This window comes from Medicago truncatula, chromosome 4 (genome assembly GCF_003473485.1).
Source record: "Medicago truncatula cultivar Jemalong A17 chromosome 4, MtrunA17r5.0-ANR, whole genome shotgun sequence".
Taxonomy (NCBI): domain Eukaryota; kingdom Viridiplantae; phylum Streptophyta; class Magnoliopsida; order Fabales; family Fabaceae; genus Medicago; species Medicago truncatula.
Genome location: NC_053045.1, coordinates 7,596,602 through 7,668,690, shown reverse-complemented (window position 1 = coordinate 7,668,690; position 72,089 = coordinate 7,596,602). Strand labels below are relative to the sequence as shown.

General features: G+C 32.1%; 5 protein-coding genes and 1 long non-coding RNA gene across 6 annotated transcripts in view; 5 read left to right on the top strand and 1 right to left on the bottom strand.

The window, feature by feature from the left end:
* Positions 1 to 14,720: 14,720 nt before the first annotated feature.
* Positions 14,721 to 16,465, top strand: LOC25491580 (metallothionein-like protein 1). The gene is made up of 2 exons (XM_013599548.3): positions 14,721 to 14,879; positions 15,972 to 16,465. The coding sequence occupies exons 1-2, from the start codon at positions 14,830 to 14,832 to the stop codon at positions 16,147 to 16,149; spliced, it is 228 nt and encodes a 75-aa protein (XP_013455002.1). The 5' UTR covers positions 14,721 to 14,829; the 3' UTR covers positions 16,150 to 16,465.
* A 4,349-nt stretch (positions 16,466 to 20,814) lies between these two features.
* Positions 20,815 to 22,553, top strand: LOC25491579 (metallothionein-like protein 1). The gene is made up of 2 exons (XM_013599547.3): positions 20,815 to 20,972; positions 22,068 to 22,553. The coding sequence occupies exons 1-2, from the start codon at positions 20,923 to 20,925 to the stop codon at positions 22,243 to 22,245; spliced, it is 228 nt and encodes a 75-aa protein (XP_013455001.1). The 5' UTR covers positions 20,815 to 20,922; the 3' UTR covers positions 22,246 to 22,553.
* A 3,915-nt stretch (positions 22,554 to 26,468) lies between these two features.
* Positions 26,469 to 29,537, top strand: LOC25491578 (mitochondrial import inner membrane translocase subunit Tim9). Its single transcript, XM_024781407.2, has 2 exons — positions 26,469 to 26,747; positions 29,061 to 29,537. Exons 1-2 carry the CDS (start codon positions 26,653 to 26,655, stop codon positions 29,251 to 29,253), a joined length of 288 nt encoding a protein of 95 aa, XP_024637175.1. The 5' UTR covers positions 26,469 to 26,652; the 3' UTR covers positions 29,254 to 29,537.
* Positions 29,538 to 45,708: 16,171 nt separating this feature from the next.
* Positions 45,709 to 49,589, top strand: LOC11422499 (disease resistance protein RGA2). Its single transcript, XM_003604897.4, has 2 exons — positions 45,709 to 49,224; positions 49,387 to 49,589. Exon 1 carries the CDS (start codon positions 46,128 to 46,130, stop codon positions 49,203 to 49,205), a length of 3,078 nt encoding a protein of 1,025 aa, XP_003604945.1. The 5' UTR covers positions 45,709 to 46,127; the 3' UTR covers positions 49,206 to 49,224; positions 49,387 to 49,589.
* An 18,779-nt stretch (positions 49,590 to 68,368) lies between these two features.
* Positions 68,369 to 71,519, top strand: LOC112421352 (uncharacterized). The gene is made up of 3 exons (XR_005645978.1): positions 68,369 to 68,678; positions 69,703 to 70,164; positions 71,058 to 71,519. It is a non-coding gene; the product is annotated as an uncharacterized lncRNA (long non-coding RNA).
* Positions 71,520 to 71,617: 98 nt separating this feature from the next.
* The window catches only part of LOC112420751 (uncharacterized), a 777-nt gene continuing 305 nt past the window's right edge, over positions 71,618 to 72,089 (bottom strand). Inside the window, exon 1 of the mRNA XM_024780391.1 lies at positions 71,618 to 72,089. This exon is cut by the window's right edge and continues 305 nt beyond it. Within this exon, the coding sequence (XP_024636159.1) occupies positions 71,618 to 72,089 (472 nt within the window).

Genomic DNA, 72,089 nt, shown 5'->3' with positions numbered 1-72,089 from the left:
TTAATATTTTGTATAAAAAAAATTTTGACCAAAATTATACAAAAACAATAAGACATCATAAATGAGGAAATCCGTTTAAAATTATATTTTTTTGACTCAAAATCCGTGTAGGGATGTTCTGAACACCCCAAAAGGTCAAAATGTGCAAAACAGCAAGTGTTGCTCAGCCCTCGCTCGCCATGGTGCAGCATCTGCTCGTCCAGCGAGCACCCTGTTTCTCGGAAGCCCAGAAAATAGGTTTCCCAAAAACACCCCAAGACCCCATTTTTGATCCCATTTGTCCCAAAATCGTTTTACCAACTTCATCCATTGTTAACATAGTTTAAAAGAACATTCAAAACACAGATTCAATCTTTGAATTCATGAATTCTTCATCAATATTCCAAAATTCTCAATAACCTACAATTTCATCCAAAACCCACTTTTAACACAATTACTTGCATAGATTTCAATATACAAATGTACCCAATCATGATTCTCACTCATTTAAGCTAAAATCTCAAGAACAACTTATGCTACATGCATGAGCAATATGAATTTAAGCACTTAAGCAACTTAATTTCACAAAGTTCAACATACCCAGAATTTAACATAATCAATTAGCACGAAAATCAATTTAGCATAACACTAATTTCATGAAAATCACATAATCAAACATATCCTATAACTACCCTATCATTCATAATCACTTAATGGTAAATATAAACTTTTCCTCTTACCTTGACCTCCAAAGCAGCATTAATCTTGAGTCTAATCTCCCTCTTGAGCTTTCCCCAAGCTAGATATCTCTTTATCTTGAATTCTCCTCTTCTACCTCTTTCTCTCTATTTATCTCTTGTTGCCTCTTTCTCTCTATGAAGAAATGAACTCTTGACCTAATTTTGTCTAAGACTATTCTCTTATATACAGGGCATAGTCACACTCACTAATGGACTTAGTAACTTTCTATCACTCACAAAATTTACAGTAGCATCAAAGCATACAAAATATACAGGCTGGCATGTGATACCCTTGGAGAAAAAGTGCTATTCTTGAAACTCTGCCGCGAAAGAAGGTAAAGTGAGTTAAGAAAATTTGGACAATAGTTCTATATAGGTAATTGTGATGAAGGAAAAAGTTTTCAGCAGTTTTGTTCATTTCTTCAATGAAAATATTAAATGCTTATTATTTTTGAATATTTCCCTTAATCGTTAAACTAAATATAAATAATATACAATTTTGCAAGAATGTAGACTGTAATGTGAGTTTCTATTCATCCCCATATATTAACATTCATGCACACTAAAGAACAAAAATGCTTCGCTTGATTCTTCAAGAAATCTCGATTGAACATTTGCTAGGTGTGTTGGAACTGCAACTTATTATTTGTCTCGATCGTAGTGGATAAGGAGGAGACATTTTCATTAAATAGTTATAACAATGACTCGATATCGACCAATGACAAAAACAGAATGAAGATTTGCTTGCGATTCCTGAAGTTGTTTCTATATTGGAGACGTCGATAGGGAAATCTTATAGAAAACTATTTCGTGTACATCCAATTGAGGAAAAAGATAGAGGATATGATAGTTGTAGTTGAATGATTATGTGATATAAAGACTCTAAAAAGATAGAGATATGATAGATGTTCTCTCGTGCATTATAAAAAAAAAAAACTATTCAGTAATCTTTTTGTAAAAAATTTCATAGAAGAAGACTCATTAAGAATGTTATTTAAGAAATAAGTTAAAAATGTCTTCCATATTTGTTGTTGGATGGGTTAAGTTGTGCAGAAAATTTAACTAATTATAACACACATTCTTGTTATATAAATTTTTTAGGAAAATGTTTGATGGACGTCGAAACACCCAGTGAAAAAGAAAGAAATTGGTTTATTGTTATAAATGTAAGGAGAAGATAGAAAATAATTAACATGTTGAATAAGTGTTAATCTTTTTTGGGTGTCCATATATCTTTGTTGAATCTTTTAGCCTACCCTCAAACTAAGTGGATGTATAAATCTTTTTGAAATCACATTCATCAAGTTGATAGGTACTAAAACCAATCTATAGCTTTCAATAAATTCTAAATGAATAATTGTACCAACATTTTATTACACCAATTAAACACTTCATAATGTTTCTATCTCCCAGTCTCATTATCAATCTATTAAATCTATAACTCCAAAGGCTTGGTCTAGTGGTAAAATGACAGGTCTTGAATCCGAGAGAACCTAGGTTCAAGACCCGCTAGTGCCTTTGGAAGGAGGTAAATGTCAATACCTTTGTAAGTGCTCTTTGAGCCCGAAGGTCTTCCCTGCGTTGGACTGGGGCACCATCCCCTCACCCTAAAATTTTGTAACAAAAAAAAAAATCTATTAAATTTATCACATATATCTATCTCCATTTCAGCAATGAGGTGCAAATCTTTGTTCTGTTCATTGTCCTTGGTTGAGATAGAATTATCATTACAAGTGTACTCATTGCAAATGTCTTCCCATCGTATTTTATCGATAACACTACAATGCATTTGACATTCAATCAGCCCATATAAGATCGAGTCTTCTTGTAGAATAGGTGAAGGTTGGATTGAATTATTACCCACATTCTCGTCGCCAATTTTCTTATCAGCACATGAAGAATGATCAAGCGAGGTATTTTTCAATTTTTCTGAATTTTCCTCTTTAACTTAGAAGTAAGAACATTGTTAAAATATTCAATAAAAATAATGGTTACAAGATTAACATTAATATAAGTTGATTGCATCACCTTATTTATTCGTTTTATCCGTTTTCTCTTTGATGATTTGGAGATACTAGCATCCCCTACTTCAAGAGTGTTGTTTTCACTCATATCCCCAATTCCTAAAATTTATTTGAAGCATTATACGTAAAGGATTATAAATAAAATTCATTGACAAGACATATAATCCTCCATATGATATAATATAAATAAATAGTATGTTTAACTTTTTTTTTAAAAGCAAAATTTATTGATAAGAAAGTATATTGGGTACTCCAGCCCAAAAACAAGAGATCACCGAGACAATTTAGTGAATGGATTTTCTGACGTGGGAATCTCTCCAGTTTTCTCCAATGTGAACATCTATATCATTAAACACTATATCTTTTGATTTCTACAATTAATTTACTATGTTTTTATTTTTTCAATGACTATGATCATTTCATTTCTACATTTAATTAACTGGCTTTCAAACATCCTTTTAGATCATTTCTTGTCTAAAAGGATCTGCTTATATAGAGAATGAAAAATGAAAATTGTGGAGATCGTTGTTTGTAAAACCTTTAAAGAAATCAGTCTAAGAAAAAATGAAGTATGTTAATAATCATATTGAGAGAACCTTTAGTGCAGAATCAGTATTATTCCAAATTTGCTTAAATCAGTTACCCTTTTTTCCGCAATAAAAGCATTTTTTTTTTAGTGATTATCACATGAATTGCCAACTACCTACATAATTGAAATCGTTGGATGTTGGTGTAAAATGTTAACATTACCCATGCATATAAATTAAACTTAATTATTATCCTTGAGTTTTAACTAAGTGGTAAAAGTTGGTTTTGCAACCTTAAGGGATGATGTTCAAGTCCCATACGATTTAGTTATGAATTGACTAATAGTAGTACTATTAGTCAATTCATAACTAAGAATTACTATAATAGTACTTCTGTTATTAACATCATCGAGTACTAAGAAGGACTTCAGATTGATTAGAAAAATTTCAAAACAAGATCAAAAGCATCACATGCGAACTATGAAAATTGAAGGATATAATTTACCGAGGAATGTGAGATTAAAATTTGATCCATATCAATCTTTGAAACAAAATTCTTCAATAAAAAAGAATTTCATAATAGACTTCAAAAGCTTTTTGGATTGCAGATCTAAATCGGGACATCAAAAGCACTTCAAAAAGTCTATTACATGAAGTTAGGGATTGGTTCTCATCAATTGATTCTCATATCAAAAGTTAGGATCAAACATATTTGGAGAATAGAATTAAAATCAATTGTAATTTAAAGATGAAAAGAACATTAGTAAAAACTTCATAATGGGAAATTAAGAAAACACCAAAAGGAATTGTGACAGAAACAACAACAACAAAAATTAACAACTAGTTCCTTGATTGATAACCAAGATTGAATATATATATATATATAGGGAAGTATCATTCAAATTAGAACACATCTCCCAACAACACAATCTCTCCAAAAAAAAAATTATGTCAAGAATTTCTGCATCTGAAAAAAGATCAGAAGTAGAAAAGATCAAATTGTTTTGAAAAATATCCAAATATATTCACTAACATTAGATTGCAAACACAAATACGCTCAAGCCTCCATTATATCTTTGGGACATATTTTATAGTGTATTTGAAAAGTTCATATTCACATGTTTGTGATCATAATAAACTTAGAAAAATAAATGTTTAGATTCACTTTAGTGTGATCGGTTGGAACATAGAGAGGTCACTCTGAAATCTAATTAATTCTTTGCAAAGATCAAAATCACAATAACAATTGTGTAATTTGTTGTAAAGCTTCAGTAATCCCCTTTCGAATATAAAGGTGGATTGTGTGGTCGATTAAAGTCTGAAGAGGATGTGCAAAACTTATATGGTCAAGTAGACTATATAAGAAAACTGAGGGAAACGAGAACAATCTTGAAGCTGGTAATAATTGAATTCATTTTTAGCCTATTCATCTTCTGCAACATATTATTTGTCTCGATCATAGTGGATATAACAATGATTCGATATAAACCAATGACAAAAAAAGAACGAAGATTTGCTTGCGATTTGGAGACTTCGATAGCGAAATCTAATAGAAAACTATTTTGTGTACACCCAATTGGAGAAAAAGATAGAGATATGATAGTTGTAAATATATATATATATCATTGTTGACAAACCATTGAGTTTATAAAATAATCATGTGGTTCTCTTTTCAATCAATTGTAAAAAACTATAGAGTAATCTTTTTTCAAAAAGTTTCATAGAAGAAGACTGATATAAAAATGTTATTCATGAAATAAGTCAAAAATATCTTCCATGTTTGTTGTTGGATAGGTTAAGTGATGCAAAATATTTAACTAATTAGAATTTTCAGGAAAATGTTTGATGAACATTGAAACACCCAGTTGAGAGAGAATTAAATTGGTTCATTATTATAAATGTAAAGGGAAGAAAGATGGATAGAGATAACAAGTTGAATAAATGTAAATGAAATCACATTCAAGTTGATAAGTACTAAAACCAATCTATAGCTTTCAATAAATTCTAAATGAATAAATGTACCAAACTTTTACACCAATTCAACATTTCATACTGTTTACATAGCTTGGATTGAATTCTTACGAGCATTCTCATCGCCAGTTTTCTTGTGAGCACAAGAAGAAGGATCAAGCAAGGCATTTTTCATTTTTTGAGAATTTTCTTCTTCAACCTAGATATAAAAAACAGTGTCAAAATTTAGTCAAAATAATGGTTACAATATTATCATAATATCATTAATGTAAGTTGAGTGCATAACTAGAGGTGCATAAGAAGATCAGAAGCTGAGAAGCAATGCAACAAAACAAAACAAAAATTAGAACACATCTCCCAATAACACAATCTCTCAAAAAAAATCTTTTATGTCAAGAATTTATGTATCTCAAAAAGATCAAAAGTAGAAAAGATCAGATTGTTTAAAAAAGATCCAAATATATTCTCAAACATTAGATTGCAAGCACAAATACACTCAAGCCTCCATTATATCTCTGGAACATCTTCTATAGTGTATTTGAAAAGTTCATATTTACATGTGTGTGATCATATGAAACTTAGAAAAATAAATGTTTAGATTCACTTTAGTGCGATCAGTTTGAACCTAGAGAGGTCACCATAAGATCTTATATCAAAATCACAATAACAATTGTGTAATTTGTTGTAAAGCTTCGGTAATCCTATTTAGGGTATAAAGGTGGATTGTGTGGTCGATTAAAGTCTGAAGGGGATGCCCAATACTTATATATATGGTCAAGTAGACCAAAAAGAAGAGAAAGTTTGCAAAATTCGAGAGGGTATCTCAAACACCATGTTGAAAAATATCAGTCAGTGGGGTTTGCACTAGCTCAGTTGGGCCAACCAGGATAACACTATGGGGCTCTACCGCAGAAGTTGTATCATACTCTTTAAGATTACGATTTGCCGGCATTTGGTTATTGCACAAATCTCTTCTTCTTGTATGACATAATATTTCATTCTCATGAACTAGTTGAACAATACAAATGAGATTTCGGGTTCTTCACATTCAAAAAATAAGAGAATCCAAAAGTTACAAAATAAAAGAGTAGTTTTAGTCTAACCAGTACAACAACAAAAAAGATTAATATCACTAACTCCCGATAACGGCGAAAAAAAACATGATATGCCTGCAAGTGTACGGTTCTATCGAATAGTAAAAAAAGTATCAATCTACATGGAGTTAAAATGATTACCATTCTAATTTTTTATTTTGATTAGTTGAAAAGGAATGATTTTGTTGAAAGCAATGGTTGTTTGATTACAATTTCAGATATTAAAAAGCATCATGAGATTGAGGTTTTCATCATAATGTGAAATCCTTGGCATTACCTATCTAATTCTCTATTCTATAATGTATTCATTCCTAAGGACAAGGTGTTAATTCCTCTCGGAACATGAATGTATCTCAAACAATAATCAAACTTATTCTCATGATTGATTATCATTGAGACCCTTTGAGTGCAACCTTATTATCCCACTTATTATCCCAAAAATCAGAAAATTACTCTCATGTTTTGACTATCTTGAATGACAATTTTTTATTTATTTTTGTCAAAATTTATGCATGACAATTTAAAAAGGTTAAAAGGACATTAATCTAAATGCTAATAGGAATATAGATATATCATGAGCATTCAAAGAAATTCTCAACATACAATCATTCATTTGATATTGTGATTACTTGAAAGATCTAATAAATTAATCAAAATACAAAATTTGTGCAAGTTAGTTACCTATTTATTTAATTTCTTTCCAAGACTTGCTATCCGTTCCAAGAAGTCAAGGTAGTCATCCATAATATTTTGAAATTGAGAAAAATCTTCTGTAATCTCAGTTAGGTCATCATCCCCTATCAAATAATTATCAACATATTCCAAGCCTTCATCATTGATTGTAGTAAAATGCTGCACTTCGGACATACATAGGGGATATTCAGTTTGCCCTTCTGAAATATTTGGTGAAGATTGAATACAGGCTTTTGGTAGAATTGACAATGTTTCTGTTGAAACATTTCCCACTTCAAGATTGTTGTGCTTGTCCTGAATTGCTTGTGAACAAGAAGAAGACCCATGAAAAGTATTTGTCTTCATTAGTTTTGAAGATTTTATTTCAGCCTAGAAATAATAAACAGTGATAAAATATTTATTCAAGATTGAATAAAAAAAATTATATATGTAGCAATTTTTTTAAAGGAAAATCATTGTAGCAACATTATCATTAAATATGATGCATCACCTTGTTCATTGTTTTTCTCTTCTTTGATAAGGAGACATTATGAGGAAGTACACCTGCATCCCTCACTTCAAGACTGTTATCTTCATCCTTGGCCTCAATGTCCTAAAAAATATACGGAGTATGAGTGAGTATAAATGAAATTAAAGCTATGATAATTAATTAAAAAAATTATTTACCATGACCACAAACTTCCTCTTATAAGATACAACATAAACATTTATATATCTTCAAAAATAAAACATAAAACATTTTTATATAAAGTTTTAATGCTTCACCTTTCCTTTTTTTTCCTTTGAATCTAACATGGTGTAGCCTTCCGGAAGTAAGTGATTTACAACTTCCTTAACTGATCGTAATTGCTTACCACTAGTGGTATCATGAGCATAATACTACAAGAAATATAACAAAAAATGAAGATAAATGAGTCTTATTATCATTAACAAATATATATTAATTATCACACACATAAGAAATTAATTTTACCCAATCAAATTTTCCCGAAGTTCTTTTTCTACATTGTACCTCCCATTGATCAAGATTTGATGATAAACTTTCTGTATTTGGGAAAGTCGTTGCATCTATTGGAAAGTAAAATGATATAATCTCCTTGTTGATTAATATGGTTTTCAACCGCCTTCTTCTATGTGGTTCCTATCAAACAAAACCATCAATACAATATGTTAGAACAATCATAAAAATGTTATAACAAATAAATGAATAGTAAGTTTCTTAATTACTCAATGCATTCATTTTTTTTTTCTCTTTTTGCAAGGACTCCCATTTGATTTTAAAAAAAAGTGTTAAACACCATTAATTAATAGACGACAATAAGTTTCTCACTAGCTGCTGAAAGGACTTAACAAAATATTGCATTACCAATGTACTTTACAATCACCTGATGTTGTGGTTGGTCCTCATACGGATCAGGTAAGAGATGTCCTTGTTCTTCCTCGTCTTTTGGACGAACTTCTTCTTGATTATGAAGGTCTTGTGTGACGACATTTTCAACTCTCACCTCTGAGATGAATGAGGACTGCACCGAACATGCTTGTAAACCCTAGCACCCAATACATGCATAATTTATATTCAAAATTTCAACTAACAATTGATTTTAGTGACAAAACAAAATGAAATTGTTTTCTTTTATGCGTTTCAAATAATTTACAATGAAAATATAAAACAATAATAATAACATTCTTTAGCCTACAACTTTTGTCTATATGCTTCAACTTTTCCTTACAACAAAAAACTGATGTGCTATGAAATTAATTTTAAGTAAATTAAAGATATGAGAATATGTACCTCTACAGGAGTATCTTCTCCATCTTCCTTGACCATATCCTTGCACCTCGCTCTAAAACTTTCTAACATCCCCTGTGACATTTAAAAAGATAGATTATCGTATTAGGAGAAGAAACTCTTGTGTTTTTCTAATAGAATAGTTAATTAATAATGAATGAAAAATATTGATTAATACTTACATTGATGTTGTCTTTAAGCAACAGACTCAATGCTTCGCCATAGACATCTTCTTGATTGTTATGAAGGATATTTTAACAGAGGATCAAAATCATAAATATGAAAATACAACATATTATTAACCAATATAATTAATATCATAATCATGTACCTTGAATAGTTGAAGAATCCATATAAAATTGAAAGATTCTTGACAGAATTATGTTTTGATAGATGCCGACCTTACTGATGGAGTGTTCCTTGATTTTTAGTGTGTCTAACGTAACCTAATGTGATACTTAGATTATATGGTTATCAGGGGAGGCAGATGACCTCTCAAATGGGCTGACTATTTTATTTTTTTCATACACTGTAATCATCCAAAGCTCTCCCTCTCCTTACTCCCAAACAGACCCCCTTAGCAATACTGGTAAAATGACTATTAAAACCATTTAATTAATATATGTTTTTCTTTTTTTGAATAAAATTATTTTCCTTTCATAAAAATATTAATATTAATATTAGGAATAAACAATTTTTTGACCAAAATTATATAAAGGTACATTAAGACTTTATGAAGGCTGACCATTGACTAAAAACAAGGTTCACATAATAAATTTTATTCTCATTCGAAAATAAAGAAGATATACTTATATGGTTTGGGCTAGGAGTTTTTTTTCCTGTTCTTTTTCTCTTCTGTGCTGTTGTAGTGTGTTTGTTCCTTTCCTGAGGCTCTCCTTATGCCTTTGTGTTTTAAAAAAGTTTTGTTATCAAAAAAAAAAAAGAGTAAATTACACTCCCCTCCCCTCAAAGATGCTTGAATTACACTTCCCTCCTCTCTTAAGTTAAAATATACACTCCCCTCCCCTCTTATTCAAAACATATCAGAAAAAATTTCACTCCCCTCCCCTAAGAGAAGCTTGAATTACATTTCCCTCCCCTCTTATGTTAAAATCTACACTTTACTCCCTCAATATTCTTTTTTATTATTTCTAATAATCTAGCAAAAAAAAAAAAATTTAACACACTTAAAAAAAATAGTATTACGAGTCTATTTTAATATAATAAAAAATTGAATACATATTTTTCGCTATTTTTTATTCACAATTTCATTAACATGTAGTTTTAAACTCTATTATAAAATATGAAACAACCCAAAACAAAATTAAAATATGTGAAAAATTATTAAAATCATTAAAGCATGATTATTTAAAAGTTAATTTTATACTCTAATTTATAAAATCAATAGCAATATATTTAAATTTAATTATCATTGACATTTAAACTATAAAGAAATGAATTAATTTTTCTTAAATGGTGATTCAAAATTAATATATATTATAAGAATATTTATTTATGTTCAAATAGATTAAAGTGTAGTGCATATTTAATTATTAAGGAAGGAGTTTGTAATTCAAGCATCTTATAAGGGAGGAGAGTATAAATTTTAACATAAAAAAAATATTGAGGGAGTAAAGTGTATATTTTAACTTAAGAGGGGAGGGGAGTGTAATTCAAGCATCTTTGAGGGGAGGGGAGTGTAATTTACTCAAAAAAAAAAAGGAAAATTAATGTATGTCTTTCAAGAAGAAAAATTAGAAAAATCAGTATATGTCTTTCCAAAATAAAAAAAGGAAAATCAGTATATATCTTCCAAAAAAAAATAAAATAAAGGAAAATCAGTACATATCTTTCCAAAAAAAAAAAAAAAGGAATATCAATATATGACTTTTCAAAAAAAAAAAAAGGAAAATCAATATATGTCTTTTCAAAAAAAAAAAAAAAAGGAAAAACAATTATATGTCTTTACCAAAAAAAAAAAAAGAAAGGGAAAATCAGTATATGCAACTTTTTCAAAGGTTAAATATGTTTTTGGTCTCTACATTTTGCCCTTCTTTGAGAAATAATCCTTACATTGTCGATAAATGTTTTTAAAATTCCCACATTTTTACTCTATTATCATAAATAGTCCCCGCCGTCAATTTCTACCCAATCACCAAACGGAATGGTGATGTGGCAATTGTTTTTTTTTTTTATATATAATTTTTTAATTGATTGTGTAACACCCTAATTCCCAACGTAATTTTATATAATAATAATCATGGTTTTAACGAAAAAGGATGTCACACACAATCATTCATCTTTCACATGATAAGATAATGGAGAATCAAATACAAAAGCGGAAGATACTTCATAGAAATTTCATAATTTTAAATATCTGCTCTTTAACATCATTTGGAAAAAATAGCATAAAACATCATAGTGCTTAAACTTCATAATTTGAAGACATTCAACGTTTAATCCCAACCCAAGTGTTATAGATCAGAGCACATATTTATTCTACTATACTTAATATCACCAGTAAATAGCTTCGGGAGTATATCTTTGTCACCACCTTCTAAGCGTCCCGTAAAGCTAAAGCTCTTCGTCGTGAGTATATGTACGACAACAAAATACATAAACAACAACAAAGGGGTGAGAATTCACATCATAACATATATTGGGATACATGAGTAATAAAGTAGACAATCATATCATCATCGGGCATTCGTCATATCATCATCAATCATTCATCATAATATTCATACAATTTATTTCATAAACATCATTAGCACATTCCTCTTATGCACACCTTTAAGACATACCATATTCACATCATTAGCACATATCACAATTCACCTAACCTGACATATATGCAGCATACTTCATTCCTAGACTTAAATGGATGTCGGTACCGGATCCTAGCGTCATAATAATGTAGTTCAAAGATATGTTACTAAAACATACATTTCTTCATTCGTCATTATGCAGTATGATATGATGCATGAAGACTCACCAAACTTCATTTAGAAAGACACATAAACAACACATCATCTTTACATCATATTCATTCATTCGCCATTTTTCACCTTTCGTTATTTTTCGTCATCCGTCATCTTTCGTCATTCTTCATTTTTCGTCATTCGTCGTATAACAATCATAATGTCGTTTTACATCATCATTACAACCTCGACATTATTAATATATACCATATGTTCGTCTAATCATATCTAACCCATTTTCTTGTTAAAAACTCATACCGTGTTTAGAACTTACACTCATCATTGGTTTCCTCCACATTCTCCGCTTCCTTTACTCCTAATAACCTACGTTATCCTTCATCCTTGGTCTTTACAATTTTTACTACTCCTTCGTCTTTCCTCATAATAACTTATGTCTATACGACTAGACTTATTAAGTTGTAAGACCCAATCGTCGGTTATTAATTTCATCATTTTGTCGTCTATTACCTTAGTCCACTAACATCGTGCACTTATTTTACTTGGTTTGTCCCTTTAATATCTAGTTTAAATCATTAGACTCAATCTTTAATTCTAAGTTTCTTCTATTATCTTTGTCCCTTGTTTATGAACTATTCCTAAAACAACCCCCTTTTCTTCACTTATCCCTTATGTTTCTTCTCATTATTCTTACTTTCTTCTATTATTTTCATATCTTGACTCAGCGCTCTTACTACCCATCACATTGTTCATTTATTTCATACACAACTCACTATCTTCGTTTATATTTCATCTTAATGATCTCAACATCGTAATCAGTTCTCTAAATTCGTCCTCGTTATTTGTACTGTTATGATCTTGTCTCATTATTCATAAGTAACTCAATATTCATCCTTACCGCGACTGACATCTTTCATCACATCCCTTTATTTAACCTAATCCTCCCAAATCCTCGTTCACCTACGCCTCATCTTGTCTTTATCTTTACCATTTTACCTCGACTCCTTTCCGCTTCAACCTAACAACTTTCCTAAGTTCACACTCTTCAAATAGTCTCGTCGCTACATTTATCCCTTGCTACAATTTACTATCATTTTCATTTTTGTTTGTTCATGAATAACCCTCTTACAAGTCTCTCTACTTTCCCCATAAGTCTTTCATAAGCATCTTTTATTACGTCATTCATCATCGTCATATGACATTTATACTACCATCATACCTCATCATCTTATAACGTTAACATTTTATTCGTCGGTTAACATAATATTTAAATATTATAGTTCACATCTTTGTTAAATCAACATCACATTTAGAATCCACACCCTTAATAGTTTTATCCCCAATTTCCTAAGTTCTTTTTGCCCTAAAGACATGTCATACCCTTCAGCATTTTGTCAGTTGAGCAAAGACTTATGAACTAATTATTATTTAGCATGAATTAAAATTTAGGAGATGTGGACACCTTCATAGAAATGAATTCTTGGAGTAGGCTATTTTGAAAAACTTTTAACTGTTAGTATAAAAACATCTTGCAAATACTTTAGATTAATTTCATAAGAAATTCGATATTACCCAACATTATTATCAAAATATTAGTATTATTTATTTATTTAGTCAAACAAGTAATCATCTATCAGCGGAGAAATAGAGAAGTGAAGTAGTATTTAACAAAACGAACACGACGGAATCAAACTAGCTAGATTTGACTTTAGAGCAAGAAATGCAAAAAAATTAGGTGAAGACACAACTAATACGTAGTTTTGTTGCTTACCAACTCGTCATTTAATGTCATGGTGCCCTAACACTTTAAAATAAACTTAGGTGAAGTCTAAAAATTAAATTTATGGTACACGATAAGGATCTTAAAATAGAATTAAAAAATAAATATTACATTGAAGAGATAATTGTTTAAACTTTTAATCTAATGAATGCACATAATTTTTAAGATTAAATTTTTAAATTTAGTTTATTATCTTGTGTTCTAAGGGTATAAGTTAACAAGACCGTAAAATAAATTTAGGTGAAGTCTAAAAACTAAATTTATCTTGAAAAGGATAAATTTATTAACACTTCAAAATTTTAGGAATTAAATTTTTCTATCTATAAAAATATTTTAAGAACACATGATTATTATCATGACCCTTTTTTATATTTTTTTTGTCAATAGTTAGGTCCATAGAAAATCAGCTCTGAATGTTGAATAAGTTCAATATTCAGATCCAAACTTTGGCTTATATATATATATATATATATATATATATATATATATATATATATATATTAGAATACATTCTCTTTACCAATTGTGTGAATCTTACGGAGACACCTTTATTTATATTTAATTATTATAAATAAAACTTAATTTTTAAATATGTTTTGTTTATCAAAAAAATTATAAGATACAATTTTACGTGTCTCTTTTAATCTAATTCTGGACATTTAAAACAAGTTTGTCATTTATTAGAATTTCGAAGAGTTCAATAATTTTTATTTTTTTGACAAAAAAATTCAAATGATTTGTCTCTACAATTTCACTAAAAAAAATCTTAATTAAAAAGATATATTCTTTTTAGAAAAATGATATTTGTACAATATTTTTTTACAACTTTCTCTCTCATATTCACATTATACTCTTATTCTCTCTCTTCCTTTTTCACTTTTCATTGTTTTTGACCAATAAAAAAGGAGGAAAAAAAGAAATTATCACATAAATTATTTAAGATGGTTGTTCAAATATCACTACTCTACTTTTTTTATAAGAGTAGAGCATTAACCGACCAAATTAGAGGTAGTAAAGAATTCTCCACAAACTTTATGGCAATTGCAATTTGCACCCCTCAATAAGACGTGCGATGAAAACGATGTCTACGTGGAAATAGTCCAATGGTGGGATTGTGGACCCAAGCAACACAAGATTACAACACGTGGATGGTCAAGATTTCACTTTTTATTCTCTTCCATCTTATAAATAGGGGTCAAGCTGCATGATTAAAAGACATCAATTCTAGTGAAGAAGATAACAGCTACATTAAAAACCAATATAAATTTGTTCTTTGCTTTTGTTTCTGAAAATATGTCTAGCTGTGGTTGTGGAAGCAGTTGCAACTGTGGTGATAGCTGCAAGTAAGGATCGACCACCTTAACTTTTTGTTGCTTTCCAAACAAAATTATGAGTATTTTAATTTATGATGATTCTTGGATATTTTGATTGTTTTTTCATTACTCTTTTGGTTGGTTATATGAATATGATGCTTTTTTATCTCTATCTTCATAGGTTTTCTAGAGTTGAGCTCTAGTCTCTTTCATTATTTTTTTTAATACTTTGATCATTAAATTATTATACTTTTTTTTTTGAAAGAATTAAATTATTATACTTGGTCACTAGCAGATGATTTTGATGAAATTTGATTTTTGTTTAGAAGGGGATATTTATATTTCTTTTATGACTATTTTAGAAAAAAAAATACTTGAAAAACTAGATCATGAATCATAATATATTCGTGCTTGTATTTCAACTTTATTTATGTGAATTTCTAAAGCTTGTCGATGAAAACAAGTAAGAGCTTAAATAGTTTTCTTTTTAAAGGATTAAATAGTCTATTAAAATAAATTGTCTTTCTAATAAGATATACACAACGACTTGGTGCTTACTCGTTAAGTCAATGATAAAGAGTTAAATATTAGACTTCAGTGTGTGAAGAAAATTAGCGTACAACAACAGTGAATAATTTTTCTTAATCAACTTTAATAGGTTAGTTTGTCTTCTTAAAATAAGTGTACAATAATATAGTTATTAAATTTGATCCCGTAAACTAAATTATTGTGCTCAAGTCTTTCATAGGTTTTAGTTAGGAACAAATATTTAGATCCAAATTGAAATAATCCATTGAAAAATGAATAAGTTATTAGATAGTAGAGTTAGTATTTGTCAAAAAAATATATAGTAGAGTTTTTTTTTTTTTTTTTTTTGAATAAAAATATATTGTAGAGTTGGTGTATATTCTTTAAGCACATTTAAATTTACTTTTTGATAGGAATAATTAAATTAGTTTTTGGTAGCAATAAAATTAGATATGCTTCCCGTTTAGCCCGCCTAAATTTATAAATAAAGTTTATTCTTTCTTTGATATTTATCACTTAAACAATTATTTGCAGTATTGTTTGTTTTAAAAGTCTAATGTTTCATGTGTCTAATTGATTTTTATTATTTCGCAGATGCAACAAGAGGTCTAGTGGATTGAACTATGCCGAAGGCGAAACCACAGAAACCGTGATTTTGGGCGTTGGTCCGGCCAAGATCCAATTCGAAGGTGCTGAAATGGGTGTAGCAGCTGAGGATGGTGGCTGCAAGTGTGGGGATAGCTGCACATGTGACCCTTGCAACTGCAAATGAAGTGCATCATATGCCTCTTGAAGCAGAGATATATTGGAACCAATATGTGTAATTGTGTGTATATTAGTACACATTTAATATATAAGAAGCATGTGTTTCCTTTTTTAGAATAATATGAGGTGGTCATGGATCTAACCTTCATCAAATTCAAATGTTCTTAGATTTTGTTGAAGGTGTTATGAGAGCTATGATCGCTTTGTGTTTGGTTGTCTTGTATAATGTATAACTAAAGGCTAATATGATCATAAATCTCTGCGTATTATAAATGAAATGTATTATTGTGTGTTGTTTGAATAGAATTTTTTTTATTCATCAACATCGAGTTGGCATATATCGACATAAGTTGGTCCATTTGGTAACGAGTTGGTTCATTTCAACTATGTTATTGGCATAAAGGCCTCGTTGACCGACAATCTATAAGCACTTAAGTCAGCACTTTTTGAGCCATTAAGTCTTTATTGGCCTTGATGAACCCTTGAATTCAACCTACTTAAACTAAACTTATATAACACACTTAAATAGTCATAAGGGATATCTTTCATGTCTACACTATGTTTAGAACATCGCCATTAAGTTAACAAGATATAAAATAAAGTTTTATTTCCGAATGAGAATGGTTGATCAAATCTATTGTAGTTTTCATCGCTTAACCTTAAAAGGCTTGCGATAATTTTGCATGAAAAAATGTACACTTGATTCTTTCATTATTGGTACAATTCATTATATCAAGAACTCCATTATGTTGAGGCGTCTTTGGAGTTGTCTTTCGAAAATTGATTCCATGTTATTTGCAATACTCTTCAAAACGGACCTCAGTATTCACCACCATTATATAATATAACGCAGTTCAATTTCATTCATTTTTCTCTTTTATCACTTGCATGAAAATACAAGGTACCTGGCCTTTAGATTTCATAACAAAAGTTTGCACTTTTCTAGAGTGGTCGTCAATAAATGTAACAAAATATGATGCACCGTCGATAGATTTACTATCCATCATGCAAATATCACTGTGAACTAAATCTAAAAGATTTGGTCTCTTATGAGGACTAGATTCATGAAAGGAAACTCTATGTCACTTATTAGGTAAAAAAATAAGTGCATGTTTCTAGAGATGTACCATTTACGGGAAGAAATTGTTACTTCGTCTCTTTCCCTTGTACTATGTAAATTCCTTTCTATTTTGAGACTTTCTTCTTTACTTGCTTCGACTCTTTAGGTTTTTCATGCTTATAAAATGTATGTTTGACTTATCCCTCGTGTCCTTGTAATTATAGCTCTTGACTGAGTGTGAGTATCAATCAAACAACACTTATTTTTTCTAGCTTCTTCATCAAGCATTCTCTTTTTAACCGTTGACACTATCGACTTCCCATTTGAAGTTGAATTCGTTAGTGTCTCAACAAGAACTTCCCAGTTATCAGGCAAGAAGTTGGGCAAATATCAACTCATCATCTTCTTCAAGTTAACATCAGACTTATCATTCGGTGTAACGGTTGCCGCCTCAATATGATCATACAAGTCTTTGATGTATAACAATTCTTCAATGAGAGTCTTCAAGAGTGTATAATTGTAGAGTTAATCTTAGTCATATTCATCTGTTGAATTTTCTCCATATAAAATGCACAAAATGAACCCAAAGGAGCTCATACTACAGTCGGATCATGAAGGGATCCCATGAAATAATCCATATTTGGCCAAGAACAACTAAATAAGGAGAAGTACTTGGTTAGGCACAACCCTAGATCAAAAGTATTCAGATAATCTTGAGAGTTACATAGATAATATTTCTTTGTACATCAGATTGTGACACTATAGGATTTTGCAATAGGGGCAATTAAAACCTAAAGGAAATATCGAGGTTTTCATCCATTTAGGTTTTGGGGGTTAATTTATTCATCATTCAATTGACACCTTAACAACAATCAAAGGAGAGTCAAAGGTTGGTTGCTCAAGATCAAAGGAGGTCTAAGAGGATTGGGTGACTCATACTAAGATTGAGGAGACTCTTAGATAGACTGGCTCATCGTATTGGTTGATCAAGGATGTTTGACTTCTAAGGTTGGGGGGCAAGAATCAAATCTAAATCAGTAATTGTTAAAGGATTAAGGTTCTTAGAAGATATATCAAGTCTCAACAAACAATATTGGTCTAACCTTTGTACCAAACATTTGGTGTTAAATATTCAACAAAAATCCCTTGACTTTAGTCTTTGGGAGTTGATTAGACCACTCGCAAGGACGGTGTTGGAGAACTACTATAAATCTCTGTATTTTCTCTCTTTATTCCTTAACTCTTTAAATTCCGTTTCTGAATTTCTTCAATTTTAAGGTTGAAAATCGTTTTACGAAAAACATAATTTTTTTATTGATTTGAAAGAAACTCGATTGAGGTTTAATCTTAGAAAATATGATTAAATTGCATCAAAAAGGATTCTTAGAATCCATAGTCTTAATCACTCAATTGAACCGATTATCATTTTTATTATTTACTTGTTAATAATTCAATTTAGTTTTAATCTAGGTTATAGAAAGTTAACCTAAATAAGTGATTCTCTAAATAATTTAATTTGAATTAATCAATTGGTTATTCTTACTTAATGTTTATAATTTGCAGTGATCTTCATACTAGTTAACTTCTCATTTGCGTATTTGATAAGCATAATTTATATTTACCACAATTCAGCTGCATAAATTTTGGAAACAATAAATTATTAAGTGTATACATCCCCTATCCCCTCAAGAAATTTGGAGCCATAGCGTAAACAATCAAGTGTGAGTTCATCCATTTGTATGGATATACTCCCGCTCAAACGAAATCAATATATGCTTTCACCGTTATAAAGAGATCCATAAATAGGACAGGACAGACCACGTGACCACCTCTACTATTGTCAGAAAGACTTAATATTTGAAGGGTTTGTTCCCTTTAAGCAACCCAAACTTTGATACCACTATTAAATCATGAGAAGAGTCTATGAGATCATTCACATTAATTAGTTCAAAAGCAATCACATAAGTGAGTTGAACATGAGATCTTTACCTAAAGTTCCTTCTTCCGCTTCACGTCGGCGTACCCTATTCTCCATTTTATCTTGTGCTTTTGGTTTAGCATTGCAACATAGTAGGTAAGTCATTTAGAGATTTAATATCCCGTTGTAACTTTCCTTCACACGATGTGGGTTTGGCTAAATCACAAACTCACACACCTTGTTTTTATTTCTTACTATGGGCTGATTTAAGAGTAACCTCCCCAACATGAAGAAAAATTGATTGATAGAGAAGAACTCACAAGTTTTCTCCTTGCATTGTGTGCTCAAAGTTTTTGGAGAGAATAATCACCACAAAACTAAAAGAGGGAGAATAATCTTCGATGCACATTCAAAGAAGAGTGCTATGAATATTTTAATTGTAGATGTTCATATAGCAATTGGGTTATTGGATCATATTATTAGCTCATGCATAATCTTGTGTTTGTTTTCTAACTCATTGATGTTTGTTTCTCAAGTCATTGTATTTCTCAAGAAGAAGAGAGAGGATTCGATCATTCTCTTATGATACACAATTAGGTTACGTCCGAGCTTTATTTATTGAAAAATACAATAACTTGGAAAATAAAATGACATGGAAAACAAACATCAATTACTTGAAAAACAAACATTATACATGAGTTAATAGTATGACCCAATAACTTAATTTGTTATATGGAGATCCACTTATAATATTCATAACATATAAGAATTAATAGGTCTCACTTCATGTCCTTTGAGAAGTAAAAATTGAATTTATTTTCAAGGGACATAATTAAGCTTAAACAACGATTGATTATTTTACAATTGTTTTACTACTTAACAAAACTCACTACTAAACAAATTTACAATTGTTTATCAACAACAATGAATCTTCCCTTTAAAATAACTTATCCGTGACATCCGATATAATTGAGAAATATATTTTTGTCAGAAAACTCGTACTTCACTATCACTATTAAAATATTTATTTATCCAAACAATAAATCTTCTATAAATAAAGAAACATAAAAGTGGTCTTGCAAATAGACACATTTATCAGATTTTGGTGGTACTAGATGAACCCTTTAAAATTTAAGTATTGTTTTTTGTTATGAGTTATTTACTTTTAGCCTCAAATTTTTAACTAATTTACTTGCAGTAAGAAATTTATTGCTTTCACGAATATAGGGCAATTGTAGTCATTGATTCAAGACCTGAGAAAAATACGAATTTTGTAGTCATTGATTGGAAGGTCCATATTTAGGGAAAAAAAAATTTAAATAGGTACTATTTTTTTTTTTTGAAGGAATATAGGTACTATTTTTATTGAAAAAACCAAATGAATAGGCACTTATAATTAAAGGATTAAAGGAGTAATAAACTCACCCCTTCTTCTCCAATTTTAAATAAAATCATTTTTAATTAAAATTAATTTTTTTTATGCAACAACAGAATCAATTTTATTGAATTCACTTTCACACTACATTTGACTTTATAGAAAAGCATGCAACATTTTTATCGCCAATGCACACCACAATAAGACGTGCGATGAAAACGATATAATCGTGTAATTAATCCAAGGGTAGGCTTGTGGACCCAAACAACACAAGATAACAACACGTGGATGGTCAAGATTTCACTAATTATTCTCTAGGACCTTATAAATTGATGTCACGTACATCATTATAAGACATCAAATTCTATTGAAGATAACATCTACCAATCAAATATTATTCTTTGCTTTGCAAGTTGAGTTTGTGAATATGTCTGGCTGTAAATGTGGAAGTAGTTGCAATTGTGGTGATAACTGCAAGTAAGGATCAAGCACCTTAACTCTTTGTTGCTTTTCATATAATATTTTTTTGTGTATCTTATGAATGAATCTTGGAGATTTTTGGTTATATTTTATTGTTTTTTCAGTACTTTTTGGTTGGGTTGTATGAGAACAAAATATTATTAATATTTTTTCGAGTAAAAAAATTTCAGTTTAGGGTTTGCTTTAGGCTTCATCTAGTGTTGGGTTGACCCTGATAGAATTCGATGCTTTCATTTTTTTTTTTTTTTTTTCTGTTTCTGTATGGGGTTTTTAAGCGTAGATATCAAGTCTCTTACACGATTTCTTATTTGATAACTATTTTTACTCTTATTGATAACTACAAGTTTCCGGACTAACAATATGAACGAAATAAACACTATTTTTTCTCGCATGCTGGTGAGAGAATCTTGGAGAGAAGATGCTCCCTTAATTTTTCATAATTTCTCTATGTGAACTTGCTTCTCTAGGTGAACTTATTCATACATCAATGAGCTTTTTGGGTAGTTTTGCTGATTTTGACTAAACGAGTGTTTTGGAAGAGATATTTATATTTATTGAATCAGTGATTGAAATTTTTGAAAAAAAAGGTCATGTCGTGACTTGTTTTCAATTGTTTATTTAAATTTGTCAATAGAAATGACTAAATTTGTTTAAAGATCTATCTTATAAAATTATCAAATCAGATCTCTTCATATCAATATTTTAATTAGATATTTAGTTAAGAAAATTAGATAAGGATTCACTTTAGCCGTCTAGAAATAAATAAATAAAATATATTTTGTTTGTCTTAAATGTATTTTTCTTTTTGTCCTAGTTGTTACAGCCAAATGGATGACGATGAAGCTATTTTTCTCTTTTTTTGAAGCAACTCTGAGGCTATTTCTTGTAGAGTCTAGGATTCGAATCAGGGTCACCACATCTCCCTCCATGTGCGTTTATTTGCGTATGTGTGGATCATTAGGTCAACAGAAAAATAAAATAAAAAATTATAACAAAATAAAATTTTTAAATATCTCGAATACCCCTTATATATATTTTAAAATCGACAAGTTTTTACAATTCATGTGTATGATGGATTTTATTGCCTTGCAGATGCAACAGCAGGTCTAGTGGGTTGGGCTATCTCGAAGGTGAAACCACAGAAACCGTGATTATGGGCGTTGCTCCGGCAAAGATCCATTTTGAGGGTGCTGAAATGGGTGTTGCAGCTGAGGAAGGTGGCTGCAAGTGTGGAGATAGCTGCACATGTGACCCTTGCAACTGTAAGTGAAGTGCAACTTATGAAAGGTTGCAGCAGAGATACTGGAACCAATGTGTGTATTTGTGTGTATGAGTACACATTTAATGTATAAGAAACATGTGTGTTTGCTTTTTAATTAGAATAATATAAAGTGGTCATAGATCTCATCTTCAGAAAATTGAAATGTTAGATTTAATTTGTTGAAGGTGTTATGAGAGCTATATGGTTGCTTTGTGTTTGGTTGTATTGTATAAACTATAGTCAATATAAGTCATAAATCTCTGCTTATTACTAACTCTACAAGTATTTATCCAAGAAATAGAATGTATCTTGTGAGACTCATGAGTATCCAACTATATATCTCTAGATAGCTTAACAAGTTTCCAAGATGAATCTTCTACAAAGTCTATTTATCATATGATAAATTCGTTTCATACAAAAGACAAAAAGGTAAGGTAAATAGGATCCCCTAGTCAAACACCCTTAGAAGCTAAAAATTCATCAAGAGCTTCCTCAAGCTTTCTATCCTCAAATACTCATAGTGTTTTAGGAGACACCAAACTGCTTCAATAAATCTTGGTCTTTTAAATAGAGATGAAGTATATTAGCGTTGTTGAAGAAATCTTTGTCTTTGAATGATAGTATAAATGTTAAGATATCTTGGGAGAATCGTGGTCAACACATCAGTCATTCAATTTCATTAATGATGTCAATTATGGAGCTTTACTCTCTTGCTTGAGTCAGAATAAACTATCCTTTCTTATCTAAGAGTCGTTGCGTACATGCATGATGATTCTTTGAGTCAATTGCTTACTATATTGATCTCACTTCAAAGGCTTGTACAATATACATAGTATTGACTACCACATAGTTGACCTGAATCTTGTTGCAGAGCCCTGTCTTTATCTATGATGAATAGATCATCAAGGTCGAGAGCTTTTAATATCTTTGTGTATAGTGTAGCACAAGTCCAGAGCTTTGACATGTAGTGCAGAACATTGACTTCATGTCTAGAGCTTTGACTTGGTCCATGGCTTTAACTTGGTATAGCTGAAGTACTTCACCTGTACATAGAATTTCTTGCACACTTAGACAATCGTTTGGAGAGTCCTAATTATTTTCAATCATGGTTCGTATAGTGCTTTGTTATCATCAAAATTTAAGGGATTTGTTCTTTTAACCAATTTTGGTCTAACAGTTTATGTTACATAACTTAAACTTGCCTTTAAACAACTTCAACTTTTGAGAAGAATATACATTGGACAACTATAACCATGAGTATTCCATGTATTTTCAACTATACATATGCAAGCATCCTGAAGAGTCCACATCTTCATAAATTTGAATTATGAAGCAAAAGTTTTAGGGCTGTTTTAGAAGGAAAATTCTATGGTGAAGTCATGCTAATGACTTTTCTGGTAAAGTTAACATTATAACATCAAAAGTATAGTGAGTAACACCCTAGTGTGTAACATCCTCACAAAGTATAACACTTAATACTATCACATAACATCATCAACTCTGTTTGCATGTTAAATATGTCAACGATAAAATAGTACCTGTAAGTCCAAGATTTTGCAAGCATTATTAGATGAATTACTATTGATCATTAATCAATAATCAACAATTTAAAAATGAATCAAACATTAAGATGAAAAATAACTTTTTCAAAAAAGTCAGTTTTCTGCACTGTATAAGCTCCCATTTTAGAATTCTAACATGATTGGGTAATGGTCAGATTTATGCCTAACAATATTCAAAGTTTGGCTTGTTACCTCTTTTTCCTTAGTTTAGTTGAAACCCTGACCCTTTTTTCCACAATTTATTTAATAAATTTGCATGTAAGTTTCTAACTTGGATTTCCATGTAAGTTTCTAATTTAAATTTAATAGATTTGGGTTTTATCAAAGGAATGGAGGTTTTTCATGGTATTTTTATGATTTTTGGTGAAGTGAAAGGCGTCGTGATGATATTGCTTTGAGAGAGGAAATGGTAGCGAATGTAGTTTTAAGTCGATCATTAAGTCGATATATATAAATAATACAAGAATATTATACTATTTGAAAATGTCTAACAGAATAAAATCAAGACCTAACAAGAGTATTGCATGTCTAAAAGAACACAATACAAAGAACTTTTAATCCATTTATTGCCTTCTTCGACACCTAAGAGTCTTCAATCCCTAAGAGAAACTATATACATTATTGGTTGATCCAATCGACTTTTAGAAGCAAATATTACAATCTTTAATCAAATACATATTATTAAGGTTCCAAAATTAAATCTAGTCATGAGTTTTTGTGCTGATAAAGTATAATTCATTTTGTTAGATTATAGGAAGCTAGAAATAAATGAAGGATTTATTGCATATCTTAGAATGCAAAGCTATATATGTATTGTTACAAAAACAAGTGCTTAATGCCAAACAAATAGTTATATTTATGGTTTATAATCCAATGTTCATAATGTGTTTATTACGTGCAATGAAAATTTGATGATGTAGTATATCCTGAGCTGTATTTACAATATTAATAAATTGGTAAAAGAACAAAGGATTTGATTCGATTAAAGAGTGTTTATGATTACCAAAGATAATTTATATTGAGAGATATAGATAAAAAGATAATGACATACGAGTGAGAGTGAGGTCTCAATTGTTGAACAACCTGAATCTTATAGATTTGTGACACATAAAACTTGACATACGTGGTAAAATAATTTTAGGATAAAAAATAAGACATGCGTGAATGTAATTTTTTTTATTTTAAAAATGAATCTAACTTCTTTGTTCACTGTCTATACCAATTACCAATTAAGACTAAAGTATAAAAAAACAAAGCAATATCATTTTTTTATGATTTCTTCGAAATGGAAATTTCTTTATTATAATTTTTCTTTTGAAATACTTTATTATTCATATATAGTTTTGCTTTGACTCATTTAATATTGTTAATTAATGCATATATTTTTTATTTGACTCAATTTTTTTTTGGTTACATTATTTGACTCAATTAACATATGTTGTTTTATTCCTCCTAAAAAAAATTATATGATTTTATTCATTAAATAAAACAATGAGAAAGGCAAGATTGATGGAGAATTTTCCGTCTATGGTTAAGCCTATGGAAAGTGGCAATGAAGAGGTTTAGAGGGCAAGGTTGATGGACAAAGTTGACTATGTAAGAAGTGAGGTTAGGTTGATTAAGTATTTGATAGTCATAATTTGGTTTTTTGAGTTGTTTAACATGCTACTCTACAATACTAGGTATGTGTATTGTTGTAATGAAAATGGGTTGAAGATGAATGAATGCAACCTTTCTGTCGAAATATTTCCATCAAATTAATCCTTAAATTATTTGCTTAAGTATCAAGTCGATCCCTACATTATATAAAAATACCATCAAATAAGTCCTTTAATTATTTAAACAGATGTCAATGTGATCCTTGGCGCATATATGTGTAGAACAAAGTAAAAAAGTAAAGAGACACAATATGATCCTTGATTATACCAGAAAATAAGTCGTAATTCAGTCATTGCACTACAAGTGCAAGAACATTACACAGGAAAAAGCAACACAACTCTGAGATAAACTCCATGAATTAGGGTTGAGTAGAACTGAATGACCCATAACTTGGATATGACATTCTAATGACTTCAGTAGCAGTTGGATGTGGTGGAGCAGTACGCTTCATTAGTATTTGCGTAGACTTCTCAGTTGAAATAATTGGTCCTCTTATGCCATACCTCCTTGTACCCACTCTCCCTGCAATAAAATCGATCAAATCAGTCCCTAGATTTCTAAAATTTCCAATCAAATCAGTCTCTAAATTATTACAGTTACTATCAAATCGATCCTTAAAAGAGGGGTAATAGAGGAAAAACAGAAAGAAAAAAAAAATGAAAGTGAAAAGTTAAAACTGCAATTTTTAACGTTTCCATTAAATTGGTCCTTGTACACGTAGGTTGACTAGATGACACGTGTACAGGACAACACAACATGCAGAACGACATGTCAGCCTCACTAATAGAGTGATTGGACGGAGGGACCATTTTGATTGACCTATGTTAAATTCAAGGATGAAATAAATATTTCGCAAAATTTAAAGATGAATTCGGCTGATTTTTGAAAATTCAAGGATGAATTTTATGTATTACTCCTTATTGACTGCTTAAAAAATTACCCGCAGTGTGCGGGTTGATTTGGAAAACCCGGATTGAATCCAACCCGACCTAATGAACATCAGGTTTAAGCGACAGTTCTGATTGATTGCGGTGTTTTAGGGTTTAAGGGCACACACGCTTCTTTTTCTTTTCTCATTTTTTCAGAAAAACAGTAACGTTGGTATAAACCTTAAACCCTTCAAAATCATAGGATCAAACAATACAAAAAAGCGGAAAACCCAAAAACCTCTGTAACTGTTTTTTTTTTGTTGAAAATGGATAAGAACATTTTTGGTGAAGTAGATAATCTTCCTGAAGAAGATAAGAAAAGAATGACTACTATGGTTGAACAGCTTCAAACTCGTGATAGGTATGCTTCAATCTTGTTACTTTGTTTGTTTGAAATAAAGATCGTATATAGATTGGGGATCTGATTAACTTTTTCAAAAAATGTCATGTGCTGAAAATGGATGAGGTTCTGTTGTTTCTGTTATCTGCAATGTGTGAAGAATGATTTAGAATGTGTTGATTCTAGTTGGCAAATATGCCCTGTTTGTTTGGATAAACATATTAAGCATTATGGGCTCGTTTGGATTGACTTATTTCTGAGCTTATGAAAATAGCTTATGCAAATAAATAAGCTTTTATGCTAATTCATAAGTTCTGACTAAAGAAAATTGTATTTTTATAAGCTGTTTTTTCAAAAACTACCTTGACAAGCTTATGAATAATACATAAAAGCTTATTTATTTGCATAAGCTCAAAAATAAGCCAATCCAAACGGGCCTTATAAGGACTTATCATAGATAGAAGTGCTTATTTAAGCCATTTCTCTAGTAATAAATAAAGTAAAGTTAAACTTTTTCATATAAGTTGTAAACTGTTTTTATTAGCTATTCTGGTCAGTTTATGGGATTAAGCTGGAAACAACATATTATGACATGTCATAAGTTGTTTCTAGAAAGTAGAAACTATCTCAAACAGTCTAACAACTCACAAGCAATTAAATGACAAAGACACATTGACACCGGTAAAAAATTGAAAAAATGAATTAATTTAACGCAATCATTTGTGTTGGTGTCATGCCAGTGTTAGACACCAACACATGTCGGACACCGGACATGCCTTGCATCAAAAGTGTCGGTGCTATAGAACTCGCAGTCACAGGTGCTTAAACTAGTAGATATGCTTGAATAGTTCAAACTAAACTGTTTTAATTCAATGTTTTAAATTGTGCCGCGATGCCAACTTTGATATTATAGACAATGTTGTCAAATATTGACCATGGCCAAGCCATGGTGGATTGTGGTGGCAGAATTTTGACAACTGCCGTGGCAAACTTGTGAAGGATAGCGGCGCCATGGTGTATTTTTGCCTTTCCATCATGGTCCTCAATTGATAACACTGATTACGGGGAATCGTAGTCAAATATGTATAATGGAACCCTAGTCACGGTCGTAGAGACATAAAAAAACATGAAGTTGCGGCTAAAATTGGGGTAATAGATCATTTTTTAGACCCTGTTTAGATCATGAATACACTTAAAGCATTCATTTTGATGAAGACAAGAAAACATATGAACCTCTAGATTTTAAGAATGTGTAGTTCTCTCTATTGTGTTTATAGTGAATGGCCATTCGATTATTGGTTAATTCATGCTGTGTAGTTCCCTGTATTCTGTTTTTAATTATTCCATGTCAAATGGACTGTTGTCATATAGCGGACTATATGTTGTGCAGCAAGTGTGAGTTAGAAGTCTCACATTGCTTAGAAAAGTGGAGGTTGAACACTTTTAAGTGAGAGGACCCGTAAACCCAATGTCTTAAGGTTTTGAGTGTGGTGATCAACTCACTTGTATGGCTCCTCTTGGCCCAATGTGGGCATCCAGGCTTCCCTCGTGACCCAACACTATAACGTAACAAAATTTGAACAAATCACTATTGTTTCATGATTCACTATTAGTGCAGAGTATGTCAAACACTCGTCATTTTGGCGTTATAGCTTTGTGGCTTAGATGAATGTGAACAAGACGCTATTTTTTGCGATCCACAATTGACAATGCTAAAAATGGATTTGTTTTCTAATTAATTTCAGAAATGATACTATTTTATCTTATGAGTATTGAATCTAGTGCGGAGTCTTAACTGCACATTTGGCTGAAAATCAGCATTAACATGTTAACTGGTGATTTTGGTTAGCCATAGTAATTGAGTTGACTGATTGGATACTGTTACTCTAGAATTGAGCTTGTTTACGTAATACATTATCACATGCATTGTTGTTAAATTGCGGCTATAATAGTGCTACCATGTTATAGTATTGAGGAGTTTGAACAAATCACTATTGTTCCGGGATATACACTATTTAGTACAGAATGTTGGGAAATAACGGCCATAGTTGTACTATAATTGCGTAGCAGAATTTGAACAAATCACTATTTTTTCGATCAGCTATTGACAGTATTGATCACATGTCATTTACCATAGTTTAACTGAAATTGTACATATGAGAAAGTAGTACATTTGTTTAAGTGTAGAGTTAAGAGATGCAATGCAAAGATATGAGTGCAGAAGTTTTCTTTTGGTTATTTCACTCTTTTTTGGTTACAATGCAGAAGTTTTATTTGATCTAGTAGCATAAGATATATTTTGTTGATTTATTCTTTGTTCCAACAAAATTGCAGTCTTAGGTTGTATAATTCATTAGTGGAGAGATGTTTTAACAATTGCGTCAGTTCATTCTATCGGAGTTCGTTGAACAAGCCAGAGGAAACATGTGTCCTCAGATGTGCTGGAAAATACTTGAGGTTTTCATCGCATGTGGGCGTTAAATTCTCAGATATCAACCAAGGAGCATCTACAACAGACAAACAATAATGGTTTGTGTAACTGAAATATTGATTTTGTTAGGTTTGTATTCTTTTTTACTGTCAATAACTGGGAATTAATTGTTTTTAACTAGTGAAATTCCTTTATAGATAGAATAAAATGAACTGGAATTTCTAAAGGTAAGGTTTTGACGTCAAGTTTTTATGCGAATGCTCTTGTTTATGTAGTTTCATGGTATTGATTACTGAAGAATTTTTCCATTCGCGTTTTTCATTTGTTTTTTGTATTCATTTCATACAAAATACTTAATATCAAGGTTCATGGCTTAAATATTTCCTAGAGGGTTCTTCAAATTTGGTCACTTCAATATTGGAAGGTGGAATTTTTCTGAGGGTCCAAATAGCAGATTCATAGAAAGTGTAATGTTGCTGAACAAGGTCTTGTACTGGTGCTTCTCTAAATTCTTATTGATGTTCATGTGTCTGAATCTTTTTTATCTGGTTGATATATCAAAAGAGAAATGATATTTGAACAACCATTTTTAAACAACTTTTTCTCTCATATTTTCATTGTACTTTTATTCTCTCTCTTTCTTTTTCTCTCTCTATTGTTATTGTCCAATAAAAAGAGAGGAAAAAAATATTGTCACTAAAGTTGTTTGATTTTGGTTGTCCAAAGTGGATACGAGAAGTGACGAGGAATGATATTTGGACAACCAGAATTGTGAACCAAGATTCATTAAACAAGTTGGCCTCAATGCATAATTATGTGCTTTGAGGACTCAGTTATCTACCAATCATACTAATGCCATATTGGTAAAACAGGAAGATAAGAAGCCTTATGGAGCTAGGTCTTTAATTTTTATCCACAAATCCAATAAAAGAAACATAAAGAATTGGGGTGCTCACACACATTGACTACATAATATCAGTTTATTTTATATTTATAAAAAATTGTTTTCTCTCTTTCTGTCTTTTTTTCTTTGACAAACTTTCTTTTTCCACTTTCTCTTTACTAAATTACACTACTCATGGCATTTCAGAAACTTCCATTCAAGTTTGTGGTCTGAAACTTGATGCCATTACATCAATGTTAATTTGACGTGATTATTATTAGTTAAGTTCAATTAGGCAACAAAAACAAAAGGCAACAAAAATAAAAAAAATTGTCCTCGTGAGCTTAGCTCAGGTGGATAACGTGATATTATTCACCAAATAGCAGACAAATAGCCATAAATGAAGGGAGAAAATAAAATCAATGGTTCTTGTTTTATAATTTTTTTTTAGAAGTTATAATTTTTTTTTATTTTTATAAGAGAGGATATAATTTGTTGCCAAAAGATTTTGGGAATAGATCAAATATTCTCGTAAGCAGACAAAATTCAAATTCTTAACATAAACTGTACCTACTTGATAAGCAACTTTAGCAAAGATTAAGGGATTTTTCAATTAATTTCCCCCCTTCTATCATGCTTGTGGAAAACTTGGATATTACTGCTTAAAATAAGATTTTTAAATTACGATTACAATCGCAATTGCAAATACAACACAATTATGAAAGTATTTAAAATCTAAGTATCTAATTGTGTGATTGACGTCAGTGCTAATGAGCTTTATGTAAGAAAGAATTATTTGAAAGAATTCGAGTTAATCTCCTCAATGTTATTCACAATCGCAACCTGGAAATGTGTATTATGTGCATCCTTTTGACGGTCCTTCTTCCGGTGCAGTTATGGCCAGTGTTATTCACAATCACAACCTGGGAATGTGTATTATGTGCATCCTTCTTACGGTCCTTCTTCCGGTGCAGTTATGGCCAGTGTTATTGACAATCGGAACATGGAAATGTGTATTACGTGCATCCTTATGACGGTCCTTCTTCCAGAGCAATTATGCACAAGCTTTAACAATCCAACTATCATGTGTGGGCTCAATCTATGCGTAGAGCTCTTGGCGCGAAGAACAAATTCAATTTCGTTGGCAATATGATTCCTCTTCCAAGCTGCATCTTCTAGCAAGGTGAATTAAGCATCTCAGGTATATCTAGTATTTCTTACACTTTGAACCATACCAATATTGGATCAGGGGTTGTTGATTTTGGTGCAAGTGACCATATATGTTTCTCTTTGAAGCTCTATGATACTTATAAACAAATCATTCCAATAAATATTAAGTTACCAATGGTCACATGGCATTAGCAAATTTTTCACCATGATTGATTGCATTGAATGTAGATGGATGAAAGGGTAATTATTGGCAAGTGTACCAAATCGTAATAAATAATAAAGTAGTAAGTTATCTTCTTCACATGGATTGTCGTTCAACTCGGTAATTATCAGATTTTATTTGAAAGTAAATAAAAGAAATATTATAAAAGGGTTGCAGGGTTGTAATTGCAATGCCCAATGCAAGATTAGGTCAGTTTGATTTAAATATGTAACGATGAAAGGATTGCAGGGTTGTAATTGCACTGCCCAATGTGAGATTAGGTTGGTTTGATTTAAATGTGTAACGACGATTAGGGAATCATTGAATCCCCTCTTTATCCTTAGTTGGATTAATTCAAAGTACCTATTAATTAAGACTTAAGGATTATGTAAGCAATGGTTTACTCATAGAAGAATATCCCTACATATGTTGAATTGCTCCATAACCTCCATGACTCAATTATGAAAGCCATAGACATATTCTTTGATGTCAACATGCCGTGTGCCTCTTAAATTGTCATCTAAAGGAATTACACTCCATGGAGATTTCTAACCCTCATACCCTAAGGGTCTCTAATAAATTAGACTCTTGAACAAAAGTCATATGTAACAATTCAGTTAAAGTGCAAGAATTAGTTTATGAACTCTAACCTAGTTTGCAAAAGATTAAAACGACGAAACATATGAAAAGAAAATATAACTCAAATCATAATGAAAAAACCAGGGATTACCTCTGTAGTTGTCCTTAACAAAGCCTCCGATTGTCCTATACTAGGTGGTGTTCCAGAAAGGTTGTTGTAAGACACATTGAAGATATCTATAAAGGTCAAGTGACTTAGTTGAGAAGCTACCTTACCATTCAAGTTACTCTATGATAAGTCAAGACTCTCTATTTGGGTAAGATTGGAAAAAGTGATTGGAATAGGACCTGACAAGTGATTATGTTATAGATTCAAGACTCGATGGTTTTGCATGTCTCCAAGTTCAGAAGGTATGACTCTAGTTACGATATTGCATGATAAATCCAATCCAGTCATCATCTCTAGGATTTTAGCGTCGTAAAAGTACTCATAGTTCTTTGTTCTAAACTGCAATTGTAGATGTTCTTGCACCATATCTCCATTCAGTGGAGGTACAATTGACAAACTAGCATTCAAGGAAAAAATAGCAGAATCTGGTATAAAGTCAGTTATCAACATATTGTATCATTCCAAATGACATATTTTGGAAGCAAGGTGGTATTGAAGCATTGAGCATGTTTTCTGATAGGTCTATTTTGTCGATCTTTTTTAACCGACACAATTGAATTGGAATATCTCCTTCCAAATTGTTCCTTCCTAATAAAAGAACACGTAACTCTGATAGCTTATCCATCCAGTTGGGAATTTTACTTGAAAGTTTGTTCTCCCTCAAATCTAAAAGTTGTAGTTGTGAGCCTTCAGAGAGTTCAAATGGTATAGATCCAGAGAGATCATTCTTTTGCAAATACAAGAGCCTTAGATTTTTCAAACTACTTAAATCTGGGATTGATCCAATTAACTTGTTTTGAGAAAGATCAATATATTCAAGAATAGACATGTTTGAAAACATCCCAATTGGGATCTCACCTTCTAAAAGATTTTCAACCATACGAAGGGCTAGCAGGTTTGAAAACATCCCAATTGAACTAGGAATTGTTCCTGAGATTGAATTATTGGATATGGACAGCAAATACATCTTCCAGTGTTCCACCAAAGTTGTTATTATTGAGAAATAAAGTTCCCAAATACATTATTGAAATATAAAATTTAGGAATATTACCACTTAGAAAGTTGTTGGAGAGGATCAAGGTGTTTAAACTATCACAATCTTTGGCCAATTGTTTAGGTAACTCACCCGAGAAATGATCAAGGTGTTTCATCATACCAATTGATTAAGGTATATTTCCTTGAAAGCTATTCAATGAAAAGTTCAGATAGTCAACACTAGGAAGGAATATACCAATATCTTCTGGAAGCAAACCACTTAAATTGTTGTTTGATATATCCAAATGTTGTATCCCATCATTATGTATCAACCAATTTCTTGGGAGTGAGCCAACTATATTGTTTCTGGAGAGGTCCAAGAATGCCAAATTATGTTGATATGAAAAAAAACTAGGAATGACATTTCCTTTGTCCATGTTTTGGTTGCAATTTTTAACATAAGTGTATGTAGTTGAAATCTAGGAAACCACTTTGTATTTTCAGTTTCAACGTGTACTCCATTGCATGAAATGTATGGATGCTGAAGCTTGGAGAATTATAGACCCATTGCGTTGCTTTGTTATTTTAAATTTTATTCAGTTAATATTTGTACTCTATGAAAATACATATGTTTGTGTCGATGTTTGTTAAGCATGAAATTTGTGTTCTTCCTAATCTTGGACATTTTGGATTATTTTGAAATTCGGATAGAATCAAATATGAATTCATATGCAAATGAAAATTGGATCGACTGATGAACCTTGGGAGTCATCAAAATTCATTCCTACAATTCATTTGTGGTAGAAACGGTGTTTCGACACTTTTGCAATATTAGAGCCTTGGGATGTGAAAAATTCCGAAAAGAAAATGTTAGTTTTTTTTTTCTTTTTTAAAGCGGAAAGGAAAAGTTAGTGTTTTTGAGTGGTGAGATAGTTCTAATACATTTAGAACCGGTTAAGAAGTCTAAAATGTTACGATAGAACTTCGATAACTATGTGTTGAACCGCGAATAACTGAGTCCGGTTTTATTCCAATCCACCACAACTATATAAGTTAATTTCCTTCACAAAATTTATTTACAACAAAATTTATCTCTCCTCACTCTTCTCTCTCGTGCATCCCCCGCTACCAACGCCACCTGACGTCGCCATTTAGCTGTTTCTCAACTGAATCATGAGAACATCATAGTGAATCGAAGCTCTCGTCAAACCACTCACCCGCGTGAAATCCATTTCTTGTGTTGTCGCTTTGTAAATGTGTTGTTGATCATCTTTCTGAGTCTAAATATGTACAAATATTTGTGATCAGACCGTTTTAAAATTTTAGCATTTTTGGAGAAGTTTCAAATGTGATTTTTATTAGATATATATGTTATAGATGAGAAGATCTATGGTCTTTTGTAAAAAAAAAAAAAAAAATCTATGGTCTCAACTTAATAGTTTTGAAAAAAATAATGTTGTAACGAATTGGACATGCATTTAAATGGCCTTTTTGTCATTTCTGACGACAAATTAATGTTGCATTTGTGACTGATGACATTTTCGGTGTCTTAGGCTGTGTTTGGTAACACAAAAAAGCTAGCTTATAGCTTGTTGGATGAAAACGTGATGTGTTTGTTAACAAGCTTTTCTCGCGAGCTTATAACTTTTTTTGAGAAGCTATTTCAAGTAGCTTTTTAACTTATAGCTGATAGCTTTTTACAACCTTATTATTATTTTTTTATTACTTTTTTATCCTTTTGTAGACAAAGTAACCGTCCCACTCCCTCACGTTTTGTTTTCATCTTTCTCTAATATTGCTCAAAAATCTTCCTCTAATACTATTTCATTGCTTCATTCACTTTCATTTCACTCCTTGCTAAGAATTGAAAATCCATGCTCATAGACAAGTATTTATAGATATAAATTTTTACAAACATATATTTATAACTATTGAATCTAAGTGCTATATATAATATTTGAGTTATTATTTTTGCATATAAAATTAATATCGCCGCCCTTAGACCTCTTTTTCTAATTTATGATAAAAATGCATATTTCAACGCATTTTTTAAACATTTTTTTTTCTGTCTCAATAATTAGTGATGTCAACATTTTAAATTCTAAATATATTTTTGAGATAACGAACATTGTAGAGATGAGTAATTGAATATGTGTATCCCTTTCGTTGCTTATCATTGACATTTTGAAAGATAAAAAATTCTCCATAGCTCCAAAATCACATAAACTGTAGGGCTGTAATATGGACATGAAAAATAAAAGCTCTAAAATGATAAATTAATTATTTTTCAAATTTAACATTATAAGATGTTCATTTTGATGTATGAAGAAAGAACCAAAGACAATACGTGACTTTCATAGGTTTTGATGAATATTATTTTCAAAGGTTATATTTTTGTTGACATAATTTTGATTTTTAGTAAATAAAATTGTCATGTACTTTTAAGTCATTTTATATTTATAAGAGCTAAATTTACCAAACACTTTAATTAAATTAGTAGCTTTTAAGCTATCAGCTACCAGCTAGTTTTTCAGCTATCAGCTATCAGCTAACTTATAGCTGCTTTTTACCAATCAGAGCCTAAATTTTCAACACATGAGCTGTTCTTTATGTTTGTAACTTTGTGTGTTGGGTTAACCGAGCCTGAGGCTTTGTCAAACGACATAAACACAAATGAGACTGTCAAAATTCATCCAAAAATCATTTTAACATAGTTTTCGAGCTTTTTAAAGAGGTTTCAAGTAGAAAATGTTCAAGATATTTATCTGTATAGGAAAACAATTTTATAAATTATTTTGAACTCATTAAAGTTTCATGAAAAACTTAAGTATTTGAGAAAAAAATGTTCCATTTGAAATTAAAAAAAAAAAAAAAAGAATTATTTCTCACAAGTGTCGTCTGAGTTTTTGAGGTATAGTTCAGTTATGTGATCCGAGAAATGTTAGAGCACTTGACACAATCTCAAGAACAACAATTGTTACCTCTATGATAGTAGCAATTGTTGTTTTTTGGACACTGGTGCTCTAACATCTCTTCAGGTCACATAACTGAACTATACCTCGAAGGGTTTTTAAATCAGACCCTTGAAAGTAAGATGTTAAATATATCACTATTCCATCCATTTTTTGACAATGACGATCATTCCGACGACTTTGGTTCATGGGTTGATGATAGAGGCACATTCCGACTCTCTCTTTCTCTAAGCAACCGTCACACTAGTTCAACATAATGCTATAGTGTAAAAAAATTCTTACATAACCTCCTATAACCAATCAATCACCTTATATTATTATATATAGCCCTTAAAGATGAGATATTTTTCATTACAAAGAAACTTCTTGGAAGCACAAAAAAGACTTGGAGTTGACAAATGAAAAAAAAAAGAAGCTATTATTTGCATGCAATTAAACACATTGCTTTAGGGTGTGTTTATTTCTAAGGAAAGATAGTGAGTACTGGGTAGGAAAGAAAGTTGAGAGAAAGAAACATTTTCTATTATTTGAAACTCTTTAAAAAGGCTATGGAAAGAAAGAATCTCATCGGACCCACACTAAAAATCTTACCACACCAATATGGGCAGAAATGTTGAGGAAACTCAACATTGTATTTGAAAAGTCCAAAACACCCCTACCATTATTGTTTTTTTTTTTATATTTATGTTACTATTCTTTCTTTTTTGAACAAATGTTACTATTAGTGGTTTGTTTCTCTCCTTTTATTTATCCAATTGGCCGTTTCTTTTTTTCTTCTTCACAAAACTATAGACCATTCTTTTTTTTTTTTTGTTTCTCTCATTATAAGAAGTCCTCTCATTTGATACATTTCCTATATATATATATATATATATATATATATATATATATATATACTTTTCCTTTTTCTAATGGAGTGTAAATAAAAGGGTGTTTATGTCAATTACTAAAAATATATCATTTTTTCCTCAAACTGTCTAATCCACTTTCTCTTAAACCAAACAATCAAAACAATCCTCTCACTTTCCACTCTCATTCTTTCCTCATACAATCTTTCTTTTCTCTTTCTTTCCTTTCACTTTCACACTTCAACCAAACAAAGCCTTAGTGTTGTTTCTTTCAATATGATAATATTAAGGTTTAGTTAAACCTGCAAAAAGTTTTAATATTCACTTTTTTCCATTTGAATGATTATGTACTAGAGCCGTCAAAATGGCCGGACCGTACGGGCCGATCCGAAAGTCCGATTAAAATGTAAGGTTTGGGCCGAATAATTGCAGCCCAAATTTTGAAGAGGGCTTTTTAGCCCTGCTCGTAAAAATCCGTAACCCGTTAAAGCTAGCCCGTCCGGGCTCCGGGCTGCCCAGAAGCCCGCAAAAAATACAACTGGTCTTTTTTCTATTATTTTTTTGTGGTCTGTGTGTGTAACTGGTCTGTGTGTGCATGTAATAACTTGGCTAAAATAATATTGTACAACACGATAACTTAATTGAAGTCTGATAACATTGTAATTGTAAATTGTAGGACTGTACTGGTTTACTACTTTCTTCATTCTTTGCATGTATTTCCATGATTAAAAAAAGTTATATATCTTAACCAATCATGAACAACAATATTAATCCACTTGTTATTTCCATTATCATGATTACCAGTAGCTGTAGGATTCACTGATGAATAAGAATTCCTAATGAACCACTCCAGTAGCTGTGGCTTTATGTGACAGTATATACATAAAGAAATTGACAGAACTAATTTGTGATTTGAGAACATGAAATAAAGCACAATACTGTCACAATTATTCTTTAATGATTGATTTTCTGGTTTAGAAGTTGTTATTCTACATTTAATTTGACTTATAATTTGGCATATAATATTGTAGGAATTACAATCTGTTTGTGCTTCAAATATGATGGATAGTGATACCGATAGTAGTGAATTTTTTTTTTTTTTTGACTGAGTAGTGAAATCTTCTTAATTTAATGAATATGCCGTTAAGAAAAATGTGTTCAAAGAATGGACAAAAAAAAAAGGTATGTCCGGGCTGGTCCGTTAACCCGGGAGCCCGTATAGGGCCGGGCTCAGACTCGATTATTTCAGCACATATTCAAACAGGACTTTTTAGCCCAACCTTAAAAAGCCCATTGTCCGACCGGACCGGACCTAAACGGGCCAGGCCGCCCGTTTTGATAGCTACCTTCACAAATTTATGGTCTACAAAGAATAGTATCTAAAAAGAGATTATCATGTTATGGGTGATGACATGTGATGGACTTATCATAAATAAATGACAATGAGATGGAAATTGTGGTTTTAATTCACACATATCCTATCTCTAAAACCGTCCATGATATAATTCTCACATCTTCTCTATAAAATTCAAACTATATATGTAACTTTAAAATATCTCTAACCTTTTCACATACTCTAAAAAAAAACGTAAGATGTGAAAATGATTTGCCGGTTCACTATATAGTTTGTTGCAGTCTATTGTGGTTGTTGCACCCAGATTGTTACCAATTGCTAGGCATTATACCAATCCAAATATCCAATTAAAGAGTAGATGCATTTTGCATAAGAGTCACATATTTTCTTTGTTTTTTGGGCAAAAGTCACATCCTTTGTTAGTGCATTGTCGTTGTGAATTTGTGACCATAATATGTTATGTTATCCGGTATGGTTATGTTGAAACAGTAGAGTAAATGAGTGGAAGTTGGAAGAGTAAACACAATTTTACATTGGATAAAACTAATGTTGTATGAATTGAAAAAATGTGGAAGTCTCACATATGAGATAACACACATATTAGTAATGATAATATAAGAGGGGAATTACTTCTAAATGTGTGCCCTTGAGGTACACACTTTAGTGAATAGAGAGAGCTCAAAAAAATATATATCCAAGAGGAGGCGTCGTTGATAGTTTGTCTTACACAGTTTTGAACAATGTTGCAAAACGTATTAGAGAGGGTGGCATGATCGTGACTCAACCCGATAATTGATTCGGTGGTAAGAAAATCATTTTCAAAGGTATTTTTTGAATTTCAAAACCAATAGATTCTCGTTAAATTTAATATCAAAATTCAAGCACATCTAACTTAGACACAAATCCAAATAAAATTTGTTTGAACATACACATAAATGAAAAAAGTTAAAAGAAAAATAATTTAATCAGATCACTTTTTTTTACAAGAATTTTATCACATCTTTTTTATTTGTTTCTGCCAAAGTAAGATTTATCCTTGCTTCTGCTAGTAAGATGCTTTTCTATTACTTTTGTCTCTCTCTCTCTCTCTCTCTCTCTATATATATATATATATATATATATATATATATATGCACATTGCTTTGTGGAAGGAACCACTATAAATTGATTTCTCTCTCTCTCTCTCTAATTATCTGCTGCACTCAGACTCTGAACATTACAACAGAACCTAAATTCTATCAGCTTCTGATCATTAACTTCGGTTTTAGGAGAAGAAAAAGAAAACAAAATTCAACCACCCCCCCCCCCCCTTGTATTTTTCTCACCTTCGAATACCACCTGAGGCTGCATCTTTGGAGGCTACCTTGGAGATGGATGCATCGTCCCAATCCCAAGGGGACGATATTATTGACCACACAGATGACTTCCCGGTTTGAAACACCGACAATTATGGTAACTCCTATTTCTCATAGCCCTGCTATTACTAATAATACTATTAGTATACAACTTGAAAATGCATCTGATGAGATAGCTAGAAATGATTTGGAGGAGAACCAAGAGCATATTTTATATTACATAATATGTTGAAGTGTTTGATGATATCATCATCAACAGTCACTTTCTTAATGCAATTTAGGAATTCAAAATTAAATTGAGTTAAAAGAAAATGTTTCAAAAAGACAAAGTGGTGGTAGAGATTTGCAAATGAGAGGAAAAATAGTGAGAGAGGGAGTACCTAACACCGATGTAACACGTTCCATTCCATTCTTACCTCAACCAACTAAATCGAATCGTCACCGAAATGGAGAAGAAGGTGAAAGTGAAAAGATGAACAATTTTGGGAATACCTGAACATTCAATACATCCGATTTTTGAAAATCTTAGTCATCTCAAGCGTTGGAGAGGGAGAAAAAATGAGAATAGTGAAGAATGATTGACTCCATAAGGATTCTAGGGGATGAAAGTGAAACTGAGAACTAAACTTCAGAGAAACAAAAAACTATTACCTTGAGAGAAAATTCACAAAATCAACAAATCTGAACAACGATGGAATAGAGCATTAAGTATGATGGATGTTTGAGATTTAGCAACAGAAGAAGCATTGTTGATGAAGGGAGAGAGAAACGACGGAAGATTTCGGTTCATATTACGATGACATCTTTCTCTTTCTCTGGAGAAGTTGAATTGTGATGGTTTCTGTGGGTCAGAATCACGGTTACGGCGGAGATGAAATGGCCAGATTTGGTGCCGCTACAGGAGAGAGAAGAGGGACTGAAAATGGAAGATGAATTTCTCATATCAGAGAAAAATGGCGTGAGAGGGGAGGGAGAGGGAGGGAGGGAGAGAGAGAGAGAGAGAGAGAGAGAGAGAGAGAGAGAGCAAAAGGAAGTAAATAGTTTTGCTATGGCTGGTTCAGATGCCTTTGGATCGAGAAGAGTGGGTAACATTGAAGCCAATTTTTGACCCATGTGCATGCCTCAGAAAGAAGCGAGCATTGAATATTTGATGGAATACCAATGTTTGATGGGTAATGTAACACTCCTATTTCTATTAAAGCAATTAAACATGCGAATAATACATTTATTCAAGAAATAGAGGCTACGCCACATTCAAAATTCAAAAACCAATAAACATGTATATAAACCTCAACAGTCACAGCGGAATATAAACCAGAGTAAATTGAAATATACATGTTATGAATAAATAAATTACATCAACATAGGTGCATCTCAAAAATCCCAACAAACGGGTCATCTCCAAACATAACAAAACCAAAGATAACCTAATCTAGACCGACACAACGAAGCCTAGATCAGAGCCGACTAATTCTAAACACCGATATCGGAGAAAGCTCCAGATATCCACCAAGCACAAGAACTCACCAAGCAACTAAACCTGCACAACGTCTACCCATCCATACAGATAGGCAGGCGGTCCATAACATATCCACTGGGGGGTAAGTATTACATTATCATAATCCAAATAACAGTTAACATGAATATTTCAATTTAAACATCATGCACTTGATCAATAATAATATTCCCACATCAATAATTACATCAAACCCCAATATCCCACATCAATAATCACCAATCACATGTGTCATGAACAAATATCAATTCACAATTATTCATACACAATCACCAATCATATACATCATGAACAATCACCAATCATAAGCCATGAACAATCATTAATCATATTTCATGAACAATCACCAATCATAAGCCATGAACAATCATTAATCATATTTCATGAACAATCACCAATCACATGTATCAGGAATAAATATCAATTCACAAATATTCATTCGCAACACCAATCACATTTCCAAATATGACTCATGTCATGATATGCACTTATTGACACATAAATGCATGTACCAAAAGGTCGTCACCCAAATCCAGATCTCAAAAGATCTATGCCAGACCGAAGCCCTATAACGAATAAAACATCGTATCCAGATCTCAAAAGGTCTTTGCCAGGCCGAAGCCCTATGACGAATAAAACATCGTATCTCAACACGACTATGATGCATGGACATGTACAAGGACTCGATAATGCGACAACATTTCACAATTTTCTCCACAATATATAGGACAACACCCAATTATATTGTTCATCTCCACATCATTTGCATTATCAAGAAAACATGTCCATACACAATCAAATCATAGTATTCACCATCGCACATCAACATGATTATCAATAATCAACAATGTCATTCAACATCAACTATCACATATAGTTTCACCATTTCAAGCATTCTCATATTCCAAGTAATAGGGAAAACAACATCTCATGATAAATATCATAACCAACATATAACCATTCATAATCAACTATCACATATAGTTTCACCATTCAAGCATTCCTTACATTCTAAGTAAGATAACATACAACATCTCATGATAAACATCATATCCAATACAATCATTCATTCATACAACTTCACTTAGCCATATAAGAATAGTCACCACAATTCGTAAGACAATTAGTTCAAGAAATGTTTTTGACCAAAGACCGTGTCAAGTGGCAAACGACCAACATTGACAATTCCCAAGACAAAACAACATAGACAAGTTGAGAGTTCTCAAACAACCTTAACCAATCATGTAATCATGAATTTAAATTGCCTCCGGACCATTAAACATTAATCCAAGAACAACTTAAGTTCGTATGAAAAACCCCATTTCACAACTTTTCACATTCCCACCCGAAATATCACCTTTTACATGATTAGAACAAATGAACTAAAACCAAATAAATAAACTCTAGGACCTCAACCATGTATATACACAAATCACATATGAGTGCAGTAGTGTATACATCAACGTTTCATAGGCCAACTCACTTAAATTCAAGTTTTGCAAAGATTCATATCATAAATGTTTCATTAAAGTCAAGAAAACACAAGGACTCACTAAGCCCTTAATACGAAGCTATTTCTTCCATAAAAACATCCCTAGATGATTAGGATAAAGTCCCTACACTTAGGAAGAAGTTTGGAAGTAATTGGATCAAAGAAAATTGCATTTTTAAGGTTTCTAGGCTGTCAAAATCGCTTCATGATTTTAACAGCATCAGACTGAGTAGAAAAATTTGATGTTGCTGTCAAAATTGCCTCATGATTCACGAAATCGCTTCATGATTCGACAGCATCAGGCTATGCAGAAAATTTGTTGTTTCTGTCAAAATCACCTCACGATTTGTAAGATCGCTTCATGATTTTGACAGTAGCAGACTATGCAAAATTCAACTTCTACGTTTTCGCGCATAAAAATCAAACCGTTAATCCGTTTTCGATACCGTTTTCGCCTACATGCTCCTAACACTTGGCACTATCATAATCTACAAAAATTTCATGTTTCAACCATCCCAAAAGTCATTTTTCAAAACCTCACATAATCACTTATTGGTGAAAACGCTTAAACATCGACATTTCACACGAAAAACCCGTTTTCTCCCAAACAACTCAACTAACATAACCACAACATGAAAACAGAAATTCTCCTAGGTTCAATTCATCGAACAATAACAACATTTCAGTCAACAACCATAAATATCAAAGTTCAATTTGGTCCTTCACATGAACACTTAACTCAACTTCATCAATTTCACACAACCACCAACAACATCTTATTTCTCATCAACAATTATGGTATATGAACACCCAAGCCATAAATCATAATCAACAACATATCTCAGCAACAACAACATCAATTACATATGATTTACATCTCATTTCAATCAAAACATATCAAATTTCATCAATTAAGTATAATTTCATAACTTAACATTTATACATACTTTGAAACATGTAATTTCACCCACAAACATACCATAATCATCAATTCATGCACAAGAAAATAGCATCACAACAAGAGCACGAATTTAGCAACAATTGTTCATCAACCCATTTTCATATAACATGAGAAAATGCAAAAATTGTACATGATTATGATAATAACTAACCCCCTTACCTTAGAAGAAGATTAATCCAAACTCTTGCTTCAATTCAGCTCCTAATCTTACCCCAATTGATTCCTCAAGCTATTCTCTTCAAAACCCTTGTTCTTCTCTTCACCTCTTTCTCTCTCTACCTCTCTCTCTAGGAAAATTTTAGTGAAGTGAATGAAAGATATTTTCTATGACAACCCTAATGTTATCTCCCTTAATGGGCTCAATTCTAAATTCTAATGAGCCTAACCCATTCTAACATAACTCTAAAAAGTTTCTATACACTCAACGTTAATTACTAACAACGGTAAAATATAACCAACGGTCATTAACGGTAAAAACTAATCACTACACTAGTAACTTAGTAAAATAAGGGTTCTCACTAAATATTAAAATAATTCTTACCAAAATTACCATTTTACCCTTACCCGCCAAATGACCAAAACACCCTTCTAATACGGTAATCCATGTAAATGCACCCAATGACAATTAAATACACACAAACACATAAAACACACATAAACACATAATAAAAGTAATTAAAATAAATCTAGCTAAAAATTGGGCTGTTACAGGTAACAGTGAAGGGATTTGAAATTCGAATTTAACAGTAAGTGTAGTTAAGGCATTAGTTTCCCACTCAAATCAAAAGATTAGGGTTTTAGATGTTTTGTTTACATTGTAGTTTAGGATTAGGTAATAAGGATAAGGATTCTTTACCATGGTTTTTTACTGCAAAATCATATGCAAAATCAGTGTAAAGTTTGTGAATTTTGAAGGGAAATTGAGAATGGAGGAAATGGATAAAAGGTGTGAAATTTGAATGTGGAAATTGAAATGGGAATGAAAAGGGAAATTTGAGCTTGGATTGTGAATTGGGTTAGGGAAATTTGTTGATAGATAAAGAGGAAGTTGTGGAAGAAATTAAGAAGAAGAATGTTGAAGCTGAAGTTTGGACTGAAGACTTGAACTTGTATGACAGAAGAGGGAAGAAGGCGATGGCTTTGGAGCCTCCGACCACCTCCAACCACCCTTGTATGACAGAAGAGGAAAGAATGGTGGTGGTGACGGTCATATGACAATGAGAACGGGAGAGAGATACGATGGTGGTGACGGCGGTGGTGCGGTGGTGGCGGAGGAAGAAATATGGAAAGCGGTGAGAGGAAAACATACAGGGAGATGAGCCAGAGAATGGAAGAGAGAGAAGAGGGTGAGAAAGAGAAAGTATTTCTGACAAAATTGCCCTTAAATTTTTATTGTTTGACAAAATTATCCTCATATAATTAATAAAAAAATACCACATGTGAGGGTGTACATGGTGGTTTGCCACATAAGTGTGTTTATGTATCACTTCTCTATTTAAAGTTGTAAACTTTGCTTTTGTATATCAATCATCAATTATTGTTGCTTACTTTTGCCAGTAAGATGATTTTGTATATCAATCATCAATTACTGTTCCTTAAATAATTATTGCTATTACTTTTTCTGTTTTGGCGTTATTATCTATAAAGAAATAAACAAGCATGATTTCCTGAATTATCCACTTTTTCTTTTGTAAAAAATAATACTTTGGCCTAATGACATAAATTTACTGGTACTTCCTTCTGTTTCAGTTATAAACAAAAGTTATTTTTTTATATACATTTAACAACATTAATTTGCAAACTCTTTTACGCAAAGATCTTAGACATCTCGAGTGGAATAGGAAAAATGACTAATCTTCAAACACTGACACAGTTTGTATCTGATAAGAGGTTTGAAGTGCTTGATCGCTTATAGTCGATAGCTCATCAACCTTTTCTCCATCACTCAGAGACATAGATCTTGTTGAATTTAATAGGGGTTGTTGTAGTTTAAGAGTCTTGAAAACTTGGGATTCATGATTGTTATTTGTTAAAAAAATGTACTGATTGCTAAGCATTATTCAGTAATTCTTTTTGCATAGGTCTCACATCTTTTGTTAGCTCACCCTTGTATTGAATTTGTGACCCCCATGATGACTCATAGTATTTTATTTTTTTAGGGATGTCATTAAAAAAGGATATATCATATTCTCCACATACAGTATCTATCCATTATTGCCCTTGAATTATTGCTATTGCTTTTGCTGGTGCGTTGTTTCTTTTGTCTATCAATTATTGCTACTTTAATTATTGCTATAGTTATTATTTATCATAAATAAAATAAAAAATACAAAAAGTATGATTGATTTCTTGAATATCACTTTTGCTTCAAAAAAATCAGAAGCCAAATAAACTATATCATATCTCTTTAACTCTTATAACGACACTCTCACAAATTGTACTGTGTGAATTTAATCTTTCAAAAGCTTGTGTTCCTTATCCACTTCTGAGAAAAATGGCTGAAGGTCTTTTGTTCAACATGATTGACAAGCTGATCGGGAAGCTGGGTTCAGTGGTTGTTGAAAGCTGGAACATGAGAGATGATCTTCAAAAGCTGGTGGAAAATATGTCTGAGATCAAGGCTGTGGTTTTGGATGCAGAGGAGCAGCAGGGAGCCAACAACCATCAAGTTCAACTCTGGTTGGAAAAGCTCAAGGATGCTCTTGATGATGCCGATGACTTGCTTGATGACTTTAACACCGAAGACTTGAGGCGACAAGTGATGACCAATCACAAGAAGGCTAAAAAGGTTCGCATCTTCTTCTCATCATCCAACCAGCTTCTCTTTTCTTACAAAATGGTTCAGAAAATTAAGGAACTTAGTAAGAGAATTGAGGCCCTTAATTTTGATAAGAGAGTCTTTAATTTTACAAATCGCGCACCTGAGCAACGAGTTTTGAGAGAAAGAGAAACTCACTCCTTTATTCGTGAGGAAGAAGTTATTGGAAGAGATGAGGAGAAGAAAAAGTTGATAGAGTTGTTGTTTAACACCGGCAACAATGTGAAAGAGAATGTTTCAATTATTTCTATAATTGGAATTGGAGGACTTGGAAAGACTGCACTTGCTCAACTTGTATACAATGACAAAGAAGTGCAACAACATTTTGAGTTGAAAAAATGGGTTTGTGTTTCTGATGATTTTGATGTAAAAGGTATTGCTGCAAAAATCATAGAATCTAAAAATAATGTTGAGATGGATAAAATGCAATCGAAACTCCGCGAAAAAGTTGATGGCCGAAGATATTTGCTTGTCTTGGATGACAATTGGAATGAGGATCGTGATCTTTGGCTTCAATTGATGACATTGTTGAAAGACGGCGCAGAAGGAAGTAAAATAATTATCACCACAAGAAGTGAGAAGGTTGCCAAGGCAAGTGGTTCATCTTCTATCTTGTTTTTAAAGGGTCTCAGTGAAAAACAATCTTGGACATTATTTAGTCAATTAGCTTTTGAGAATGACAGAGAACTAGAGAATGAGGAATTGGTGTCAATTGGCAAGGAAATTGTGAAAAAATGTTCAGGGGTTCCTCTCGCCATCAGAAGCATTGGAAGCTTAATGTATTCCATGCAGAAGGAGGATTGGTCAACATTCAAGAACATAGATCTTATGAAAATTGATGAACAAGGTGATAATAAAATTTTACAGCTTATCAAACTAAGTTATGATCATCTACCATTTCATTTGAAAAAGTGCTTTGCTTTTTGTTCATTGTTCCCAAAAGACTATTTAATTCCTAAAACAACATTGATTCGAGTTTGGATTGCACAAGGGTTTGTTCAGTCATCATCAGATGAAAGTACAAGTTTAGAAGATATTGGTGATAAGTACTTCATGGATTTAGTTCATAAATCTTTCTTTCAAAATATCACCAAACATGTTTTCTATGGCGAGAATGAAATGTTCCAAATGCATGATATTGTGCATGATCTGGCAACTTTTGTTTCAAGAGATGACTATCTTTTAGTTAATAAAAAGGAGCAGAATATTGACGAACAAACCCGCCATGTCTCTTTTGGCTTTATATTGGATTCTTCCTGGCAAGTTCCAACTTCTCTTCTCAATGCTCACAAATTAAGGACATTTCTATTACCGCTACAGTGGATTCGAATAACTTATCATGAAGGTTCAATAGAATTATCTGCTAGTAATTCCATCCTGGCAAGTTCTAGACGATTTCGTGTGCTGAATCTTAGCTTCATGAATTTAACGAATATTCCATCTTGTATTGGTAGAATGAAACAGCTAAGGTATCTTGATCTTTCTTGTTGTTTTATGGTTGAAGAGCTCCCAAGGTCTATAACTGAATTAGTTAACTTGGAGACTCTTTTACTCAATAGGTGTTCTAAATTGAAAGAGTTGCCCAAAGATCTTTGGAAGTTGGTAAGCCTTAGACATCTTGAGTTGGATGATTGTGATAACTTAACTTCTATGCCACGTGGAATAGGAAAGATGACTAATCTTCAAACATTGACACACTTTGTGTTAGATACAACTTCTAAAGACAGTGCTAAAACTAGTGAACTAGGGGGATTACATAACTTGAGGGGACGACTCGTGATAAAAGGCTTGGAACATTTGAGGCATTGTCCAACAGAAGCTAAACATATGAATTTAATAGGGAAGTCACATCTTCATCGATTGACATTGAATTGGAAACAACACACTGTTGGTGATGAGAATGAGTTTGAAAAGGATGATATAATTCTACATGACATTCGACACTCCAATATCAAGGATTTAGCAATAAATGGATTTGGTGGTGTGACATTGTCTAGTTTGGTCAATTTAAATTTGGTTGAATTGAAATTATCCAAATGCAAAAGATTGCAATATTTCGAACTCTCACTGTTGCATGTCAAACGCCTCTATATGATTGATTTGCCTTGCCTAGAGTGGATAGTCAACGACAACAGTATTGATAGCTCGTCAACCTTTTCTACATCACTCAAAAAGATACAACTTGATCGGATACCTACTCTAAAAGGATGGTGTAAGTGTAGCGAAGAAGAGATCTCAAGGGGTTGTTGTCATCAGTTTCAGAGTCTTGAAAGATTATCGATTGAATATTGTCCTAACCTAGTTTCAATTCCACAACACAAACATGTCAGGAATGTAATTCTTTCAAATGTCACAGAGAAGATATTACAACAAGCAGTCAATCATTCAAAAGTAGAGTATCTTAAGATAAATGACATACTGAATTTGAAATCTCTCAGTGGACTCTTTCAACATCTAAGTAGACTGTGTGCATTGCGTATCCACAATTGCAAGGAGTTTGATCCGTGCAATGATGAAGATGGTTGTTACAGCATGAAATGGAAAGAACTCACCAACCTCGAAATGTTGGAGTTCTATGAAATCCCAAAAATGAAATATTTGCCTGAGGGACTTCAGCACATTACCACTTTACAAATTCTGAGAATAGTAAATTGTAAGAATCTTACATCTATACCTGAATGGGCAACATCACTGCAAGTGTTAGATATCAAAGATTATCCGAATCTACCGCCTCCAATGATGATCAAGACTTGATCAATGGTTTGACAATAAGGTAAATAATAATATGTTTTGAATACATTATCATATCAAGACTTGATTTCTAGCTTTTGACAATTGTTTTGTCAAGTCATTCTTAGGCTGCTGAGTTGTCCTTTTTTCCAGAATGATAGAAGTTTTTTGTTTTGACAAGTGTCTATGTTATTTTTGTTGGCAGATTGACACTTTTGCTGATTGCATGTCTCATTTCAAGCGTGTTTCTAAGGAACCAGAAAGTGTCTTTACATTTTACTTTGCATATAGTTTGTTAAAATAGTTTGGGATTTTTAAGCTGGTTATTTGTGATATTGTATTGTTCAACTCACTTTATTTTGTGTTTCAGATATTTTACATGTTTAATTTACTTAAAGGATTCATAAATGTTTGGGTGAAATGGTGAATCACTTATTTTGTTTATGAAAGTTTAGGGAAAGTTTAGGCCATTTTGCAATCGAGAAACTCCTCGTGTGTGTATGTTCAATTATACCCCGACAATAATTGATTTTTTAGTGGATTGATTATGATTAAAAGTGAGTTGAAGTTAAAATAATTGTGTTTGGACATAATTATATAAAAGTGAATTGAACAATAATACGTGTTAAAACTTAAAATCAATTCTAAAATAATTGTGTTTGGATGCAAAATCAATTTTACATGAAAACAATATGTGAGTGAATTCTACACCTGAATCAATTTTGAGGATATGGTTGTTGTGCTAAGTTGTATCCAGGATTATGCATACTTAAAATTAGTTCAATTCTAGATAATGATCCTAGTTTTTTGTAGGGACGTATTGATTTTGGTTCTACTTTTCCTTAAAAAAAAAAAAAAAAAACCTAGTTCTACTTTATATAAATGACTACTATTTTCTTAAACATGATAAAAAAAAAGTGGGTGATACTTGAAACTAATAAATTACAGATATTATTGATGAACTTACTTCGAGCTCAAAAGTTATTACACATCAAATTACTTCCGAGATTCAAAGTTCTAAGAGCAGCTAATCCTTTCAAAGAGGGCAAGATGCTACTATTTAGTTTGATATCTGAAAGGTCTACCGTCTCCAACTTTTTGAGCATGGGAAAACTTAAAAAAATAAAAATAAAAATAAAAAAGCAGAGATATGCAAAGTTTCAACTTGTATTATTAAGTTTGTATAATTTTGTTAACGAAGTCATATATGTAAGGACTAATTAAGGTAGTACCTCCGTTGCCAATCAAGTCTTGAAAATTGTTGGAGGACAAGTCGAGGAAGTGTAACTCTTCAAATGGATGGTGTTGTGAATCCCCGAACCTCCAAGGCCGGATCGAACCACACCAATATAAAGAATAATGATGTGTGGAGCGACGGAGAGTGGTAACCACCGAACAAAGTTTATTGTGCAAGCAAGAAACAACAAAACACCACCTAGATCTAATCTAGGAACCAAGTGTGAAACACAAAGCAACAATCACAAGATAAACAAGGAGGGAAGAAGAAAACAATAAACACAAAGAGATTGTTCACCCAGTTCGGTCTTTGCTTGACCTACTCTGGAGGAGAGATTGTACTCTCCAATCCACTATCAAATGAGTTCTTTACAAAAGGAATACAAGAGGTTACAAGAAATTAGTTTGACAAGTTCACTATGAACAAACCCTAATTTCTACCCCTTTCCCAATCTCACCAAGACACTCAATGATTCTCTCTTTACAAGGTGTTTCCCATGTTTTCAACCCAAGAGATACTCTAATCAAAGAACCCTAAACCCTAGAGCTTCCCCTTTGATTTCCCAAGTCTCTCTCTTTCAACCTTCTCTCTTCAAATCTGCACAAGAACACTTAAGTACTAGTCTTCCTCTGTTCCAATCGTGTCACGATTTTCCCAATCGTGTCACGATTTGCGTCCGTCCCAAGGAACGACCAGTCCTTATCAAGGATACTTAACGAGCAAGTTTCTGGATCGTGTCACGATTTCCCACAATCGTGCCACGATTTGCACCCCTGCAACCCTAGCTCACGGCATCCGAAATCGTGTCACGATCCCAAAATCGTGTCACGATTTCCCTGTTCTTCCACACCACAAATTTGAAGACAAACTCAACATTTCTCCACCTTGACTTCTAATTTGGTGATGATGCCACTTTAACCATCAACCACCCCTTTTTTTTTTTTTTTCCTTGCATCCAACTCTACACTAAGTTGCTCCACAAGTCTTCACCAAACCATCTTCAACTACGGAACGTCTCCCGCCTCCTCGAAGATCACCTTGCATCCGATCACCCGTGATCTTTTAGGCAAGCACACAAGTCACCCCATACATTCTTCAAACCCCGGAATACCTTCCGTCCTCATGAAGAATCCACATGCTCACCACTAGAGCATAAACTCCCAAAGCCTCCACAGCCGTACCATTCCCGGAGTTAGCAACTCCACCTCAAGTTGAGCTTTCTCTACCTCAACTTCCAAATGCGTACATCCACTATGCTTCCGCCTTGCCACTCCACCTCAAAGGTTGATCACGAGTATTGTTCACACCGCCTCTCCAGACTAACTATGAGTATTCTCACCACCGCCTCTCCAGGCTGACGTTGAGTGTTTAACGTCTCTCCAGACGAACCATACCGTCTACAAGGAATCAACTCCAAGGTGAGAACCCTCACCTTCACCTTCCTCCCAACAACTCACCATCAAAGCACCCGCATCTCCATACTCCTCGGACACAACTTGCGCGGAGCTATCATCTTCCTCCGGACAATCCCTCTTGAAGTGTCCCAACTTGTGACACTTAAAGCACTTATACTTATCCTTGTTTCCGCTCTTTGAGCTTCCTCGGCTGCCTCTACCTTCACCATTTCCTTTTGACACACTAAGGCCTTCACTGCTTTCATCCGCTCTCAAGTCCTTGGACTTGGTCAACTCCTTGGTTCTTAAAGCCGCTTGAACTTCTTCCAAGGTGACAGTGCCTTCTTTGCCATAGAGCATGGTATCCTTAAAGGATTCAAATGATCTCGGTAGAGCACACAACAAGAGTATAGCCTTGTCTTCGTCCTCAAGTTGCACCTCAATGTTCTCCAAATCGTCGAGGATCTTGTTGAACTCCGCCAATTGCTCCATCACGGTCTTTGACTCCACCATCTTGAATGAGTAGAGTTGTTGCTTAAGGAATTGTCTATGAGCCAACGACTTGGTCATATACAACGATTCCAACTTAGACCATATCGATGCCGCGTTTGGTTCCTTCGCGACATCCCTCAAAACTTTGTCCCCGAGGCACAAGACAATGGCGCTCCTCGCCTTGTCCACCATCTCGGTCTTCTCCTCTTGTGACATGGTGTCCGGCAACGCACCTTCACCCTTCAAAGCTTTCTCACACTTTTGTTGAATCAACACCGCTTGCATCTTCACCTTCCACAACCCAAAATCGTTGAGCCCGGTGAACTTCTCAATATCCCACTTTGAACCCATGGTACACACTAAACCAAATCACTACCGTTGCCCCACGGTGGGCGCCAATTGTTGTGAATCCCCGAACCTCCAAGGCCGGATCGAACCACACCAATACAAAGAATAATGATGTGTGGAGCGACGGAGAGTGGTAACCACCGAACAAAGTTTATTGTGCAAGCAAGAAACAACAAAACACCACCTAGATCTAATCTAGGAACCAAGTGTGAAACACAAAGCAACAATCACAAGATAAACAAGGAGGGAAGAAGAAAACAATAAACACAAAGAAATTGTTCACCCAGTTCGGTCTTTGCTTGACCTACTATGGAGGAGAGATTGTACTCTCCAATCCACTATCAAATGAGTTCTTTACAAAAGGGATACAAGAGGTTACAAGAAATTAGCTTGACAAGTTCACTATGAACAAACCCTAATTTCTACCCCTTTCCCAATCTCACCAAGACACTCAATGATTCTCTCTTTACAAGGTGTTTCCCATGTTTTCAACCCAAGAGATACTCTAATCAAAGAACCCTAAACCCTAGAGCTTCCCCTTTGATTTCCCAAGTCTCTCTCTTTTAACCTTCTCTCTTCAAATCTGCACAAGAACACTTAAGTACTAGTCTTCCTCTGTTCCAATCGTGTCACGATTTTCCCAATCGTGTCACGATTTGCGTCCGTCCCAAGGAACGACCAGTCCTTATCAAGGATACTTAACGAGCAAGTTTCTGGATCGTGTCACGATTTCCCACAATCGTGCCACGATTTGCACCCCTGCAACCCTAGCTCACGGCATCCGAAATCATGTCACGATCCCAAAATCGTGTCACGATTTCCCTGTTCTTCCACACCACAAATTTGAAGACAAACTCAACAGATGGAATAGTGATACATTTAACACCTTACTTTCAAGGGTCGTCCGATCTAGAAACCCTTTGAGGTATAGTTCGGCTATGTGACCCCAAGAGATGTTAGAACACTTGACACTGTCCCAAGAACAACAATTGCTACCTCTATGATAGGAGGTTGAAACAAAACTGAAAGTAACACAATATGCATACATATTTCTCAAAAATGAAGCTGGGTTTGATATTTAGTTCCCTTTTTTATTTTGTGTCATAACAAGACAATGGAGATTATTCTGATGATTTTGGTTCATGGGATGATAATAGAGATAGCAGTTGTTGTTCTTAGGACAGTGTCAAGTGCTCGAACATCTCTTCGGGTCACATAACTGAACTATACCTCGAAAGGTTTCTAGATCGGATTGAAAGTAAGATGTTAAATGTATCACTATTCCATCCATTTTTTTACAATGGAGATCATTCCGATGACTTTGGTTCATGGGTTGATGATAGAGGCACATTCCTACTCTCTCTTTCTCTAAGCAACCGTCACACTAGTTGAACATAATGCTATATTATAAAAAAAAAAATCTTACACAACCTCCTATAACCAATCAATCACCTTATATTATTATATATAGCCCTTAAAGATGAGATATTTTTCATTACAAAGAAACTTCCTCGAAGCACAAGAAAGACTTGGAGTTGACAAATGAAAAAAAAATGTTATTATTTGCATGCAATTAAACACATTGCTTTAGTGTTGTTTCTTTCAATATGATAATATTACAGGTTTAGTTAAACCTGCAAAAAGTTTTAATATTCTCTTTTTTCCATTTGAATGATTATGTACCTTCACAAATTTATGGTCTACAAAGAATAGTATCTAAAAAGAGATTATCATGTTATGGGTTATGACATGTGATGGACTTGTCATAAATAAATGACAATGAGATGGAAATTGTGGTTTTAATTCACACATATCTTATCTCTAAAACTGTCCATGATATAATACTCACATCTTCTCTATAAAATTCCAACTATATATGTAACTTTAAAATATCTCTAATCTTTTCACATAATCTAAAAAAAACGTAAGATGTGAAAATGATTTGCCGGTTCACTATATAGTTTGTTGCAGTCTATTGTGGTTGTTGCACCCAGATTGTTACTAATTGCTAGGCATTATACTAAATCCAAATATCCAATTAAGAGTAGATGCATTTTGCATCTTACTTTAAAAGAAAAATAATTTAATCAGATCATTTTTTTTTTACAAGAATTTAATCACATCACTTTTATTTATGTTTGTGCCAAAGTAAGATTTATCCTTGCTTCTGCTAGTAAGATGCTTTTCTATTATAAGGCTAACCAAAAACCATTCACTACAACATTTGCACTTCTTTTTGTGCATTTTTTATTTGAGTTTTTGATTTCTCCTTTTATTATGGCTAATGCTTTTTATTCTATCTCTGATGTGGTTCTAGATTTTCACTTGATATTCCATTCCAGATGCTTGAAAAATGGTTTATTTGCTGTCATTTTTAATTATTTCTTTTCAAATTATTTGCAGCAACGTACTAAGCAAATCTTATTTCCATGAAAATAATGCTAAAAGTACTATCTCATAAACCATATCTCATAATTGACCGTGATTATCACTATTTTACTTTCACTAAATAGAGTTTGTCTTTTTTATTGGCGCTTTTAAAAATAAAATAAAAACTCCATGGTAACTTTCTTTTCAGGCTAAAATTTGCTTTTCTAAAACATAATGTTCTTAATTCATAGTTAGACTATTGGATTCTTGTCATGTGAAAGTTGTAGACTGCTTTAATTCAGGCTACTTCCAAGCCACCATCATTTTTCAAGTTCGCTTGAGGTCTTATAGCCCAATTGTTGTGCTTGGAAGTTTAATTTACAGTTGAATTGCAAAGGTAATGTGCATTCTTTGTTAATTATTGTTGTTTTGTTTTTCAAATTATTGAAATCGTGTTTTAGTTCGATTGTGTTATATATGGACTTCAATTTTTCTTTTGATTTAGTGAATGATGAAATTTGGTTAGGATTAGTTTTTTTTTAACAGCGAAATTTATTAATCGACAAGCACACAAGAAATCTCATTATCCCTTTCCTTATTCTTTTCAAGCCATTGCATGTTAACATTTCTTTGCTTTGGTTGGTTCTATACATGGTCTCTCATTAACATTTCCTCTCACTCATTTGTTTCTTCTCTATTTAACCACTTCAATAATTTATTCCTCTAAAATTACCACTTATTTTTGTTCTCACTGTTAACTCTTCTATCTCTATTTTCTCTCTTCTTTAATTCCTTTTTGGCTTCCTCATCCCTCATTGTATTTGCATAGGATATCTAACCAATTTAATTTAGGCTTAATTGCACTTTTGGATCCCTATCTTTTCAAAAGTTGCGGTTATGGACTCCTAACTAATTTAAATACAAAACAGCCCCCTATGTTTTGATTATTTGGCAGTTTTGGACCCCCAAGGTAAAAAAAATAAAAAATATTGACACGTGGCACCTCACTTAGGGTGCCACGTCAGCGTTGACCGAGTCAACAATGGAGTGGGGGTTCAAAACTGCCAAAGAATCAAAACATAGGGGGCTGTTTTGTATTTAAATTAGTTAGGGGTCCATAACCGCAACTTTTGGAAAGATAGGGATCCAAAAGTACAATTAAGCCTTTAATTTAATATGGACATGATGGACAGTGGACACACTTGCAAAAAATGAGATGGTATTGTTCTTTTATCTTGATTTTTATTCATTCACCAGATTTGAAGAAAACAATGTAGTTCATTTTTTGGCCTCTCATTAACTCAATAACAATTTTTTTGTTAATTGTCTAGGACATGTTTTATGTGATGTACATTGATGTAATTTTTTGGATATTGTCTACTGCATGGTCTTTACAGTGGGATTATTTATGTTTAGTATATAAGGTATGTATAATATTCTGGTAGGCTGCTAGCCTGCCATATACGTGAACGCGTTTACTGTATGTTTGTGGTTAATTGTCCAAAAACAATTTATACAAATAAATAGACTTTTATGTTAATTTATATGTTTACTTTGTTTAATAAAAGCCAAAGAAAACAATAAAATATCAGTAGAGAGCTTGAACTCATAAGTTCTTACCAAGTATATGTTTTCACATGGTCAATCAATTTCATGAGTTATATTAAAAGGATTAATGATATTGATAAAAATGGAACTCAATTGATAATCACAAAGATGAGCAGAAATGTTCTTGAAAATAAGGTGATAACATGAGACAACATTGGTAAAAAGGTCTATATACTTAGATTATCATTGAGTCCTTATGATATTAGAATTCCTTTCAAATTTCAACGTCGACGGTTTCTTATGTATGTATCTTTTGGAATTTCCAATGACCATCACTAATAGAAGTTTGCATATACTTTCCTCGGTTAGTGTTTTCACATGGTCAACTGTATGTTGCAATATCGAGAGTTACATCAAGAAATTGTTTGAAAATTTTGTTGGCGAATGAATATAGCAACTGCATTAATATAATTCAAGTGTGGTGTATAGAGAGAACTACTTGTTAAGTTCTTGGCGAAAACTTAAGCAATGTAAGACAAATAACAAACTATTTCAATATCAACATCAATAATCATTAATAAGGATTCCACGTCATTTAAATTGATAGGGGACCAAAATAAATCATTGACTTTCATAATAAAGGGATTAAAATGTTAGTTTTAGAAATAGAAGGACTAAAAATTCTTCTTAATATGGAAACAGGGTATACACACATAACTAGAGTGTATTTAGTACTAATTGTGTTGTCATAAAAGTTTCTTTCTCAAAGGTGGTAGGTTCATGATTCCATAAAAATAAATTTCTGCAAACATCGTCTATTGATGATTAAAATAAGGGTTATGCTAACAAGTACTTTCTCTGTTTTAAATTAATAAGTTATTTAGATCATTTTACACAAATTAAGAAATGTAATTAATTTGGTATATAAAAGAGAAATAATGAGTTATTTTACAAAGGGTTAAATATGTTTTTAGTCCTTACATTTTGCGCCCCTTTGAAGAATAGTCCATACATTTCATTAAATGTTTTTAAAATTCTCAAATTTTATCTCCATTATCAAAATTAGTCCATGCTGTTAATTCTCTATCAGAATGCTAATGTGGCAGTTAGTGAGTCCCAATTATTTAAGGTTAAATATGTTTTTGGTCCTACATTTTGCGCGACTTTGAAAAATAGTCCTTAAATTTCAATACATGTTTTTAAAATCCCCAAGTGATCATACCCACACTCATTACTTGCACTTTAACTATGAAAGACAATAAAAACAACACAATTGAACTAAAATTATGGTCCAAATTTTTTCAAATCAACTCATAAAATAGTACAAATTGCAGTATTTACCCAAATACAAAATATCCCTAAAAAATCGTACACCAACAGAAGGGAACCATTATTGTATTAAGTAGGTTTAGGTTTATGTTTAAATAGCTAAATAAATTAATTAATTATATATCAAAAATAAACAAATTATTTATTATATTGTATAAATATGTATATACGGGTTGCAGGTCTGGGCAGTATAGTACCCTTACCCACACCCATACCCATTTAAATTTGCAGGTAATTACCCGGACCTATGAAAGCGGGGGTTTATCCTACCCATTACGGGTATCCATCGGACCTGAGTCCAATTGTCATCTCTACAAATGACCAAAACATCATATAACTTGGGACAGAGGGAGTATCTCAAATATAAGAAGAAAAAAATGTATTGCTAACGAATGTCCTACGGCCATTGTTTAAGTATTCCATTAAAGAAAAGTTTGTCTTAAAAATATAGGTTGTTACTTTTGTCGATGCAATGATTACACAACTTTTTAATATAAATTACTACTTTAAGTATTTTAACCAATGTCCTAAGGACACTCGTTAACATTCTTCAAATAATAATACTCCCTCTATTTCATAATAACGGAGTTTTTTTGTTCGTTTCACACATATTAATAAAAAATGTGTAAGTGAGATAGAAATAAAAGTAGTATTAATTAGAGTTATAATTGAAATGTGTCTGTTGTGTTAGGATTGGGAAGTAAAGGACGGGGGAAGTAATAAAGTAGATTAGTACAAATTGACTTTCGATGCTAAGCAAACTAACTGATTGGTTCATTGGCATATGACTGTGTAGTGTTTGTGTGAATACATACTTAATAGTCAACCAATATTTTGGAGGACTAATATTAACATTAAAATGTTATTGGAACTAAACTTGAAATGGATCGTAATTTTGTAGAAATTAAAAACATATTTAGTCCAAGAATAACCAAGTTAATTCATAAGCTTTTAATGTAGGTCTTTGAATTTGCAAATCAATTCCTTTGTTAGAAGCATTGATGTAAATCATGTAGGCATTGTGCATACAATGGCAGTTCCAAGTTCAAATACCTTAAATTTTAAATACTCCAAAACTCAATTTTGGTGGAGTTTACATATTTTCATTCAAACCAGAATTTATCCCAATTAAAAGACCTACATTATTCTTTTGCAGTTTTACATCACCTCAAAACCGCCATCTTCACAATCTTGTATTAAAATCAATTCCCATTTAATTTCATAAAAGGATAAATAACAGATCAACCAAGCTAATTTATAGGCTTTTAAAGTAGCTATTTATTGAGTTATTTAATGGTCTATAAATTAAGATTGAGGTAAATCTTGTAGGCATTGTGCATACAACAATGGCAGTTCCAAGTTAATTACCATAAAATTTTCAATACTACTAATCATACTAGTTGCATTCGTGGCTAGAGAGACTATAGCTATAGGTTTTAGCAGTGTAAAAGTTACTAAGGCTAGAAAGGCTATAGCTATAGGTCGTCGCAAGGTAACAGTTTATATTATCAATAAGGTATATGCTCCATATCCAACAAATCCAACAAGCTTGAATGTTCATTGCAAATCTAAAGATGACAATCTTGGAATTCACATACTCAATTTTGGTGGACTTTACAAATTTTCATTCAAACCACAATTTATCCCAATTAGACCTACGTTATTCTCTTGCAATTTTACATGGCCTCAAAACCCCAATATTTTTCATCTTGACGTTTACAACCAAAAGCATAACAAATGCCATGATTGCACATGGGAAATATACGGATTTGGAGCCTGTTTGAACCAAGATTGTCGTCCTTGGTAACGTTTCCAATTAATGGATGCATCTTCAAAGTGGCCGCAAAGGAACGGGTTAGATGAATCGAAACATGCCAGCTTCCAACTTTTTAAAATATTTATTTTAATATACATTGGTTGTAAGAGCGTAGTCTTGTAAGTTCAAGGAACTCATTCAAATCTCATCGGGGGAACGGTTGTAAAATGGCCAGTAGTGCCAATTTAGTCTTTCGATCTTTGTTTTAAATGTATCACTAATACGTCAGACGTACTCCATAATACGTCAAGAGATTGGTGATCAGCAAAAGAATGGTGCCAATTTAATTCAGACTTTGTTTTCCTGTTTTGTGTTTTTAACTATTACATGTCAAATTTGTCAAAAAAAAAAGAGAAAAAAAACTATTACATGTCAAATAGTGGTGTTATTATAGGGATATAACATAGCAAAATTTTAACAAATCACTATTGTTCCACTATACTCTCTAATCATTTTGGCATTATACCTCTGTAGTGTAGCAGAAAGTGAACAAGCCGTTGTTTTCTGCGCGCGGTCCACAATTGACAATGCTGCAATTGATTTATTTTCTAACTGGTGATATTTTATCCTAGTAAATCTAGTGATAAGTTTTAACTGTATGAACTTGTTGTATTATCGTTTTCTGTTGCAGTAGAGATTTTGTTGATTTATTCTCTGTTCCAACAAAATTGTAGTCTTGGATTGTATAATTCACTAGTGGAGAGATGTTTTAACAATTGTGTCAAAACATTCTATCGGAGTTCGTTGAACAAGCTAGAGGAAACATGTACAATGTGCTGAAAAATACTTGAGGCTTTCATCGCAAGTCAGCGTTAAATTTTCAGATATCAACCAAGGAGCATCTACAACAGACAAACAATATTGGAAGTTGGCATTACGTTCAGGATCCAAATATAAGATTCAAAAAAATCCGGAAGGGAATGAGGTTGATTTGGGAGGTTGTGATTTGGGTTATTTGGAGGGCGAGAAATGGTTGTATTTTCAACAATGAGATAGCTAGGTGGGATGAGTTAGTGGAGGAGGTCAAGGTTATGTCGTGGAGGTGGTTATTAGGGAGATTTAATATCCCGGCTTGCATGTTCTACGAGTGGTGTTGGTGTCCTCGGGATTGTTTGATGAGGTGATGGTTGGTAGCTTGTGATTAATAATATTTGCCGTTTTAGAAAGTAGAATGTTGCTGAACAAGATCTTGTCACAAATTCTTATTGATGTACATGTTCTTCAATCATATTTATCTGATAGATATATCAGCATTGCCCTGATTTTATTTTCTTTTGTTTCCTATATGCACTTCTAACAAAATATGTTAGATTATTGATTGTATGTTTGATTTGAAGGCAAGTCTTGCATTTTGTTGTAACTGGTAAGTGGTAATGAGTGAATCTCCTATTTCAACTAACTAGGTAAAGCATAAATACATATATTTTTGAGGCGTAATTAAGATTTTTTTTTGAAGGAGGTGTAATTAAAACATAAATAGTTAAATACATATCAAAAGTTGGGGTCAACAACTATATACTGAACTACTTGAGAAAATTCAAACTATAGTTTTCACCATACCATCAATATGGAGTTAGAGAAAAAATTTTGGGGTGACCGCTATCAAAATGAACTAAAATATATAAATTATATTGCATACAATACATTTAAGTTGTAATAAACTAAAAATCGATCATTCAAAATTTAAATTACATAATATAAAAAGTTGATCATTAAATAATTAAAGTGACACCTTACGCTTTCAAAACAAATAAAAAACATCAAACTAATCAAACGTCAATTTCTACCCCGAACTACGAGGTTTTGATCCATCACGAGTACGTAGGCAAAGGACCATGTCCTTCCAAATCATAAAAAATGTAGATAACTTAGGTCCATATTTTTTTATTACTTTAATCCCATTTCTTTTTTTAATCCCATTTCTTTTTAAACAAAGCAAGTTCATAGCACAAGAGATAAATAAAATCAAGAGGTTCACGTAGAGTACTACAGGCATAAAGGGTGCTAATACCTTCTCTTTATTTAACTAACCCCCGAACCCTAAAAAATTTCAATATGGCGTAGTTTGAACTTTTTTCCCCTTTTCAATATGGTGCTAATAACTTTTAGGACAACATGTAAGATATATCAAAAACGGTTTTTTCTGCATTACCCTCTCTTGTTTAGAGGGTATTTACCCCTTCAAGATATCAACCAATCAAAATGTAATATACAAATGTAACATTAAATGTCAAATAAATTAGTCAATTTTTTCTATAAAAAAAATCAAGTTTAATAAGGTAACTTTTAATTTATATTTACGTATATAATCTTAATTAATTTTCACTATAGGACATGTAACAATTAAAATTTTACATCAAATTCAACCGATCATGACTGTGTTTGCTAACACCAATACGCTAGCTTATAGCTTGTTGGACTAGCTTATAAGCTTGTTTTTATATATATGACTGTGTTTGGTAACATAAAAAAGCTAGCTTATAGCTTGTTGGACTAGCTTATAAGCTAGCTAGTTTTGATAGAATGAGATGTGTTTGGTAAAAAGCTTTTCTCACTAGCTTATAGTGTTTTTTAATAAACTAATCCAAGTAGCTTTTGAGCTTATAGCTTGTAGTGTTTTACATTTTATTCCATTTTTAACCTTTAATATTATTTTTTATTAAAAAAACTACCCACATAAAAGTAAAGGGGAAAAACTTCCCACGTAATGCTTAATTTTTTTTGCAGTTTGTTTTACATTGGTTTCTGAGAAATGCTAAATCCCACGAAGGGATTTCTACAGAAAACACAAAATAGGAGTATTCCATATCAATCTCTTTCTTTTTTTTTAAACAAAAAAAATTAAATTAGTGTTTGGCGGAAAACATGGGAACAAGCATAATCCTTGGTTTCTATTTGATTTTTTTTTGTTCCTGTTGGTTGAAATATTGATCTAGATTTGGTTTTTTTTATACGGTCACTTTCAATTAAATTCATATCTAAATATTTATTTTTTCCTTAAATAAAATATCTGTAAATATTTATCATTATTTTTTTCTTTGAACATATTTACCAATATAAATCAAAGAAATAATTTTCCATAAAAATATTTTGAAATAAATTAAAATTATTAAGATAATTTCTTAGTTAAATTATTTATGGGTAAAAAAAGTAATTTTTTTATAAATTAAACATATATATGTACTTTTAAGTCATTTTGTGTTTATTAGTACTTCTAAAGTTAATTTTACCAAACACATTAATTTAAATCAGCAAGCTTTTTCATACTTTATTTCAAGTAGCTTTTGAGCTTATACCTGGTAGTTTTTTATATTTCCTTTCAATTTTAACCCTATTAATTTAATTTAATTATTTTATAATAAAACATGTTCAGGGCTTAAAAAATAACGGTCAAGTTCATAGCTTATTTTTTAATAAAAAAACTGCCACGTTTTCTCCTTTGAAAAAAAAAAAAAAAAAAAAACTGTCATGCTTTATTTTATTTTTAAAAAACACTTTATATATATTTCTTAAAAGAAATGTTTTATATTTAACTATAACTAGCCTACGGTACGTTGTAAAATTTTATATATTCTTGCTTACATTTTTGTCCACTTTCCTCTTATTTTTGAGATTATATAAAATTGTATTTTATCACACATATTTTGCGTTTCATTAAGATAAATGGATCTTCAATGCGTTGATTATTAATTTATTTTTGGTACAATATTGATTATTAAATTTACTTTTGGAATTTGTTTTCTTCAAATCATTATATTGTGTTGTTATGTTTTTTTTGTTCCTGGTGTATTTTGTGTTGCCGAAATTAACATTTGTTGAGATTGTGAACACGGTGTGAGGTTGGTTAAAGCTATGGATAAGAAGACAAAGTGAAATAAATAAATAATAAATAATGCTAATACAAACGTGAATTTCATAAGGTGAACGTTAATTCGTGGATATAACTGTTGGAAACAATGGCGATCTCACGATGCACTACTAAAAAACCAAAAATTAGTGAGGGAAAATGTAAAATCCCTCTATAATTCCGTCACTAAATTTTTCGACCAAGAAATTTGTGAGGAATTTCATTTTTTCCGTCACTAATTTCCCTCGCTAATTTTGCTTTTTCTAGTAGTGATGTCTGGAATCTAACGGACGACAACGATTCTCACGATAATTGGAAACGGCGGCAGTTGTGGAACGAGAGAATTGAACAATCAAGATGAGAAGAAGAAATTGCACGTTATGTGTGTTATAGGTTTTGCAATGGAACAAAATTTATGAACGTATATGATGAGTTGAATTTGATGTGAAATTTTAATTGTTACAAGCTCTATACTATAAATTAATTAAGATTGTATACCTAAATATAATTAAATAAAAATTAAAGGGTTAAATATATTTTTGGTCCATATAAATATACCAAATTTTCGTTTTAATCCCTCTAAAATTCTCCTTCAACTTTTAGTCCCTATAAAATTTTTAGTCACTACTTTTAGTCCCCATTTTTAAGTTATTTTTTTGTATTTTTTAATGAAATTTTGTAGAAATGTGTAGAATATTGTAAAAAAATTCACACAAAAATTTAGAATTTTTTAACAAAACACAAATTTAATATGAATTTTTAACGGTAAAAAATGTAAAAATTCATATTAAATTCATGTTTTGTTAAAAAATTCTAATTTTTTTAAGAAGATATTCTAATAATATTATGAATTTTTTCGGAAAATTTTTATTCAAAAATATGAGTTTACTTTAAAAGAGGGATCAAAAGTAGTGATTGAAAATTTTATACAGACTAAAACTTGAAGGAAAATTTTAGAGAGACTAAAACGAAAAGTTGGTATATTTATAAGGACAAAAAACATATTTAACACAAAATTAAAAGTTACCTTATTAAAATTGATTTTTTTTATAGAAAAATTGACTCATTTATTTGACATTTAATGTTACATTTGTATATTACATTTTGATTAGTTGATATCTTGAAAGGGTAAATACCCTCTAAACAAGAGAGGGTAGTCCTCATCATCAAAAACAAGTGTTAAAAACACAAAAACAAAAACTTGAATACTTCAACTAAAAGAAAATCATGAGAATTGATCAATAATTAATAGGAATATTAACCATTTGAAGTTTCCACAAATAATTAAGATGTATCTAGTCTTGATATGTTATATTATTCCATACTGTAGTTAACATTATGTTTGACGACTTTAATTGTATGCAGTTATTGGAATGTGATTGGTTGGTAATTATTGGTAGATATCGACTTTAAGGTAATTAAACAGGTGAAATAATAATATGATTCTATTACAGGTTTATGAATGAGGCGATTTTTTCTTTTATAGGTTTATGTATGCAGTGGCGGAGTCAGAAATATTGAATAATGGAGCCATCATATATATGAACTATTTTATATTAGAGGATGATTGATTTGTATATATGGTAGATTGTGGATTTGCAAATCATATCCTTTTTCTCATTCAAAATCGGAAAGCTGCTGATTCTTCTTTCCTCATTTATGGGAAATAATTCAATTTTTTGAAACAATATTTATTCTTGCTGACCAAAATGAAAATATTCAATGAACAAATCCCATTTTCATGTGTATAAATTAAGATTGATGTAAGTCTTGTAGACATGAGTATACAACAATGGCAATTATCTTAAAGTTTTCAATACTCTTAATCATACTACTTGCATTCGCGGTGGCTAGAGAGACTGTAGCTAACAATAAGGTGCAGGCTCCAACTCTACCAATCTTGCTTCGCCATACAACAGTTTATATTATCAATAAGGTGAAGGCTCCAAATCCAACACCCTTGACTCTTCGTTGCCAATCTAAAGATGACGATCTTGAAGAACATACAATCCATTATAAAACACAGGTTTACAGCTTTAAGTTCACACCAAATTTTTTACCAATTATGCCTACATTATTCTTTTGTAGTTTTAGATGGCATCAAGATCGCCGTCGTCATTATCTTGATGTTTTCAACGAAAAGCATATGCCATGCGATAATTGCACATGGGTAATACATGCAAATGGAGGCTGTTTGAATGGACAATGTATTCCTTGGAAAAGCATCCATTAATGGATGCATACAACGCTTCAAAGTGGTCGAAAACAAAAGGGGTTGGATGAATTGGGACATGCCCACCCTCAAACTTTTTAAATTATTTATTTTAATATATATTGGTTGTGAGAACTTAGCCTTGTAATTTCAATAAACTCATTCAAATCTCAGCGGGTGACGGTTGTAAAATGACCAATAGTACCAATTTAATTAATAAAACTTTTCCCATTTAAAAAATAATAATAATGTTATCTATAAGTAAATGAGGCTTGTAAAAAACTATGAACATCTAGACTTCAATGTTATGTATTTGATGTCTCCCATCAAAACCACCTAAGATGAGATTATACCATCTTTTTCTCTTGAATGATTGAATTTCTAGTCTTATGTTGTCTTGGGTAGAAGTAACATGTTCTGCAAAAGACTTTAGAATACGCACTCATTCTAATAGGGAAAGTTGTTTGAAACTTGCTGTTGTATCTCTTTTTTTGGTTACACTTGCTGTTGTATCTCTATGTTACCTTTTATATAGGATTTTCTTTTCTGACGTTAAAGACAAATTCAATAACGAAAGTCTGGCAATAATTAGCTAAATAATAAGCAGCTTGGTTGACTTCACGCCTAACATGCAAAAAAATTAAACTACGAAAACTACCCTTAATGCTTATACAGTCTCGAATAATAGAGCCAACATAGTTAGGAGGTTGTTGGCGAGCATTTAACGCTAAAACCACATTAGAAGCATCTGATTCTGCTATAAGATTCAAAAAAGACATGTCATTTACAAATTTCAAACCCTTCTGCATAGCTATGTCTTTTGCAACCTCTGAATCTGGTGATGAAAAGACTTGCCAAGAACTAGCACCAACGACAACACCTTCATTATCTCTCACCACAACACCAATACCCCACTTATCACCCTCTATCGGACTTTCTGCGTCGACATTAAGCTTATAGAAACCACTAAAAGGAGGTGTCCAATGAACATCAGATATTGGCAAAATTGGACCTCCACTTACACTGTGTTTGGTAGAGAAGAAATAGGGGAGAGAGAAGTTGAGGGGAGAGAGATAGAAGAGAAGTTGATTATTTCTCTTGTTTGGAAGCCAGAGAAATAGGGGGAGAGAGTTAAAACACGTGGGACCCACATGTTTTTTATTTCAACGAAGAAAGAGCTAAGAAATGGGTATATTTTTCAAAATTCCATATTTGCCCTTATCTTCTTCGTTGTTTCAAACTCCTCAAAAATTGCAGAAAATTTAAAGATTGTATCCGCTTGAAACTTTAATTCGAGACACTTCTCCTATTTAATTACCAAATTATTTTCTAATTTAATTTCTTAAATTGCTCCGATAGATTTTTTTGTTAATAAAAGAAGCTTACGAGGGTGGGTAAGTTGATTGGTTATGGTAGTATTGAGCATTTTTTTCTTCCTTTTTTTCCTACCTTTTTTTTTAGAGAGCTCTTTTCTCCTTTCATATTTTCTTGCTTAAATTTGTAAAATTAAAGGTCCCTGTAAGTTCACCCATTTTTTGTTTTCGTCCCAGTAAGTTTTTTTTCTAAAATGAACCTTGTATCTTCTTAACCTTTTGAAAATAGTCCTTGCCGTCAGCTTCTGTCAACAAAAATGTCATGGTGGCTAACGGAGCACACGTGGCAGTTCATGAGTTGGCACATTTGATGAGATGGCATGAGAGATGATAAGTTGTTAAAATACAGGGACTAAAATAAAAAACGTACGTTGACACAGGGATGAAATTAAAAAAAAACGTTCAATCTTCTTCTTCCTCTCAAATTTCAGTCTTCTTCTTCCTCTCAAACTTTCCCCAATTTATCCCATACCCTGCGCCCTTTAACCAAAACTCATATCCTTCAACAATTTATTTTAATTCCATTACTCAAACGTATGTTTTGATTGTAATGTTAAGTTGAAACATTGTATGCAACTTAAGTTTGATTAATTTAGTGATGTTTGTTGCAATTGATTGCAAATCCCTCTTTTTTTTTCCACAATTCCCTCTTATTCTTCTAGATTGCTACCAATTACCACACATAAATAGTCAGATCCCCTTTCATCTTTGCTCACTCACATTCAAATTCAAACCCTAATTTCTCAAATTTTGATATGTATAAAACGCCACGTTGTGAAAAGGGGCATTTCAACATACACATACTTGAAAATCCAAAAGAAGTGGCACATGGGTTTCTTCCATTTTAGCAGCAAGAGACAAACAAGCAACAACAGTAATCTGAATGATCCATGACTTATCCTTTTGAAATATCAAACTAGTAATCACTACAACATTTTGAGTCTATAACAACGCCTAATTTTGCAAAGGTAAAAAAATTGTTCTTGTAGAGGGCCATATGCAACGTTTTGCGTATTTCATTGTGGTAGGGTATGGACCCGTAATAGAAATTATGCTAAGGCTTAAAAGCGTTCTCGTATATATCAAATAGAACGGCTGTTTATAAAAAATAAATGACAATACTAAAAAAAACGTTTTTATATGAATAATTTCAAGTTATTTATTAAATAAAATAAAATATATACATAAGTTTGTTAAACTAACGACAAATGCTAAATAAAATTGAAACACCTTTTGACCAAAAATCAAAATCAAAATTGAACTCCTTCTTCTCTTCTCTTCTCAAAATCACGAAAGCTAAACCCCCAAAATCATGTTCATCTGAGAAGCTCAGAATCCCTAATTTTCTCATCCCTTTCCGTTGATAAATCCCAAACGACTCAAAAAATTCTCTATCCGTTGGTTTCATCCCCAAAAACCCTAAATTCTTTATCTGTTCAATCCTCCCACTTTTGTGTGGACATTCAAGACTTACGAAGGCAGTGACGTTTGCGGCGATTGACTGACAAAGGTTTTTCTGCGATTCACTAAGGTACATGGTTTATTGCTATCTCTTTCTGGTCGTTTGCTGTTCACGCTGTTAATGCCTTTATTGCCTCTGCTCAGTATCAATTTTTAGGTTTTTTGTCTGAAATTCTATGAATTCGTTCATCTGATTGCAAAGTTGGTTGAATAGATTCTCCCTTTATCCTTCTTGGTGTTGATCGTTCTTGTCCTGACTTTATCTGTTTTTTTTTATTAATATTGAAATTGTGAATGCACAATAATTGTTTAATTGTGAACTTGAATATGTTTTTAAGTTAGCCAATTTTAATTTTATGTTTCCTGGGTAATTAATTTTCTATGGGTGTTTGTAAAAAAAAAAAAAAAAAAAACGATGATGAAAAAATATCTGATATTCAAGAATGAAGTCGAACCTTCCTCTAAAATATACAGGGTATTTTAGTAACTATGTTGCTTCTAATTTGTGGTCATGTGTGGTGGATTGTATTTTAGAGTGTGCTCAATTTGAAGTATTAATGTCTAGAGTGAGCGAGAGGGAGGAGTGCTAGCAACACTCTTTTCAACACTCACTTTAACACCAACTCTCTTATTAGGTGAAACCAATGTTTATGTATAATCTATTTTCAAAGTGTTGATCCTACTTTCACCAATAAGAGAATAAGTTTTAGAGTGAGTGTTGAAAAGAAAGTGTTGTTAGAACACACATATTATAAGTGATGTTGATCTGTCCTAACTAAGTTCAAATGACTTTGGTGGTTTATATCCTAAGACTGTTGAGGTAGCTCGTAAACTTCTAACTGCAAGGCCTTATTTTCTATCATTATATCCATTCATACACACCACTGAAGTGTCTTTGTTAATATTAGCGATTGTGAACCTTGCATATATCATTTTTTTGCCATTGTTTAGGATATAAAAAGTAAGTTATGGTGACCCTGTCTTTGTTAATATTAGTGATGCTTGCATGTATCATTTTATTTCTCCTTTGTTCTTCTTTCTCGTACAGCCCCACCATGACACTAACCGCCATTCATCCATTTTTGAATCCTTAGATGCTTGCATACTCAAATTCGTTAGCCAAATCTTTCAATTAAGCTAAAAGAAAGCAATTGGTATGACAAGACGTTTTCCCTCTCCCTCTCCATGGATGAATTCAACCTCCCCACCCAAACTTTCATCAAATCCTCCATTTTTGTGTGAATTCAAGCATGCATGTGATAACTCATGATCTCTCTCCATTGATGGAAGTGGTAGGAAGCTAAGATGTTGGAGATTATTAGGATCCGAGATTAGAAGAATCATAAGAGACAAAGAGCTTTTGAAGAAAAGATAGTAAAATTCGAAGTTGCTTCAAAAAGGTTCTTTGGCTTTCAAGTGAAGGGGCAGAAGTAGAAAGATTGGTGAAGGGTAAGAAGCTTTGAAGCAAGGCTAGAAACTTGAAACAACTTACAAGATTTTTTTTAGAGATTTAGTGGTTTGGGGCTTTTGGCATCAAGTAGAAATCAATCCTTGAGGTGAGTTTCCTACATGGCTCTGATTGTTGATAGAACATTTAGCTAAAAATTGATAGATGAATATGAGTTTATACATATAGAGAAAATTAGCTAAAACTGTTTTATATATTTTATTCCCTTTAAATGCATTTCAATTGAAATTTGTTATTGATATTTAGATTGATAATTTGCAGAATGAATGAATTTGATACATCACATAATAGGGCTGCAACTACAGGGGATAACCTTAGAAGGAATAGAGAATAAGTTAAAGTTATAGAGCTTGATTCATTGTTATAGTGCAGCCCTTCGACAACTACTAGTTAATTAATAATATACACGAATTCATGAAATTTGCATTCAGTAAGTAATAGTTAATCTAGAGTATTAATTTATTCCTACCTACATGTGGTCAATAAGATTATTAACTATAATGAACCAAGGTACTTAGCAAGTACGCCTTGATTATTCAGATAAGAAGCGTTGTTATGATCCAAGTTAATGATCATGAACATCATTTAAAATGGACGGCTTATGACAGGAAAAATAAATGTTTAACAATAGTTGAACCCTCAGAATTCTACAGGTTAAAACTGTCGGTTATTATTAAATAAAACAATGACATAATTTTGTAAATTAGGAGGGTGGTAAGGATCCAGAAAGAGGTGCAGGTCTGTCTAGCGTGGATTCAAAGTAGTATCTTGTGTAGGTCGGTCTCAAAATGGCTCGGGATGGTATTGTTTTGTCGGCAGTTTTGTTGTAGTATGTTTGTTGATGTGTTTCTTAATTTCTGCTTAGAGTTAACTTGGCTTTTTGTTTTGTAGTGGCTTATATCTTTTTTTATCTCTCAATTTGCTAACTTTGGCTTTTGATTTTTTGCTATTTTTGTTTTGTGGCATTGTTGATTATCTCAGATGTTGTATCTTGTCTTGGTTAGCACATTTTGTTGAAGAATTTCAAGATTTGGAAGCACAAAATGAAGAGATGCAAATGATGTTTATGCGTTTATTTTTCATAGATCAATGATAATTGACATTTTGAACTGGGTTATACATCAAAGACCGAAAATATTATTTGCATCTCAGCGGTTGACAACGGTTGTAAAATGATCAATAGTACCAATTTAATTAATAAAACTTTTCCCATTTAAAAAATAATAATAATGTTATTTATAAGTAAATGAGGCTTGTAAAAAACTATGAACATCTAGACTTCAATGTTATGTATTTGATGTCTCCCATCGAAACCACCTAAGATGAGATTATACCATCTTTTTCTCTAGAATGATTGAATTTCTAGTCTTATGTTGTCTTGGGTAGAAGTAACATTTTCTGCAAAAGACTTTAGAATATTCTAATAGGGAAAGTTGTTTGAAACTTACTGTTGTATCTCTATGTTACCTTTTATATACTTTTTTTTTACATTAAAGACAATTTCAATAACGAAAGTCTGACAATAAATCAAATGTCAAGACTTAAATATAAGACGGAGTTTCTTCGACCCATATGCAATTTAAATTCTTAAGAGCATATTTAGCTAAATAATAAGCAGCTTGGTTGGCTTCACGCCTAACATGCAAAAAAATTAAACTACGAAAACTACCCTTAATACTTATACAATCTCGAATAATAGAGCCAACATAGTTGGGAGGTTGTTGGTGAGCATTTAACGCTAAAACCACATTAGAAGCATCTGATTCTGCTATAAGATTCAGAAAAGACATGTCATTTGCAAATTCCAAACCCTTCCGCATAGCTAAGGATTCTGCAACCTCTGAATTTGGTAATGAAAAGACTTGCCAATAACTAGCATCAACGACAACACCTTCATTATCTCTCACCACAACACCAATACCCCACTTATCACCCTCTATCGGACTTTCTGCGTCAACATTAAGCTTATAGAAACCACTAAAAGGAGGTGTCCAATGAACATCAGAAATTGGC

Coding starts and splice junctions, on each gene's coding strand:
- LOC25491579 (XM_013599547.3), top strand. CDS start 20,923: ATGTCTGGCTGTAAATGTGGAAGTAGTTGCAATTGTGGTGATAACTGC. Junction 20,973..22,067: donor AATTGTGGTGATAACTGCAA/GTAAGGATCAAG, acceptor ATTGCCTTGCAG/ATGCAACAGCAGGTCTAGTG.
- LOC11422499 (XM_003604897.4), top strand. CDS start 46,128: ATGGCTGAAGGTCTTTTGTTCAACATGATTGACAAGCTGATCGGGAAG.
- LOC25491580 (XM_013599548.3), top strand. CDS start 14,830: ATGTCTAGCTGTGGTTGTGGAAGCAGTTGCAACTGTGGTGATAGCTGC. Junction 14,880..15,971: donor AACTGTGGTGATAGCTGCAA/GTAAGGATCGAC, acceptor ATTATTTCGCAG/ATGCAACAAGAGGTCTAGTG.
- LOC25491578 (XM_024781407.2), top strand. CDS start 26,653: ATGGATAAGAACATTTTTGGTGAAGTAGATAATCTTCCTGAAGAAGAT. Junction 26,748..29,060: donor CAGCTTCAAACTCGTGATAG/GTATGCTTCAAT, acceptor ACAAAATTGCAG/TCTTAGGTTGTATAATTCAT.